Raw genomic sequence first — 71145 nt, forward strand, 5'->3', positions numbered from 1 at the left:
TGACTGTCCGAGACCGCAGTTGCGAGTATAATTCAGCTCGATTAGGCTAATATAGAAGCAAGATTAAGGTGGATTAAGTCTAGAGAGTCTAGCCCTGATCAAAGGTCAACTAAAACACAGTTGAATTCGTGAAGTACGAGGATAAAAATATGGAATTTCCGTGAAGTATGGTACAAGTTCTCTTGTCAGATGCCGAATCAAATTGAAGGAAAAAAGATGAAAAATTAATTAATTAAAAAAAAACAAAGAAAGAAAACAAAGAGAAAAATGGATGGTTTATGCTTACCCTAGCCGTGATGAGGTGAGGGGTGTTGGTGGGGGGCCACCGTCGTCACAGAGCGATCATGGAGAGAGTGTGAAGGCTGGCCTCGACGTCTATGGCAGGGAGCCGGGGACGGGTGGCTTCAGTAAGTCTCCGTCGGACGAGCCGGAATGCCCTCTCCCAGCGGCTGCCAGAGACGACGCGGTCGGCGCGGGCGACGATCTGGCCGAACTGGAACACGAAGAGGTGGACGGCCAAGACGAAGTCGGAGTAAGCGCCAGCGACGAAGCGGCGGTAGCCGAGGCAGAGCTTGATGAGGCAAGGCACCAGGAAGCAGGCGAACACGGGGCTCGTCGTGCTCCGGGAGCCGTGGAGTATCAGGCTGAGCTTCGCTATCGCCACCAGCGGGAGCCCCATCAGTCACCGTAGTGAGTACGTACACACTCGCACTCTAAAGCAGCCACCACCATAACCAGACCAACCACCTCTGCAGATGTGTATCCTCCTGTGAATCGATCAATGCTTTGCTCTGTCTGCTCTGTGGGTGCGGAATTTCGATGAGGACTAGACGAGGAAAAATTTGTTATGACGGCCACTACCAAAAGAAAAAAGAACAAAAAAGAAAAACACAAACACTGTGCCCTTTTTTTTATTTTTTTTTTGGGGAATTGAAATTGGAGATGTCAATATAGCAATTTGTTTCTTGTTCGTGTACGTCGCTACGATGCAGGATGCCATCTTCTTCGACATATATAGGAGGGGAAGCTCTGGCCCCCATAATTGTGAATTTACGAAAATGACCTTCCGACACCAGAAAGGAGAAAATGCTATTCTATTCCCGTCCCTCCAATTGGTCGGATGAGGGGGCCCAGGGCCGGATTACGGTCCTGCTGAGATGAAAACGTCCATATCCATGTTCACATTAGTTTCAGTTCTGGCTTTTCTCTCTCTTCTATCGAAAAAAAAAAAAAAAATCTATACGACACACGAACGAACCGGGTCGAGAGCCCCCGATAGAACCTCCTGATCGAGTTGGGAGTAGCTACTACCAGGGACGGTCAAAATAGTGAGGTTCAAGGGGATGACGAATATGAATACAAATTTTTCTAGTCGAGACATTAGGAGCGAATATTAATAATTTCATTAAAGATGGGAGAATAATATATGAATTTCTTATAGTAACAAAATATTGGGACAGGGCGTTACCCCCCCTGTCAAGGCTCTCTCATTCCAGCCTTGGCTATAAAATGTCCGTTAGGAGTTTGATCGCGTTGGTGGAGGGGCAACACTAACCCAATCAGAAGCCGAACTAGTCGATCACACGGGTCAGTCAACGCAAGCAATCCCTCCCTAACATGCGTACCAAATCTCACGTCCGATACATATACGGATTTTGGCTAGCTTAGGAGAGATATCTGTCCATTTCAATAGGTACCTTGGCTTTTAAGGACAAAATTGTGCAAATAAGATCTGAACCTGAGAATGTTTATCGGGTAAGATCTACGCAGCATTGCAGGCCTTGAATCCGTACCTTCATCACTGCCAGTGCCAGCTTCCAGCGAACCACGCTAACTGCTCGTCCTAGGATTTTGGTGCTATCCCAATCCAGCGGTTCCGGAAGTCTGTACCGTGAACAGATCCAGAGAACGAGCTCTAGGACGCGAGTTACAGATGTACGCGTGAAAGCGACCGCTATCCGGCCCCGGTAATAACAGTTGGGTTATTATTTGTGTAGCTCCACGCATAATTTTCCAAACTCAATGTCCTTTGGTCCATTGCACCGACATTGGTCCCCCCCCCCCCCCCCCCCCCCCCCCCCCCCCCCCCCCCCCCCCCCCAAAAAAACTGAATAATGAGTACACACTTGAGCAAATGCTTCAATAAAGTTGTAACTATTGATGAAAACATGTTTGAGCCCCATGAAGAGCAACCTATCTATTTTAAGCAAATAGAAAGCTCGACACTTCGATGCCCTACTGTAGCATGACCATGAATGACCAATAATTTCTCCGTTCGGGTGCTTTTTTCTCGGTAAAATCCCGGTTTAGAACCCATCAACTGTTCCTTCGTGAGATAAAAATATACTTTTAGTTTTCAATCTTTGCCTCTTAAGCTACTTTCATCTTAAACCCTCCTTTTTTTTTTTTTTTCATTACTTCCTATCTATATAGAAATTCAATGGACCCTAATTAATTCAATTCGAGTTGTGTCGGCTCTCATAATCAAATATTTTCTTCATCGACAAGACTTCAATATGAGACCTTGCTTAAGGGAAAAAAAAATGTTGAACCGCTAAAACCAATCCTTGTTAATTTTTTACTCAATCTTTCGCATTTTTGTATGGGGGGTTATGGCCACGGGCTAATCCGAAACAACTCCAAATTTTCAATATATATATATATATATATATATAAAAGAAATGAAAGAGGAAGAAAGGGAGGCGGAAGGTGAGGGCCCCACCAACGTCACCACTCCCGATTAGGGTGAATGATGATAAGTGAGGCTGCCATCAACTCCAAATTGGGAGTTATGGCCGCCTTCGAGGCCCGATTGCTCCAAATTTGTAATCAAGGAGAAAGAAAAAAAGGAGAGGAAGAAAGGGAGGGGGGGTAGTGAGGGCCTTATTGATGGCCAACCCCACAATAGAAGTCGTCAAGGACCAGGGAGATCACTGGCAACTCCAATCAAGACGGTGACGGCAGCCGGTGAGGGCCCACCTCCCTTCCCCTTCTTCCTCTCCAATTATTATTTTTATTATTATTATTATGAATTTAGGATGGTGGTGGTCCCATTTAGGGGTGCAAACCTTACTAGTTTTGAATTTTCGGGAATGAAATTTTCCTAACGAAACTGATCCCTAACCATATCACAGTAAAAAATCCATCCCAAAATATAAACAGTTTTTCGATCGATTAACCCAATTGTCCCGAATTAAGAAAATTAACATTAAAGTCTAAATTTATAAAGTCTGATCGTTCTACAAGAATGCAATCAACATTAATTAAAGTGTAAAAAAAAAGGCACGTTTATATACTAATCAAACTTTTAGGAAGTTCTAATCGCACAAAAATATCAAAATTCTCATCATTACTCAACACCTCTCAATCTTCTACATAATGACTAGATGATTTTTGAGATTTTTTTTCTGACTTTTTTTCTTAAAGAAAAAAAAGAAAGTGGAAATATTTAAACTCAAATCTATAAATAAGCATAACAAAATATATAATTTATATACTTTCATATATATTTGGAATGTGACGGTTAACCGCTGTTTCTGAAATTAGAACTGTAACCATCCCAAAACCAAATGATTTGAGAATTAGGAATTGAATGTTTTCCAAACCATCGCCCTTGTTCGTTTCCCCTTTTCTCAAAATTCTTTTTTTTAAAAAAAAAAATTCAAGAATAATTATTATTAAAAATAAACTTAAGAAGATGTTTTTTTTTCCACAGATACAGAACAGCCGGACCAAAGTGGGTAAAAAAAGAAAAAAAAGATTGAGTAAAAAATGACAAAACAAAACGGTTCAAAATGAAAGTAGCAAAAACGTAAAGGATTAAAGAACCCGAAATGCTTTTTTTCCCCCCTTCCTTCGCCCATCTGATCGGCCAGGACACTTTATTGATTTCATTGGAATTAATCGATGGGGTACTCTTAGTTGGCCCAATGACGACCAACCCTGGCCTGAAGTAAAAGCAGCAACGCGTTTATCATTTTCTGGGTTAAATATTGTCCATTAATTGGCATTGCTCCACAATAATAAATATGCCTGTCCCAAATTCGATCACAGCGTCAGTTTTATTGCTCGAGGGCCAAATTCGATCCGATCTATGAGACTGGCATGTTAGTATAATCAATTTCGATTGATTCTATTGGATCTCACCTCGATCACCACATCCATCTTGAAAGGAGGATCTAGAAAAATCTTCAACCACGTGGATCGGTATATTTCAGGAGTCAATGTACATTATAAACAATGGAAACAAATGCCGAATATAATTATCCTCAAGAAAATTATAATTATCTTTTAATTTGGCTTATTATTTTGTAAAAAATAAAAATTTAACCTCACTTTTTTTTTTCTCTTAATCTCTCTTTCAAATATTAAAGAGTAAAAAAATTAGTATAAAAAACTCTCAATAATATGTTGAAATTTGAGATTATCTTTATCTTTTGGGTAAAATACACTTTACCTTCGAGATTTTACTTAATGACACTTCAATCCAGTTTTGATCAAACACACACTGCACCACATTCTTAGTAGTAAAATTGATAATTTACCTCATTGTCCATGTTGACTTAAATGAAAAAATTTCATTTGATCCTTAATCTTTAGCTTATTTTTTAATTTTTTCCTAATTAATATTATTTTTGAATATTGTTTCAAGGTGACACAGTTAGTCGACGTCTGGGTTATATTATTTAAATCATCAATAAATCTATTGGCATGCAATTTTTTTGAGGATGAGAAATAATATTTAAATATAAGAAGATACATTAAAAAAATAATGCTTGTAACTACTCTGTTCGAGATCATCAGTGATCATTAAGGTCTTCAATTACCTATTGTGGACTACTTGTCATTGGCAAGGCTCTATTTATTATATTGACATCTTAAATTAGAACCTCTAAAATCTCAGTATTGGGCTGATGTTATAAACTGTGAAAATAGTCATTTGTAATTTTGTGAGAGTGTTGGTGGCATTTACTCTGTTCGAGATCATTAAGGTTTTCGATTACCTATGGTGGAGTATTTGTCATTGGCAAGGCTCTACTTACTACATTGACATCTTAAATTAGGACCTCTAAAATCTCAGTATTGGATTGTTGTTATAAACCATGAAAATAGTTGTCTGTAATTTTGTGAGAATGTAGGTGGCATTTACTGCGAAACATGAGTATTCGCTATGGGCATGATCTTCGAGTGTCAAATATAGTGATTCTGGATATCGATATAGAGTTGTGGATGTTTGGTCGTCGGACACCCTTACTTTGTTTTTCTAGTGAATGGACACCCTTACTTTAGACCATTGAGAGCTCTAATGATTGTTGATGAGTTGTTCTCTTCTCTTTTTTATTTTTAAAAATATTACACATTAATAAATTTATCGAAAATGCACACAATATAACCAAATTGAATAAACCGTATGGCGTTGAAGATCAAAAGAACAAAGATAGGATGAAAGTGAAAAGAAAATAAAGGTCAAGGGTCAAAAGAAGTTTATCTTATTAAGTCAATAAAGTCGATGGGATGAAGTCTCTATTTTAGTTAAGAATAGGGTGAAGTGTCATTGCGCAAAACCTCATGGAAGGGGAGTATATCTTTTTTCTGTAATTTCTCCTTTACTCTTTTACGAGAATAGATAATTATAAATAAAGTGCAGGAAAATATGTTGTGGATTGAAATCAGGAATTCTGTGTTCGATTCTTGTCAGTGAAGTTTTCTACAATTTTTATTTGGCTTCTACTAATGAAAAGAAAAATTTCCTAGGGACGTAACCCAACATATTCGACATCGAGACATTTTTAAGATGATGATCACAAGGGCGAATAGAGCGTCAATGAATTCCTTCCCTACTAACGCCTTGTCCATACGGGGAAAAGGGGACTCATGAAACATTTATCGGAGTTGCGACTAGTCCAGCCCGGACCACAGAGGCCGTTGCCATGCCTCTGCGAGGGACCATGTTAGCCACGGGTAGGCTTTTGCCACCCTTCTTCGTTTGTAATAATCTGAAATTGATCGTTTCTCTTTTCATGCAAAACATTTCAAAACTTTCCTTTTCAGTCCAAAACAAATTTTTTTTTTCTGATAATCTCAATATCAAGCCATAGGCGCCGCTTCTTGCCACATTGCAGCTAAAAATATATAATATATATTTTCTCATATAAAAATTAAATGTCAATAATCGATCTGTTGATGTATATGTTCCCCTAATAAATTTCTGAGGTCTATGTTTGAAGATTTGGGCAGTAGAGAAGATCTCTCAACTGGCCATATGTTCCATGTGGATCCCCTCAACTATTTGAGATCATTACCCATAAAATCAATAAAAATAAAAGATGGGAATGTTATCCAAGTGCACGGACAAATCAAGGGAATAGCCATTAGAACCATCAAGGCATGTGCCACCACCAGGTCGAGGCCACGGGGTTTGTCATGTAATCAGAGACATCTTGGAAGCAAAATAAATAAATCCACACGAATCCCAGTTGTGCAGCACTTGTTTCAACCGAAAAATACACCACAACAAGAAATAATTTTCAACCCAAGACCACCTAGAAATCTGATTCTTAGACGGGTCTTCCACGCATCGATACGTGGATGAAGAAAAACCAGTAAAAATTCGGAGCGCGCGATGGGACTACTACCTAGAGTCTGTCTAAGTGGAGGAATCAGATGATCAGTCCTTCACGACATCGTGAGGGAGTACCGGTTAATCGTCTCTCAAGCAGCAAACAGTGCGGCAGGGGCCGTTACATGGAACCTCCGGGAAGTTCAATGCCCTGCCTCGGGGAATAAAGAACAGTCTGGTCGGTTGCTGATGGATAATGCTCGAGATGTCCGAACAAAGAAAAAAAAAAAAAAAAGGCATGACGGTTGATGAGATTATCTAAAGACAATACCGATCAACCACCTCACAGTTGTGCTCAAGATCATCAATTTCGTTGATTTGTAATTATAATTATCAAGTTAGAGCTTTATGTATATACGTGGGTTCATCAGGGGAGGAGTTGTGCGTTTGGTTCCAGAAATATTTTCATGACTGCCACGGACATTTCAAATATATGTAATACACCAAAAGGATAAAAAAATTAATATTATATTGGACAATAAAATTTAATTCGACTTAACTTTATTTACTTTTCTCTAACAACACAATTATTATCTTTTTTTTAAATCTTTTTCTTTAAATTATCTCTCGTACTTTTCTTACATACCATTATAATTAATTTTTCAATACTAAATTTTTCTTAACTATTCAATATTTTTTTCCTCAATTTCAATACTTTTTTTCTTCAATTCAACAATACAGTCATTACTTTTTTATCTTCTTTTTCAAATTATCTCATGTACTTTTCCCAACTACTTTTATCTGTATTTCCTCAAACCAAACTAAATCAAATTAAATCAGACTTAATTCCATTCCCAAACAATATCTAAATATTTCTCGTTTGGTTCAAGGCGTGTATGTGCATACGTGGGACCATCCATAGGAGAACTGTGATCTGTTCTTGGTATATATATTTAGGGACGTGGTTGGGGATTGCATCAGTGGTTCATGTTACATCATCAAGCAAAGGTGTCTCTGATTATTACCAATTAATGGACGATCGATATTTTCTCAGATATTTTTAACTCTCAACCAGGGCGTCCAAGCAGAAACCGACCAGACATGCGGTGAGCTTGTCATATAAGACGAGGAGGAACAGGTGGAAGGGAAGACGGAGCAAAAGATGATTGTGATGGCCAATTCTTTGGCTTCATTGGTCCCAGGAAAGAATGGTTTTTCATGGGCCAACAAACATCTCTTTTAGCTTTTGATTGGATCCCGCCTTGACTCACCGGCTTCAAACGGGATCGATTCCCTATCTAGTAGGATAACCCCACTAACGACCTTTGATTATCTGAGCCAATTAACACCTCAGAGATCAGAATAAGCCTACAATCACTGCGTGGAGGTCCTTTTCGCATGACCCCACCTCAGAAATGTGTCGCGCCAAATCATGTCAAACTTTGCAAATCTTCACTGCTAAGTGTCCAAATACCGGTGATTCTTGTGAAAAATCTCCGGCAGTAAGGACTAGAAGATGAGGGAATACAAGACCCAAGAGGCCATAGAACATGCTGACCTCTAGGATGAGGTGTGCTTGATTGAGAGCTGACCGTTTGATGGGTCAAAAGATACCTCCATCACCAGAGAAGAAGTTCTGTCTGGACTTCCCGATCCACGCTTCTCAACTACCTCGGGCTTCGGTAGAAGCTTCACCCCCTGTTTCCAGTATCTCTCCCCTGCACACAACAGACCATTGTAATTCGTTGCTAGTTAAGGCCACTGGTTTTGTGCCAAAACACCGTTTGGATAGTTGGCCTGTTTGGTTTCACTACTTTAACTTAATTCTACCCACAACAAAACAAAATAACTTATACAAAGTCAAAGGGTAAGCCCCATTTATACCATTCTTTTTCAAAATCAAAATCTAATTTTAAAATCTCACTTTGAAACCAAACGCAGCAAGTAACTGTGATTACACAAGTGGCTGCAGTTTTATTCTATAAGGTGTCAAGAGACTCGAGACAAAGCGTAAGTTGTACCTGGTCCGGTCGATATCACGACGGAATCTTCCGCATCCATCACCCAATCTATCCAGAAAACAAACCCATGGCACGTTCCAGCTTCACTAAACTCAACCTGCACAAGAAATTATTGGCCATCAGATGTTTAAGTCTATACTGATACCTATGATTCCACTTCAGCTGTCAGCTCTAAATTATAAATGTCAAAGGGTCACCTTCTAGTAAGTCGTGCTCTATCATTTATTTTGAATACTGATATTGGAGCTGGAGTTATTTACTATGAGCTTCTAATTGCATAAATATCAACTAACACATAAATGAGAGTGAAGTGTTTAACTCACTGCAATATGAGGAAATCAGCTATAAACCTCACATGTTAATAGCGAATACGATGCAAGTGAAAGGTCACGAGATCCATTATCTAGGACTGACAACCATCACTGTTTGTCTGCGAACTGCAACTTATGTTTGTCCAAAAACTAGGGTGGAAGTTTGAAATGCACGCTGGGAAATCAAACTTGAAGACAGCCGGAAGCAACAACTCCTCAACAAGGAGTGTATTTATTAGAGGTTAATCACGAGATCAAAATCACGAAACAAAAATGTTCCCCCGGCATTAGGAAGGCCCTAACCTTAGTCTTCCCATAACATGGATGTATATCCCTTGAGAAATCAAATTCCATGACTCTAAGTGCCTTGCTGAGTTCCTGAAAGGACAATTTATTTGCTGAGAATAAGGTTCACATCAATTTTGGTCATATCTACTAGAACTTCTGTTGTAATACCTTAACCTCCCCACACTGCCAGACAAAAAAAGGGAGGCACGGGCTATCTTCTGCCGCATCACCACAGGCTCCTAAAGTGGTATTTACAACAGAATGATCAAAACCTTCAATCTTATCTAAAGAACGGCGGCTGTTCCAAAGATCCTGCACAGGTTATTGACCACTAATTATTAAAAAACAAGAAAAAACTCACGATCTCATCCAAAGAGGTATGTTAACACCAGCTTAATTATTTTGACAAAAAGAAAAGAGCAAAACTTACTGGGAGAGACATGGCACAAACTTTCAATATTCCCTTACAAGGCATTACCACGGCATCTTTGGAAAGTACAGAATTGAGCTGACTCTTTTCCTTCCTAAGACATTCAATATCAAAACGTGGTAAATCAGCCATATCCTTTCAACTTATATAAAAGCACTAAGTACAAAGACTTCACGGTCTGGCAAATATTCCAATACGGATATTAGATTTGCATTATTTCTTTTGAACGGGGAACCAAGAAAAATGCTGTTTTGATTTTGATCTGATAAAGTTCCGATAGGAAAATTTTCCAATAAGGGTATTAGGTACGCAGTATTTATTCTGAACAGAGACCGCTATCAAAACAACTTTGTGTTGATGATGGCATGATAAAATTCACTCCTTGAAAGCAATTTCCAAGTCTACAACCCGTATACTTCATCGCTTCCATGTTTGCCTCACTCATCAGAAAATGCAGGCCATTCAGAACTTCAAGAAATGGGAAGAATTATGACCTAAGGGTTGTTTCTTGGCAGAGAGAAGTGAGAAAATTATTCAAATATATATGAGTCTGTTGTATCTCTCTTGATCCCCCATGGGAATTGTGGAAGAGGGATTTTGCTTTGAGGGCTTTCTCTATCTTTCTGATCATTTTTTCACATGCTACGAAAGGAGATAATCAAGTACTTTGAGAAAGTAGCACCGAGAGATAAGAAACTGAAATCAAACTACACACCAAAAACGAAGGTTTTGCCATGGGAGCATGCCTTCATTTCCAAAATAAAATGGCTCTGCAATCAGTAGGTCCACCTGCAGGGCATAATGAACATGATTAATATTGTAATCTATATATTCTTTAACTGCATATTCAAGTCATATCGGAATATAGAATAGATCATAAATCAATCAGCTATGCAATGGTGAATGAAGACAAATAAGGACAGTACATTTCAAGGGAGAGTATATTGCAATTGACGACATTGTCCCTATAAGATCACTGCCTCCTGGTTCTGACATAGAGAAACATATTTGAGACCTGGCATAGACGCAGGAATTGATATTTACCTCTTTATCGTGAGTCTCATGCATAGTCAGGTTCAATGATCTCTTCTTAAGTACTTCCACACGATCCATTGTGAATCCATTTGCACCAGCAACAGCTTGCAAATAACTTGTACCTTCATCTCGCAGACCAGGAAAGAATGCCATTACATGTGATTCTTGTGAAAGATGAGCTACCAAAAGTGCCAAGAAAATGCTATCATCAGCCACAATGCATAAAGAGGGAACTCTTCTCTGCAACTGCACAAATTTGATTAGAATAATGATAAGCAACATTGTCAAAAACCAAGAAATTCTCAAGCAGTTAAACGACGTGATCAGACTTAAGCATAACAAATAAACAAAAGAGGGGGAAAAAAGGAACTACAGAGGAATCATACTGCATTCTGCATGGCTTTTAGCATGGAACGCCTCCATTCACAGTCTCCATAAATGGCCATTCTTTCTGGGGATAGTGTGATATGAACATCTCCCACGGTATACTTGCAATCAGCTTCAAGCTGATATGAAATGGTGGTTTCACTATGGATGGCGAGTATGGGAACATCTTTGTCCATGGACAAGGGCAACCCCCTTCCGGGGATGAACCAAACACACTGTTTCCAGTGGTCGCACCAACTTCTAGCATCTGATTAGACTCAGGACATCATAAGTATGAAAATGTAGATGACTCAAGAATTTCCTAATAGTGATCGTCTCCAAGTGAAAATGATGTATTAAAAATGCCATCTCTAGCAAGGAATGTATTACAACTCACTTGACTTATCCTGGGAAGAAACCCACCCAGGAGCAGTAGTGTAAAAGATTGAACCTTCACAGTCAAGCTGAAGTTCCCACCTAAATGCCGGAGTTCACAAGAAAATCCATCGATGATAAGAGAGAGGAAATGAATAGGTAAAGAACATGCACTCGCTTCAAAAATTACCATGAAACTAGAGCATGGGCTTGACCATCACAATTTGCCTTTACGCAGACTGCAGCTTCCCTGCAACTCTCTGGCCTTCTCCAGAAGTCAAATTCGAAAACTCTGAAGGGTTCCGAGAGCTGGATGAATTCTACATTGAGTGGTAATTTAAAGAATTTATTTTCCAAAGAAACTAGTGATAACAGACATTGTTCTTACCAGCTTCATTTCTTTTGCAATTGCATCACAATGCATGGGATATTGTTGCCTTTTCACACTTACAATGGTATCCAACCCCGCTGGTACCAGATGGATGCCGTCCGAAGTTTCATTTTCATAACCATATAAGTTATGCAGCTTCTGCAGATATTTACATTCAACCAACTGCCAAATCCCAAAAGCAAAATTAAGAACTTCTCAGGGTCTTCTGGAAAGACCTTTTTTAGCCTTTTAACCATCCATTAGTAAAAGCCTCTTGACACGTGACAAGGATCACGGAATCATGATTCTACAGAAGACTGAAATTTTCCTGACTGTAACATGAAGGATTTTTGAAATTTTGAGTCGTTAGAAATATGCTGGAAGAAACACCTTCCAACTAATATCCAATGGAAAACAACAATAAACTCTCGAACATCAAAAGAAAAACTGGAATTGTTTAATCATCGGGAATACCAAATTTAGTGCGGGCTACGGTTGGGAACAAGATAGGAACAATTATGTTTGCAAAGTTAAATAAAATTTCTCAGAAATCAGCAGGGTGAAATGATCATTAAGAAGCACATAGACGTACAGAAAATCCTGCTCATGTACCTGACCAAATACGGTAGCTTTGTATGGTACTGACAATGGATTTTCCACCAAAAGCATGTCATGTGCATGCTGTAAGGTTGGTATCAGCCCCTCGCCTAGCAACTCAGAATCAAGTATTTCACTAACCTGCGCTTAAAACTAGAGAGGCTCATTAATTAGGAAGAACAGATGAAGGCCCCAGAGAATCTACATATTTATGTAACTTAAATCAAGAAGCAATAGCTTTCTCCTGTGCTGAGGGTCCAAAGTGGAACTGAATAACCCAGAGTATACGTATATAATTGTTGACATATTGATACTGAGGTTGCCTCTTTCACTTTCTCGTCATGCTTCCAGCATCAAATTTACCATAACATGTAAGTGGCACCAGATTTAAATTATCTTGCAGAGTGGTTGTCTCATTTTCTCGAGGTGATCTTATATGGTGCAGGGAAGATATACGTAGGGATGTAATGCAAAGATCAAAGAAATGAAAGCATGAAAATATGAATACTCACAAGGACATCTGCACGTGAATCAATATCAACACCAACCCGGACTTCATCAGACCTCTTGTTGATTATACTGATCTTCCTTCCCATGCCATTGATGTGCACAACCTTCCTCATCAGCTTTACCATTGGTAGGTAAGACTCACATGCTGTTACCATTCCCTTGGAATTAGGGCCAGGCATGTCACTCAACGTCATTGCCCGAGCAGCCATCATCGATAACAAGCCAGTTCCAGCACTGCAGTTCACGTCTAGCAAATTTATCAGAAACGACGATGCAATCCAAAACAGACATTTCACATGGGCGCATCACCAGAGTTCAGTTCAATCAGCCACTTTTAACAATATAATGGGTGCCAAATTACTCTATCTAGGATGGAAATGCTGACTTTATCTTCGCATGATGCCAGTAGATCTGTCCTCTCAGTGGGGATCAAATTCGACCAAGGTTATTGTGCTGTATTAGTGGAATGCTACAATAAATCCCTTATGCAATAATGCAAAATTTATCATAACTGAAAGCTATGCATTTATCTGATGCTCGCGAACGCTAAGTCATATTTGAACACAATCACAGGATCAAAATTAACTGAGTGCATAAGCTTAGTATCATTAAACTCGTTATCTTGCTTCCGAGGCAACAAGACATTTCTGAACACTCTAAAGCGTCAAGGTAACTTCAATATCAGGCGTTAGACCACGGTGACAGAGAAGCGCAACCGCCGGCCCTTATTCCTACACCTCACTTTGAACTGAATGTGCCATAGATTTTGGCGCCAGTGACAACAGCTTGGCTAACCGATAGCTAAATAAGCTCGAATTCGATATACGAACAGAGTATCACGACCAAAAGATCAAACAAATCAGCTGTCGATTGCAAGAACGTGATTGACAGCGAGCACTCACCCGATGTCGAGAACGTGACAGGGCTTGGTGACGGCCTTGTCAATGGCTTCGCGGAAGCATCTGTTCCGGTAAGAGTCGTTGAGCATGTCGAGGTACGACGTCGTGGCGAGGAGCAATTTCTGGAAGTCCTGCGTAGCTGCTCCGTCGCCGTCGTCCTCTTCGTCGATGACGACCCACTCGGAGTTGCCGGTGAGCGGGTCGAGCTTCAGCTGGAGGACGCGCTGAGAGCTCATGGCAGCACGCGCGGCGGCGGTCCGAAGGTGAGGGCCGGCGGAGAGGAGAAGGGAAGTGAAGTACTTAGAGACTAGAGAAGAGGCCATTGGAGGCGGGACATCGTGACGGGCTGGTCGCGAGGTTTGAGGGACGAGCCGCGCAGTCTGCTCAACTCGGAAGACACGAGTTAGAAATTAGAACTGTTGTGGTGAGGCCCGCCATTCGAACTGGATCGGACCAGATGGGCCCGCACGTTGCAGTGCAATTTTTCTTCGGTGAGATTGGCAGTTTATTAGATGAGACTAATCCGTTTACTTGACCATAATCACGAGATGCTTTTAGTAGATTTTGAATCATACTCTGTAAAGTCTGTTAACTGAGAACCATGATCACGAAGGTTCAATTTACTAATGGGTCACGTTCTTATGATTAGATTATATACGTATTACTGATTGCATCCACACCGTCGGTCCATCAAATCATGGACCCTATAAACGGATAAGTTCACAAACCTGAAAAGTTTTTCCTACAAACTTCACCATGCATGAGTTCGATTTTCCATAGAGAAAAGACGTCTGAATATTCGTTCTTCTGCATCTTCAACTTCATCATCTCCTATTCGCTCCTCTTATGCGTTTAAAACAATTGTAAAAAACTTGTGCGGAAAACAATCGAAAATGAGACCGACCCGACCCAAGTACTCTCCATGCGCGGTTTGGAGACTTGGAGTTCGGCAGGTGGAAGTATGTCCGCTAAGTTAACAGCCCGCTCAGATCGTCTGGACTCGGAGAGAATATCGTCATATTGGGCTGTTAATGCTCAAGAAAAGCCATTGGACTTTCTCCAGTCTATTACAAGATCCAACTTCTTTTTTGTTCTTCCCTCGTAGCAATCAAAAGAGTTTGGATTATCAGGACAAAACCTTTGGCTAGACGGACTTACTTTGTCTTCTGTATCGCCGACTTTTACACGGTTTTGCAGGGTTAGCAAACAATCAAAGTGTGATGGATGACCAAGAATATTCGGGTTCGTATAGACTCCATGTACCTGCTAGCATGATCATGTGGATAAATCAGCAGTACCCTGTCGAATTTTATTGCTTCCACGGATTCATAAATTTAACTTGCAGGCTTGTGACACTGCTTTCATGTACCTCTATGTAATCAACCAACACAAGAACATGCTTATCGGGAGATAGTAAATCTAGAGGAGAGCCAATGTAACTAGAACGACATAGTCCAACGTGATTGTGAGAATAATTCTGTAAAATTCAGGCTTCTTGGAGTTCGTGATGTGGACTAGTTAATTTGTACTTCCGGGTTCTGAAGATTGCCTTTGAGTTAATCAGTCTTACCTTGGCCTTGCCACGGCAGTAGTCACGGAGCTCTGGGGTCTCAAGGCTGGCCTCGAATTGGCTTGGGCCCTTGGGCACCGTTACATTACAGTAAAAGTGGACTCGGGTCAAGTTAGATGACTAGTAACAGAAGATTGTGGTTGCAGTCCTCGTATGTCAGCATTGGTGCTTCTGATTTGGGATATACTGGCTGGAGATTGGCAAGTTCATGTTATTCATACGTTCAGAGATGGCGTATGCGGATTGGCTCGCCTGAAAATCCTTGGACTTATATTGAGGATTTCACATTTTCCATATTCACAAGAAGACATTCTTGATTTTCTCTTTCGTGATATTATTGGGATCGCCATATGAAAAAATCGACCTTACCTTCCAGGTGATTGAAGTGTCTGCAAAATTTTAAGAGCCCTCGAAAGTTGTTGATCCGTGCAGCATATGCAATTCAGATTTGTAAATCTACTGCATCTTTACATTGATTTGGGGCATTGGACTCAATAATGATTTTTAATTGCTGGAGTGGGGAAGGAGGCATAATTTCACAAACATGAGTTACCGAATTTTATTATTATTATTTTTTAAAAATGTAGTTCGGTGATATCCGAGCCAGCTTGTACCTATCTCGACCAATCCACGACCGTCTGAGCCAGTCAATAGTAGATCATCCACATTCAGCCTAGGAATTCACAGAAATAGTTCTACAACTTGATCTTAGGAGGCGTTTGGTATGAAATAATCTATCTAGATTACCGAAAATGTGTCTTTTGAATTGCATGAGCTCACATATTGTCTTGTTTGGCTAACACACATTACCAGTAATCTGGCAATCCACTTCACCAAAATGGTAATGTGGATAGCCCCATGGAGGGTGTCTAAGTGGATTGCCATTACCGATTCACCATGGCCATCCCAGCCAACACAGTTGCCATCCTAGCACCGCCACCATCCCAACGTCGCTGTCGCGCCAGACACCAGCACCGCCTCCAACCACCATCGCGGTCATCCCATTCCCCATCTTCTTCTTTCTCCACTCTACAAACCCAAATTTCGAGTTTCAATTTCCGTTTTTTTTTAATGATGGAACTTGAGTTTTAGGACTTCGAAATCGCAGCCTCTCCCCCAAATCGGAGCTCTGTGCTTTGATTTAGCCGCAACAAGGGCTGCGAATTCGTCAACAATAAGGACGTAGCCTCTTCTCTTCAAACAAAAAAGAAAAGATCGAAGCTGCTGATGGTAGAGGAGTGGCGAAGAGCATCGGAGTGGAACTGATTTCGACATGAAGGCGTGGAAGAGAGATGCAGGAGGTGCTAGTAGGGGGCGGCTATGGCTTTTTGGTTTCTTGGATGCGATTGTGGTGTTGCTACAGACAGGAGGAAGGAGATGGAAAATGGTGGTTAGGCATTTTAGGAAGTGTGTCAATAATTTTTAGAAATTTATTATAAAATCAAATATTATAAAATAAAATGATCAGTAATATTAATTGGACGCCAAACATAGCAATATAGATTACTGGTAATTTAAATGATGGTAATCTATCTCGAGAAAATGTAAATTCTCGGTAATTTAATTACCAGCAATCCACCAAATGCCACCTTAAAGGAATTTGAACCTTGATAAGGAGTTGCATAACCAAAAACTAAATTCTTTCCTTCTTATTATAAGGAAAATTTATAAATCTAGCAAAGGAAAATAAAAGGCTAAGTACAGTGAAATATGAGTTGAGTTTTGCTAATGAGTAATATAGATAGGGACTAATCCGATGGTTATATCCTATATGGCAAATATTGTCATTTCACATTAATTACCGGTAATTTAATTGAGAATAATCTGTTTTAGTGATAATGTAGATTGCTAGTAATCTTATTTGACAATGAACCAAATGCATCTTAGTAGTAGTTTGGATTGCGAGTTATGATAGATTATGGAGGGATGAGTTATAACGAGTTATGAGTTATGGAGGGATGAGTTATAAAAATCTTCCATTACCCTCCATCACCCGCAATCTAAACAAACTAATAAAGTTGGAGTCCATACTTCTCCACTGCCCTCGTATTGAATTGAATGGTTAGTATTTGGTGTCAGCACATAGCAACTCAAGGACTTCTTAAGACTTGTCAAAGCTGGCCCACACGCGATAATTGGCTTTGCTCAAGTCCGATATTGAGTCGTCTTGAGTCTCCACCTAAAAGGTTCCAATTCCAGATTTTTATCTGATCATCCGAACCCAACCGTGCACCCTATCTATATTAATCAATTGCGCCTTCCTGTGTTCCCGCGACGAACTCTTTATCATGAAAATGTACCAGCTCGATTGGTTTCAACCTGTCTATACATAAGTAATCACGACCGTTAATCGTAACTGAGTTTTATTGTACTGGATAGACCAGCACTGCTGCACTAATCATAAGATTTCTTCTTTCATTGGTGTTGTCGGGTGTGTGGTTTTGAATTAGGTCTACCCTCCATTTGGTGAATATACCTAAACAAACCCAATAACAGAGTAGTGTTGTTTAATCAAATTCGTTAGCCTTTTCTTGTCCGCTATCCAAATAAAAATTCGTTGGTATGATATATAAGACAAGTGATCTCGCTAAAAGATAGGATTTTTAATCACTTATCTGCTTTTACATTAAGAGAAATTGGTACTGATGAGGAGCAGACAGAAGGGAAAATATTCTTGTTCTTGATTGGCAGCGTTTGGTAGAACATATTTAGTAGCTGGCACTAGGAAGAACTGAAACTGACATGGGTCAGACATAGAAGACATGGATTCAAATGCTCTTCATATTATTGGTTTTTGTCAGCTCTAGAACTATTTATATTTATATGAAGTTTTGCTCCCCAAAAAAAAAAAGAGACTATTTGCTTATAAGTTTGTAGTTTAAAAATAATAAAACATTTTATAGATTGGATGAGATAAAGATATATTATGTTGAACATAATTAACACCTTATATATGCATAATCTAATAAGTTATTAGGTTATGCATCATATTGAAAACACTACTATACCTTATAAAATACAAGTAACTACTTGCTATTTAATAGGTCCTCATTAGTAACAACTCGACAGATTCTCCTGCTTTAATTGAACTTCAGAAAAAAGTTACGCCATCGGTATCTGATATACGATATACGATATGTTACAAGTCAATAAGAGTTCGATATATATATATATGTATATATATGTCTTGAGCGTTGTTGTTTAAAAAATAATTTTTTTTTAATCTTGTAATATAAAGTAGTAGATGATATATGTATATATATATATATATATATATAGATATGTTATGCACAATACTTGATTACATAATGGTGGTTGTGGCTTTTCCATGGCTTTTATGTTAACTAATTTTCAGATTATTTAATACGAAGTTGTTGCATGCATTTATATATATATATATATATATATATATATATATTTGTATATTTTGGTATTCGAAAATTTAATGGACCTTGACTAATTCAATTCGAGCCGAGTCAATATACTAAAAGGTAAAATTCTCATAGCGTAGATTTTTTTTATTCACAAGACTTGAATTCAAGAACTTAATTTAAAGAGAATAAGTGCCGAATCATTTGAACCAATTCACGTTGATCGTTCCATACAACTTTTGTCTCCATATAGTATTGCTTTCACGGCTCGTGAGGCAATGTCCTTTTGCCGCGTTCTTTCCTATAGATATATAAACAATTAAACATATCTTTATGTGGTGTTAATTACACAAAATTTAACAAAGACACATATTTCACATATTGACCTGGACAATTTTTATTTTTAAAGGATGTCGTGTAGCAGCATATACTACCGCCTAAAAATTCAAAAGCTTCTTAATTCCAATATACGTATACCTACAAAAAGAAAAAATCAAAAGGTTTTTTTATTCAGTTCTTTCTTATCCCTTTTATTTCTCTTCCTTTAATCCTTTAGTAAGCCTTAATTAGCACCTCTCTGTAATAAGAAAAAAGATCTTGAATTTTGATTATTTAATAAATTACCTTATAATGAAAATAGATTATTTTGACACTCCTTTCAGAACTTCCATAATCCCTTTAAAGGGAGATCGACGGCTTTTCAAAATTAGAGAGTGGATGGAGTACGGGACTATAATTTCGAGGTCCATCAAGTTCTTAACAAAGAGGAGAAAAACTTTTACTTGGTATTGAAAAATTCAAAATATATTTAACTAATTCCAATTAGAATCGGATTAGCTCGTTAAGGGGTAAATTTCTTTTAATAAAATATCATCATCTATTCGCAAAATTTGAAAGCGATATCTTACATAAGGGAAGAGGTGCTAAATCACCTAAGTCAATATATGTTAGTGCACATAGAAAAAAACTTAATTGATGGTAATCAAACTCATCTCATAGTTCTGAGGTAATTGCGTCAAATATCAAACTTAATTACTATTAATGTGGCTAATCTTATTCATGGTCTCACATATACTTTGGTTATTTCTGGTGAAATTCGAAGGTTTATTATTTTGAAAGAAGTAACAATTTAGTAAGATAAAATTTGAAGAGTAGCCAGGAGAAAGCTCACGGGAATTGGAGATAATCAAATAAACTGCCACTTTGGCAGTGGGCCGAGTCCAGCTCATATCGCCACGTGTCAATAGGCTAGGCACTGCTTTCCCGTTAGGACGTTGAAGTGCCAGAACTTCTCCCCCTTTAATTAATTTTCCATAAATAAATGGTGAAAGAAAGATCTTTATTTCTTTCCTTTTCATTTCCATATCCAACCCCGAAGGCTGATGGCAAAGCCGTGTCTTTGGCTTGCACTTGGTGATGATTGCGATTGAAAGAAGTAAATGTGCACTTAAATGGAGGAGGTTGTGTTTATCAATCACTTTTGATAATCGATTATCTCTTATAAATCTATATAATAACCGTTAATGAAAGGTATTTCAATCGTTTGGCCCGTTCTTTAAAAATAAGTTCACATAATCAATTTTGTGCAACATGGCAACATATCAATGTATGTATGACTTTCACACAGTGCTTTCTGATTAATCAATTTTATGTCATCGCTTCCAGCATTAATTTCGGTTGATGTATGCGATTAATCCGGAAAAACAATACTTTCCAGTTTCCATGTAGTCACGCATTTTCTTTCATATTTGCAGTTTCACTTGAATGCGAGAGCACACTTTTGACTTCCTGATGCTGATTTAATTACCATTAAAGTATTTTTGGACAAATTTCGTTGTCAGTTCATTTACTTGTAAAAGTAGATATTTTTTCGCCCGTGCTAAGTCTAGGAGACTATGTCGTAGACCACATGAGTTCCAGGTAAATGTGAAGGGGCCTATTCGATTTACTGGGTACAGGCTGGAAAGGTCATTTCTTCGATCAAGCCCTTCACAATTTGATGCTTACCATTATAAGTCTTCTCTAAGTCAGAGCATCCCCATCACAAAGTTTCGTTTCTAAGTGATGAAACCCAGTCGTCTCTGAAATATATATTAATTAAAGAAAGATCTTGAATTGATTTAATTGACAGAATTCTTCCTAGGACGATGTTATGCATATCATCAGTAGGTCAACATTCAACACCTTCGATTCGAAGGGAAGAGGAGGTATCTTGAATCTGCAATATCCTGCAGCTAGCCCATGCATTGTACCTGGCAAACTTCATTGATCTATTAATAACGATTATCTCAATCCCTCTCTGGAGTCATGAGTGATTTTCCTATAGCCTGCTAACCTCAACGGATTTGGCTTGGCGTGTTGTGTAGACAGTCGATTATTTAGAAGCCGCCGAGGCTTAGAATTCTACTTGGCAAAAGCACATGAGCACAAGAATTTATATATGTGATTGTCGGGTTCCCAAGGAATTTGGGTAGGAAAGGACTGATCGGGGGGGCAATCCTCCCTGCTTAAATTTTCGAAATTTAAAAAGAAATTTATGTATTTTTGTTCAATTAATTTATAAAATTATTTAGAATTCGCTTCTTAACTCGAAAAAAATTACTATCATATTTGTTTTCTCAAAGAGTTTGCCCTCTACATTCAAATCTTGAGTATGTTCTTGAATTTGAATATCACTTCTTATTAACTTGAGGTTTTAGGATAAAATGAAGCTAATCGCTTATAGTTTAATGAAAATTTTTATAATACGAAATATATATATATATATATATATATATATGCCATTGCCGTTCATTAAGACTATTCTTAGGTCAACCCTCCAGCTGCTGACCAGTTAACTTAATGCAGCAAGATCATTTGGTCAGCGGTGCATGGCGTTTCTTCCAATTTTGACCACTAATGCCCTGCCAGCTCGGCCCCGGCCGTGCCCTCCAATCACACCAAAACGATCATTGGTCGACGGAACTGGCTACAATCAAGGACTCGGATATGGCCTTTTTTCCAGTGATTGGCCCCATATTAAAGTCTTTGGTCCCATGAGGAAAGGACTAGTCCTGAATTGCATGCAGAAGCATAAATTCTCCCTTGAAATTAATAACTTGATGATTCGATTTTTATGAATGAAATTTCCTACGTTTCTTTATTTTTTCAGTTTAACTTTTTATTGGCCTCACTTGTAATAGGGGAAAAAAAAGTTTTGATCACCTAACCGAACTAGTTAATTTGCATTTTACACTTTTTAATCTTTTCAATTTCATATTTGTAAAAACTTTATATTTTCATTATTTATTAAAAACTTCACTTTACTCGGTAAGATCACAAATGTCCTCAAAATAGATTATAACTAATCTCTTCGTGCTCTTATTTGGTCCTTGTCACCTGATGATTTTAATGGGTTTCGAACTCATAAATTTTTTTTTTTGGAACTCTTTCTTCTTATGTTATCCGCTTGGATTTTGATAGGCTGGTTAGGAGCTCAATGGTGAAATGCTACTTTGATCAATTTTGATTTTAATGGATCAACTTTTATGAGAAATTATGCTTTTATATTATTATTTTTATGTAATGAAGACTAAAAAATGCAATATTTTAGAGTGCGTTTAGATTTAGAGTTGAGTTGAGTTGAGTTTTGATTTTAATTGATTTGTAATGATTGTATTGTTGAATTATGAGAAAAAGTGTGAAAAAGTAATAAATAATTGAGAGAATGTAATGATTAAGTAATGATTGTGTTGTTGAATTGTGAAAAAGTAATGAATAGTTGAGAGAATTTAATATTAAAAATTAAATTGAATGGTTAAAAAAAATTTAAAAATGAAAAAAAGTAATGATTGTGATGTTGAATTGAAGATAAATAGAGTGGAGTTGAGTTGAGTTGAGTAAAAAAAATTTCGAAAAACAAATACACCATAATATGTCAAAAGTAATAATAATATGCACTCATAAAATTAAAACAGAAAAGGTAATAACATGCTATCAACATATGCTATCAAAGGAAAAAGACAACTGAAATTCTCATACGGAGAGGAAATAATATCCTATCAACTTAAATTAACCGGGGGATGCAATTACCTATAAGAAAAGACGAAGTTTCTATTTAGAAGCATTAAAAAAACCTTAAAAAAATCATAAAATAAAATTATTGCCCAATGCAATCTATAATACCATGCACAGTTAATCAAACATGAGCGACATTTTTTTTTTTGATGTGAATCCTCTCGAAGCCGATCCCCATTAATTCAGTCGAGCTGGATCAGCCTATTAAAGGATAAAGTTTCTCAATATGAATTTTTTGTATTCACAATGACTCGAACTCAAAACCTTACTTAAACAGAACAAATACCGAATCACTTGAATCAAACCATATTGATTGAGCAAGGTATTCTTTACCGTTCAAAGTTGGAAGAACATAACATTTGATCCTTTATTTGTGTCCAATATAGATGTCATACTTGCACTCCGGGCACTATTATTCAGTAATCCTTCCTTATCGACTCCGAGGCTGATATATCCTATGGACGGTCTCGAGTCTATTTTATTCATATGAATTGGGTCCCTAAATTTCTAGAAGGGATTCTCCTAATTCTTCCTGCCGACTTTCTGAATAAGACCCCGGAGATTTAAAATTGATTTAGAAGGGATTAGTTGCTTAGTGAGGAGTATTCAGGATTTGATAACATTCACTCCCTCTATAAGCCAGCGGCTGCTTCCACCAAAACCCATCCAACCGGAAGCTTCCTCTTTTCTCTGTTTTTCTTTTATTACAGAAATCCTAATACAACTTAAAGATTATAGCGTTTCCAATCTTAATTATGAAATATTTCTGAGTGAATTTCGAATTTCTGTGAAGGCGAATTGCTTCCTCCTTTTAAAACCTTCTCTTTTACCGGTTCTTCTTCATTGAACAAACCCAAAACCTCCACGTCTTCATCACATAAATAGCGAATGAAACCTTCGGAAAAGAAGGCAAAAAATTTGAAAAAAGAAAAAAAAAATCCCAAATTTCCGTTCCTCTTTTCTCATTCGACTTGGAGTTCATGGCCTCGTCTATGTTGCTCGTCATCCTCATCTTTGCATGCTTCTCTGCTTCATGTGCGGAGGTTCTGTTCCTCCCCCTGAAACACTCCCTCGCTGGAGCTCGATTCAACCGCACCCCCCACCATCTCCTGAAGTCGACCGCTGCTCACTCTGCTGCCCGCTTCCACCGCCACCACCAGCACCGCCACCTCTCATCATCCACTGCCCAGCAGCAGGTCTCCCTCCCTCTCTTGCCGGGCAGCGACTACACCCTGTCACTCACCGTAGCCTCCCGCCCTCCGCAGTCGGTTTCTCTGTACATGGACACCGGCAGCGACCTCGTGTGGTTCCCCTGCTCCCCCTTCACCTGCATCCTCTGTGACGGCAAGCCGAAGCCCAAACCCGCCACCCTCAACTTCTCATCATCCACCGCGTCTACTGTCTCCTGCCAGTCCGCCTCCTGCTCGGCCGCCCACTCCTCCACCTTGCTCCCGTCGTCTGACCTCTGCGCGATTGCGCGGTGCCCTTTGGACTCAATCGAGACTTCTGACTGTGACTCTTACCCCTGCCCGCCATTCTACTACGCCTACGGTGATGGCAGCTTCACTGCCCGCCTCCACCGCCACACAGTCTCCATCCCCATGTCCTCTCCGCCGCTCGTCCTCCCGAACTTCACGTTCGGATGCGCCCACTCTGCCCTCGGTGAGCCTGTTGGGGTGGCAGGGTTTGGCCGTGGAGTCCTCTCCTTGCCGGCCCAGCTGTTGAAGTTGTCACCTCAGCTGGGCAATCAGTTCTCTTACTGCCTGGTGTCGCACTCTTTCGATGCGAACCAGGTTAACCAGCCCAGTCTGCTCATTCTAGGCCGGTCCAAGTCTAAACAGAAGAGCTCGGGCTCCGGCAGTAGAGGAGGAATCAAATTTGTATTCACTCCGATGCTGGACAACCCGAGACACCCGTACTTCTACTCTGTCGGGCTCATGGGAGTCTCCGTGGGGAAGAAGAATATTCCGGCACCGATATTCTTGACAGAAATCGATGGGAAGGGGAATGGTGGGATGGTCGTGGACTCGGGGACTACCTTCACTATGCTGCCGGCGACTCTGTACAATGCCGTTGTGGCCGAATTGGACTACCAACTCGGGCGAGTCCGCAAACGGGCCAAGGAAATCGAGGCCCAAACTGGACTCAGCCCGTGTTATTACATTGATGACAAGGCGGCAAAATCGGACGTGCCAAACCTATCACTGCATTTCGCCGGGGATGGCAAAAGTTCCAGTATGGTGCTACTTCCCCGAGCCAACTACTTCTATGAGTTCGTGGACGGTAGCAGCGGACCGAGGAAGGGCCGGACAGTGGGGTGCTTGATGATAATAAACGGGGGAGATGAGGCCGACCTGGCCGGTGGGCCCGGGGCGATCCTTGGGAACTACCAGCAGCAGGGCTTTGAGGTGGTCTACGACCTGGAGAAGAAGCGGGTCGGGTTCGCGCGGCAGCACTGCTCTTCCCTCTGGGACAACCTTAAACAGCGGTAACGGGGGCGCGGGCATTGACTTCCGCCCCTGGTCAAAGCCTCCCTCGGGGCTTTGAAGGTTGAAATTTGGGCCGCACGTGTTGAAGTGTCTGGTAATCGGAGGAACTGGCAGTTTTCTTTTTTTGGGATTATTGTTGCATTTGCACTTCGATTTTTGCAGCATTGATTTTTTCTTTTTTCTTTTTTTGGCATTTATATTTATTATAAATCGTGAATGTACATAGAAAAAGTCGATATTTCCTTTCCCATCCTTTATGCTGCAAACATTGAAGTGCAAATGCGCTTTGGCCATTTGTGATGTAAATGTGAAATTATTAGTCCAAGTGAATAAACAGATTCCTTCGTTGTTTAAGCTTTTATAAAGCGTTACTTGCTGCGTATAAGCCATGAGAAAATCTCACAATAATTCTTCCTCAAATAACATATGATAAAGAACCAATAAAGTTTTACGATAATTAGCAATGACTATGACACGTTGTTAATACTTATTCATTGGCTTGATGCAACTTATTCAGTAATTATGTCACCCAACTTGATGAGATATAATCATCCAATAGATTTCTTTTCTTTGGATATATCATATCAGGCTACTAGTAGTTTTTTTTTTTGGTAAAAAGTTCATTAAAGCTAATAAAAAAGTGTGCTGAAAGATCAACTATAGTACGTGAGAAATATGTCCTATTTACATCTGAAAACGTCTGAAAAAGTAAAATAGACGTTAAGTTAAAAACAATTACACTTAACATCTTAGTCCCTCCCCATTTTGGCTAGAATATCAGCGCATCCATTCGTCTCCTCATACGTGCGCTACTAAACAGTACGTGGGCTACTAGTAGTTGAGTATCGGATATGTTCTCCTAGCTAAAATGTGTTTTTCTACTGTAAGAGCCCCCTCCTCCTTTTCCCCTTTTACATCTGTTTGGTATTTTACAGTATCTAGCATTTGCTGGAGGAAGCAAAGCATGTTCTTTGCTTGCATCTTAACGTGGCGTGATGTTTGTCCTAGCACATTTGGTATGACCAAATCGTGAAAAAAAAAAATTTGAAATATACCGTGTCAATTAGGTCCGCGGTGGCTGAGTTGCACTCTATTTTCATTTACAGTACTGATGCCTGGGCAGTTCATCAATTAGCTCTTATTACCTTTCTACCTCCTACGCTCTTTTTATTTTTTTTTTGAGAAAACAGAAAAGAATGAAAACCTCTTTTTATTTATAATTAAAAAGAAAAAAAGAAAAATAGTGAGGTCCTCATAAATAAAGAGCAGAAAAATTGAAGCTTGGGCCCGTGCATGTCCAACACAGAGACGCATTCCGGCCCAACGTATCGGACTACCAAAGCTGATTGCTCTTCATTGAATGCACCTATCCACGAGCCTCCGGCGTCGTTTCTGTGGAGCAGTGGGCTGTGAAGGTACTACATGGGCTCCATCCTTGGGCCCACGCTAGTACCTCTTCTTTTTTGTGTCAGCCCAATGGCCAGATAATAAATTCCTCCGACCAAACAATGAAGACATCAATTTTATTTTATTTTCTGTTTTAGTTACGGGCATGTGAGCCTAATATACAAGAAAAAAAATGTAAATAAAGATTGTGGGCAATAAAAAAAGCTCCATTTATATTTATAAATAAATAAAAGTGCACAAAATACTCCTAGTGGTTAGAAAAAGAATCAAGGTTGAAACCCTTTTAACTCTAACCGAAAATTTGTACCATTACATTATACCTCCCTTTTCAAATATCATTATTTATTTATGAAAATGTGACTTAATAAAAAATTAAATTCTAATTAATAAATTTTACTTGTATTGTTCGAGTTTGAAAATCATTTGAAGCACCTCGCCATCAGAGCTGGATCAAAAATTGAAATCCTCATAATTTCAATTTGAAAAAAGAAAAGCCCTCCTCAAATTCAAGCCCCCTCAAGTTCCTCCGTAGACGCTTAGATGACTAAGTAAATTAGTATGATGCCTACCATGATTGTTAGAATAGTGATTCGAATTGTAGAATCGTACGATTCTACGATTTAAGGGGGGTTCACCGATTCCAATACTACGGGGTGAGTCGAGATTGTGGAATCGTGACCGAATCGCGTGCTGAGTCATAGAATCGCAGAATCAGATCGATTCTGCGATTCTACGTTCAGGCCCAATTCGGCCCAAGCCCAGGCCCGGAAGCTGGCGGAAGCCCATACCTGGAAGCCTAGACCCGAAGCTCTCTCCCGCCCGCCCTTTCTTCCTTCTTTCCAGTTGGATGAACCCTAATTTCTCCTTTCCTTCCAGTCCGACCTTGAAGCCTTCGACCATTGCCCCTAAATCTTTGAGTCTTCGAAAAAATCTTCCATCCACCTGCTTGCTTCTACGAGCTTCGATTGACGGACCACCACCTGCTTCTTCGGACAAGCTAGCTTGTCCAAGCTTTCAGTCTTCCATCCACCTTCTCCAAGTGGCAGAGTTGCGGTTACTTTCTCGGTTACTCCGAGCTTCGACTGGGGCATGACAGGTACGATCTCCAATTCTAAGCTCTAATCTCCCTTCCCTAAACTTCTCGACATCATTGATTGTGATATATCGATGATGATTCGATTTCTCAAACTCGTGTTCATTCAAATTAGTAGCTTCGCAGCCTCCGTTGCCTTTGCTTTTCTATTTCACTTCAAAATTTTGATTGACTCTTTAGAGGAAAGAGTGGGCTTGGTGGAGTCACGAAACATGAAAGAATGCTGATTGCTGCGACCCTGCCCAAATTCACAGATGTACTGTGACTGAAAATACTTTTGGGTGTTTTCTGCTTGTCTCCGCGTCCCATTCTCTTTGACTATTCATCTTTGGAAAGATTCTAGTCACATAACAATAATTGACATAACTCTTTAATATGGACCGATCTCCCCCGATCAAGATGTCTAACTTAACACCTAGACCTGCCTGCTCATATTCACTGTGCTTCTTGTTTTTCCAGAAGAAAATGGTAGCAGTTTGGTCCTTTACGTGATGATTATCCTATACAGATCAAAATTGGTCTTTTACTTTCCAAAGTGTTCAAGTTCAATAGCGCTTTTACTGAAAATGATTGTTAATTGTAGAGCTTCCAGTATTTGACACAAGCCTTATTCCTGATCATCTAAGAAGAGGGTTATCTTTAATTGATTTCTGCAATTATTGGAATCCGTTCTTTCCTTATTTTTATCAAACTTGAGGATTGTACAAAATGGATGCTAGCAGAGTTCAATTACATTAGTTCTCCTTTAATTGTGGTCTTTATTTGAACGAACAAAAATTGATTTTTTTGCTCATGAAAGTATGTTACATATATATATATATATATGTCATTTTTTTAATTACAGGTATAATCTTACGATTCACGATTCTACGACCCTCGACCAATTTTAAGTAGAATCGCGATTCTGACAATCTTGATACCTACCAGCGATATACGTTTTGTCTTCCCTCATTGGAATAAAGATTTAAGGTTGTAGGGCTATCATTGTATTATTTTTGTTGTAGTAGACAAAATGCCACTCGGTAGGTCTAGGTAGAGTACAAGCAATTAGCACTTCCCATCAGCAAGACTAATCATGGTCATTGTGCGTACCCGAATTTCGTCTCGTTGGGACACGCATGCGCGCGCCTATGCAACGCGGCTTGGGAGTGTCCACCTTCCCGGGGAGACGCGTGACGGACGCACGTGAGAAGGAGTTGCCATTTGCCATTTTACAATCCGAAGGTTGAGGGCCGGTAAATTACCCGGGTCTAGAGGTATGGGGTACACCTAATTGCTAAGACATAGGATCTACGAAACCCGAGATTCCGAATTCGGGGATTCTGTTACATACAAGCCTATATCTTGCACGCCCTATCGATACTCTAGCTTGTTTAGGCTTGCCATTTTAATTTAATTACCGCTTAATTAAGTTCCGCTCATCTTACGCGTTGACACCGTAAATTCGAGGAAACACTCCGACTGTCCATTCTCCGACCGGAATTCTTACATGAATAAATGTACAATATAAACCCTTACATTGTTTTCTCAAGTAAATAAAATAAAAATTACAATAAATGAATCCTAGTCGGTTTGCATCCGGTCATTATTTCGCTCGTGCTCACCGTGTGGTTTGAAAAGACTGAAATTGAAATTAAGATGCGCTCTCAGTGTTTGGGGGATTGAATCCCTTGATCGACGGGTAGGGGCGTTGGACCCTGTATGAATCGCGTCCTAAAGGCTCGAACTCGATCCGCATAATAAACAAGTGCAAAAATGTAACAAGCACAAATAAACAAACAATGAGGTGTTTGTTATTGTCGAATTTAAGTGATTTAACTGATTATTAACCGGGGTATCTTGGTACGCAAATTCTACCCTAAAGTAGACAAAAGTGGATACAGGATATGAATCGATCAAAGATCGCCCCGGGAGGATTTTTTGCATTTTGGCCTTATTTTTCGAGGACCTAACAAACGTGATGTTTGCAGTCAAGTCTTGTATTGGTGGGTTGCTTTTAGGATTGTTCTATATTGTGACACTACGATCGTTACAGGTTATTATAGAGCATGAATTTCGTCCGTAAACCATAGAACCTAGTGCTTAACCCACTATTGCCCATTTTTTTTGTCTTAAACCAAGTATACAATTAGTTTGGTATTTGTATTTTGAGACAAAATGCCCAATCTAACTGCCCGAGACTATGCTAGAATAACAAAAACTCATCGGTCGGATAGAGAGGGCTATGAAGATGAACCTGCCCCTAGACAGGTAGCCCATACCTATCCTGATACCGTAGTGTTACTCTTATTCTAACCCTAGGGGTGTCGCTAAGCTACAAATAGACGATTTTACCCTTGACGTGAAAATTCATTTCAGAAAAGAGAGACTATGCGATGCGAGCCACCTCGGCCTGTGACCGGCGCCGACCAGTCCCCTGGACCCTCCGGGGTTGTGCAAGAACCCTAAAAGAGCCAAAGGACCGATTAGTCTATCCGGAAGTGATCCAAAAAGAACTTCCGCGCCCCAACATGAGTTTCCTGAAATTAGGTGAGGTCTCGAGTTTAGACGCGCAAGTCCTTCCTAGACGTCCATGTCACATCGAGTCACGTGTCTCGGATTTTTATAAAATTTGCAAGTTTTAAGAATGGTACCAATGCATGTTTGTAGCATATCGACGCGTGTTATTGATTAGTTACAGATTCGTGCAAAATTATTAGGGCTAAGTGAATTAATTAGTTGCAAGAATGTCCCAATTACCCCATGAGTGGAATTATTGATTACATTAATTAAATTTTGCCAAATGCTCTAAATTTGCGGGTTTCAAGTCGTCGAGCCGATCATTAATGGACTGTCCGATGCGAACCCTAATTCTCGACCGCCTTGAAATTAAAAAAAATTGATTTTAGGCCTCCGCCTTGAAATTAAAAAAAATTGATTTTAGGCCTAGTTTGCATGGTTAAACCGATTCGTGTGAGGTTTCAATTAAATGATAAAAAACGCGTCTAAATACCAAGTAAGAATACATGATCACATCAAACACGATGAACATACATATTTTACATAGTCGGTGCCGCCATGATCACAAGAAATGCATACGAGCATACACATTATAATATTAATAGAATCGATGAAACGACACCGACTCATGGGAGCGAGAAAATACAAAAAAGAACACATATTGTCATGTTATACACACATAATAAACGGTAGAAAAACGCATTAAACGAGAACACACATTGTCGGTCGGGAATCCAAGTAAGAAGGGTTGGACATCTTAGAAAATGTCCGAGGATTGAATTGAACAAATTTAAAAGAACAGGCACTGATTTGAAAATTCGGATAAAGTTTCAGGAGACTGATTTGAAAATTCGGGAAAAATTCGGGACTGTGTAGGAATTACTGAAAATGGCCCAGGACTTGTTTGAAACGGATTTGAAAGTTCAGGGGCTGATCTGAAAAATGAAAAGTGCCGTAGGGACCAAAATGAAACAACATAAAAAGTTCCCGGAACTAGTTTAAAAATTCTAGAAAAATTCAGGGCTGCATAGAAATTACTGAAAATAGTCCAGAACTCGTTTGAAACGAATTTGAAAGTTTGGGGCTGATCTGAAAAATGAAAAATGCCCCAGGGACTAAAATGAGACGGATTAAAAAGTTCCAAGGGATGATTGAAAAATTATGGAAAATTCAGGGACTGATTGGAAAATGTTAAAAATTTCCGGGACTTGACTGAAACGCATTGGAAAGTTATGGGCTGATATAAAAAGAAACTAAAGGCATCCTCAAGACTGGAATGAGACAGTCCGGAAAGTTCATAAAATCGGGTTCAGGATAAATTCGTTCATCCACACGATCCACGAACATTCATTTCTTATCAGCACCATCCAAGCAGACACGATGTATGAATATGAAGTCCTAAACATGCCACTAAGTCGGGGATTTATACCTTTCCAAAGCCTAAATCGCGAACAACGTCTCAAGGTCCGATTTTGTCATAACCGAGCTTTGGGAACCTTAGGACAAGACGTGGAGCGGCAAGCTGCAGCGAGGGGAGGAGCATGGCAGCCACAGTCCATAATGATTTGTTTGGGGATGTCGGATCTGCAAATGGAAGGAAAAAGCCAACGGAATGACGCAAAAATACACATCATAGTGCAACAACAATTAGGAGAAGAATATGACAAAATAAGCAACAAAACAGCCCCAAGAGGTCGAGGGAGAGGAGCCAGAATGACGATAACAGCATGTCGTGGGAGTGTGGGGCAGCGGCAGACAACAAAGAGCCCGCACGGACAGAGAATGGCCGCAGCAACGGAGACTCGAGCGGACTGTTCACCGGCTGTCCTCGGCAACTCAGCAGCAGCTTGGGAACATGAAGACGTTCAGCAGCATGGCAGCTCCAGGAAGAACCGGCAAAGGAGAAGAAAAGGAGCAGCAAAAATGAAAAATAAACGGACAAAACACGAATAGCAAAGGAGAGAAATGAGAGAAATGTACGAGAGACTTAGCTTAGGGACTTCGGGGCACTATCAGTAGCTTCAAGTAGTTCAGGGAGCTCAAGGGAGGCACTGGAAGCGATCGAAACTGCAGGGAATGGCCTTGGTCACGTGAAGAAGTTGCTGATGCCTCTGCCTCTGCTATTTCTGATCTGCTGTCCCGTATGAGAGGGAGAGGGGGAGATGGTGTTAGTGAGGGAGAGGACGAGCCGAGGGAGTCGTGTGTGAGGAAGAAAACGAGTTGTGGGAGTCCGTTCAAGGGAGCTGAGGGGAAGTCGGGTAAAGCTGAGCTGAGGGAGCGGGTGAGAGCGTGAGAGAAGCGAGAGTTCGGACTGCGGAAGTGCTGGGGAGTTCAGGAGGTGAGCTGTGAGGTCCGGGGAAAAGAAACGAGCTGAGGGCGAAGGAACTAAGGGAAGAGCCTGAGCTGGAAAAAAATAAATAAATCTGGAGGTAGCTGTGGGTGTGAGCTAAGGTTCGACCAGAGAACTTCAGCTAGGGTTCTGTGGGAGCTAAGGGAAAAACAGGAGCGTGAGGGGAAGCCATGAGGTGTCTGTCTGAATGGGAGAGGACATGGTGATTTTTTTTTTAAAATATTTTTGCTGCTCTTTGTTCCCTCTGTTCTCCTACCCCTTTTCCTTGCAGAAGAAAACCATGAAGAAGAAGACGTGCCAGGGATGGTGGCGTCTGACGCGGGGCTGCAGGGTTGCAGGGAAGTTGGCGTGAGCATGTGAGGAAGGCGGGCAGAAGAAAAGAGGAAAAGGAAGGAGAAGTTACAGGGTTACAATTCATGGGATGACCTGAACATTCGACGTTTTCCTGAATTTCTCATGAACCTTTCGGCCTATTTGACATTTTTCCTTGATCCCTACATGAGTTAAGCACGTCCTGGTAAAATTTGAGAATTTTCAGACCTCGGAAAGTATCCGAAACAATTTTTCTTCAACAGCTGACCGAAACAGGGAGATTTGATTCTAATCTGTGAGAAAATCTTCAATTCTGTATTAATCTAGCCAAAAACATGTCCCATTTTCTTTGATTTTCTGAATCTTCAGTGAATTGGAAATCCATCGACATTGGCCATTCTTGAAAATACGAAGAATCAAATTTTTTATGGATTTTCTCCATCGACTGGCAGAATCTGTCCCGGTTTAGCAGTTTCGGGCATGGTACGCTAAAAAATTCATAACTCTCTCTCCATATTGAATCTTGGGATGAGTGACCCGTCAAATCGAACCTAACTCGATTTCCTAGGTCAAGCATATAAGAATCACCCTTTTAGGTTCACGATTGATCATGATATGCTCGAGTTGCTGTATTCACTGTTTGGGTACTCCAGCTCCCATAAATTTTATTTCTTTGCTCGAATGGGCTCTCGATGTGATTTTTGTCTTGAAATGTCCAAGACTCACCAAATGTTGATCTAAAAATACTGAACCTAGCTCTGGGATCCATGAAGATAGTCGTACTCACCGAAGAAACGATACAGAGATGCGAGATCATGTTTGTCCACTGCCTATGGTATAAATATCAATAGTTCGTGTCTCACTCTTCGGGATCAATTGTGAATGCCACAAAATTTCATATGTTGCTCTCGCCATTTTTGTTGGAGTCCTGGAGTCCTAATCGAGAGCCTTGCTGATGTCCTGTCCTAGAGCCGGTGAACCAAAATGGGGCGTTGACGGTCATCAATTATTCAAGATACATTAGCATGAATATTTACGTACATCATTGGGAGAAACTTAATTACTTGTACTCGTCTGTAAAGCATGATGTTGCAGAACGTACCTAGCCGGGCTACTCGAGCAAAAGAGCTGAGTATCAATGGGCACGAGGTTTTGCCTTGACTTGGTTAAAATACTTCAACTTGTGATTTGGGAACTGAAATGAAAACATCACTTGCCATCTTTTTCGCCGATAAGAGAAACAATAAGAGAGAGTTCCGAAAAGATGAATGGAGTACGAACGATTGTTCGCTCCAGCGGATTTCCGTAATGAAATCCATCGGTTTATATATTGCTAAGAATTATCATATCCGGGGCTCGTAGAAGAAGAAGAAGAGGAGGAGGCGGCATGAAGCTAGGGATTTACATCATCATCAACGCAGAATATAAAGATACAAATTAAAACGGACAAAGCATAACTAATTAAGGATAAAAAACACACAAACATAGGAACTTTGAATTAAAGCTCCCAGTCCCAGCAGAAAGACTCTTGAGCTTATTATAAATAACAAGTAGAGAGAGGGAGAGATCGAAGAAGAAGATATCAGACTGAAGAAGAAGATATGAGATGCTCGAGGAAGCCATGAGTTGGATGTCTTTTATGGGTAACAAATGTCCAAATCCAGCCGCCAGTATAACGTTCGGGAAATTTCTAGCTTCCCTGATTTTCTTTTTTGGTGAATTTTATTTTTTTCCCTCAAAATTTGAAAAAGTTTGGTCCATTAAAGCCCAAAACTCTTTCAGTTATGAATTTTTCATTCACAAACTCAAATATAAAATTTATTTAATATGAACAAGCGTTAAATCACTTAAATTAATCTACATTAGCAGTGTACTTGAACTAACACATAGGTAAGGTCCTTGTTTACCGTCATTTCGATTTATTGCAATGGAATCTTGTCGTAAAAATATGCACTTTCGCTTAGGAATTAAGAGATTTTACATTATCAAAGAAGGTGTATTACTGTAACACATATATTTACCTGATAATCAAGATGTTTCAAGTTCGATTGCTCGTGTTCTTTGGAGGAATGTTTGGGAAATAAAGATCTTAAGAGAGCACTTGTTTAATTTGCATTAGAACTAAAAGTTAAATCTATAAATCTACATATATAACTAATCAAGCCCCCATCAGCAATAAAACAATAACTAGCATGATCATCGGATATTGATCATATCATGCACGTCAAGTTTTAAGCATCATCGGGGGACTGTGTAACCTTGCTTATCAAAAACGATCTAGTAAGTACCCATATATATATATATATATATATAGATCCATTGGAGCTAAGCTCGATGTGTGCTCGAGCATGGCTCGCCTTGATTGAAATACTTGCGCTTGGGATTGAGTCCCAAAATGAAAACATTTTTTTTCCCTACCGATAAGAGAAAAAGGAGAAAACTTTTGATTTGAAAGTTTGATAAAAAGCGGATATTCTTATATCCCTTGATTCGAAGGTTCACGAAAAATACCAATTTTTGGAGAATTATTAAAAGCGTGAAACAATTTGTTGGCTCAAACATATTGCAGAACAATCGATTAAATTATATATGTAACAATCCAGAGTACAAATTAATCAAGCCCCCCATCAGCAATAGTAGATCAAGATCATCGATCGAAATATATATACTTGATCTCTTGCCTATCAACATACATCATTGGGAGATTATATAATATATACTTGAACTCTTGTCTACCGAATTTTTATAGTAGGCATACCAAGCTATATTTATATGCGCTGAGCTGAGTATCGTCGAGCTTCACATAGAGGTTGAGTTCCAAAACGAAAGATGATATCATCATTTCCACCAAAGAAGACTGAAAAAAGGAGTAAGTTCTCAACTGGAAAGTTCGATGAGATACGAAGTTCTCAAACACAGAAGAGTGGCCATGTTGGCTCAAAACGAAGAAGAAGAAGAGGATGAAATCTGAATTGACATGAAAAACATCAGATGATCAATTGAAGACACAAAACACGGATGTTAAACCAAGCTGAGAGAAATTCCTAAGCTTAGAAATAAGAGATTTGACAGAGAGAGGTACTGAAAGAAGGTTTGAGAAGATTGGGACATCTCCGAGTTGTCGGTCTTTTATTGGTAACAAGTGTCCCCGTATTATGCAAAACCAACCAAATCACAATCAGTCACTGATGCGGTAGAAGAGGCGGCAAGTCGGTACCTGAAGAAAAATAAGTTCTGACAACCCTATTTTGAAGGAAACGGCCTCCGGAACAAAACTCACCTCTTTGCCGTGATTTTTCAATATTTAAGGCAAATTCCATCGTTTAGGGCCTCAAACAGGCAATTTATATTATTTAGGACGTTTTTATAATTTTGGGAAAAGTTTATATTTTTTTATGCAATTTAAGCGTTTTTAAGACCTATTTAAGTTTTGTACAACCCTAGGGTCGAGGGATTGATTTTCGGATTTATCAATAAAGTTGTGGAGCTACCGTGCTCTTTCTTCCAATCTCGGATTTGTTTTCGAGTTTGATGCCTATTCCTGATATTCGTAGAATCAACAGGTGATAGAAGGTTGTTGTCTGGTATTCGTGCGCGAATCAACAGATCGCAATTTAGGTTCCACTGCGTCAGTCACTCTATGGAACTTCCAGAATTATTACTGGAGGATGTTTCTACGATGCTCTACGGTGATGCGAGACAGTAGGTATGGACTAACACCACGTTGAAAAATGAGGTGTAGTGCAGTGACATACATCATTACATAGAGTTATTTGAAAAAAAATCGAAAGACCCAAAAATTTGAGCCGATCCACCCTGAACCAATCCGAATCTTCAGGTTTTTGAGAACCCGGTTTGGTTCTAGAGTCAGTTTACTTTTTATAGCTCGGATTTGGATACGGTTTCAGGTTTCACAGTTGAAAACTAGTTTGCCCCAAACCGACCTAATTTATGTTGTTTCTATGATCTTGTGTTTGATAAAGCTTTGAATTCTATGGACCCTTTTAGTTTTATCTAGTGATAGTGATGCTATTATGGTCTATGGAGTTTTAATTATCTTAGTGAAGTTATTGTTAAAGTTTTGTGTGGCTATTGATTAATCGAGAATTTATCTTATTTGTGTTTTTTTATTGAGTTTTTCTTCCAAATCATTGTTGTATCTGGGTTATACGAGAACTAACCCGAAAAACCTGATCTGTAGAGGGTCGGTTTTCTTCTTTGTTTCAAATTTAGTTCTTGGGGATGATTTTTAAATAAAAAATCCAACCACTGCGGATCCCTAAAATTTTTTTCCATACTCATATCGAACCCGCCCTATGCACAACCTTATCCTTACATAAAAATTAAGAGATTTTAAATTTTACTTAGCAAAAAAAGAGATTTTAGATTTGATCGAAAATATTTAGAATATATAAGTACATTACTAGAATTCGGGGGTTTTCTGATGGAAAACTGCCCGTTGGGAAATCGGGCATAGGAAAAGGCTCCGATGAACAATTCCTTCTGAAAGTCATCGCAATTTCCAATGAACGGGCCTGTGACGGAATTATCCGTTTGAAATTTCCGACAAAATTATCCGTTGAAAATTTCCGTCGCAACAACCAAAGAAAAAAACTGGCCAGGGGCTTGTGGGTGCCCAGCGCCTCGTACACCCACCTGCCAGCATGGTGCTCACGTGCACCCGTGTATCATTTTTGGGCATTCCCTGTCGGCATTCCGCCCCTCCAATCTCCTTAACCATCGCATTATTACCGTCACGGCCTGTCATCTTCTCCCACTTAATTGCATATATTATATATATATATATATATATTGTTTATATTTATTTAGGTAAACACTAACTTTTATATATTTAATTAATTTTCTTTTACCCTAAGACATTATATAACACCATTAATTATTCTTACATTATTTATTACAGTTTTAACATTGTATTATAAATTATAAATTAATTTAACAACTCTGGTAAATTGGAAGCGTGCTCCAAGAATTTCTTTACCCCCTTAATAAACTCTTTCCTAATATCTTCACGATTCAAATGATTTCTATCGTACATTCATTCCCGATGTGAATGGATATTCATCTAAACAAATTGATTAAAAAATACAAACAGTAGACACTGCATCAATTAATTAATCGCAGGCACATAGAATAACTAGTGTCACATACAATCAATTTAAACTAAACATAAAAGTTTCGATTACAACTATAGATCAAGTAAATATATATATGTATTTCTTTACCCCCTTATACCTTTAATTCAGCTTAGCAACAACTAAGGGGGGACTCCTTGGGCGATACACGAACTTACAACATAAGACCATTGTAATTAGGCAATTTCACATGTGTACATATGTATATTTATATATTAATTATATTCTAATTTTCATCAAATAAATTTATTATATTTCATCAAATTAATTATAAATTAATTTAGCAAATCAATTATTTCTTATTTTCATCATACATTTTCATTATATTTATTGTGAAATTAATTCATTATTAATCACATTATAATTTTCACAAAATTAACAACTCATTAATTTTCATCAAATAAATTATAAAATTAATTAATCCTAAATCTTCATCATACATTTAAATTACATTTGTTATGTATTTAATTAATTAGCTTAGCTACAAATTTTCTTATTTTTAATTTTAATTAATCAATTAATGACATCCTAAATTTTTTAATTAAAAATTTTAATTAATGATTTTTAATTGATTAATTAGTTACATTATATATATATATATATATATTATTTTTATAAGATTAGTGACGGGAAATCCCGTTGGTAATCCGTCGCTAGTTTTGTTTTTTTTTAATACTCACTGACTGTTTTTCTAATAGAATTTTTCATTGCTAAAAAGCTCAGTAATTCAGACATATTTACCGTCGACATTGCAATGGCTTTCTGATGGAAAATTACCACGAACACTTTCCGTCAGTAAATGCTCAAATTCTCGTAGTGATATAGATTGTTTGGTGATTATAATTTCACGAAACAAATTAGATATATATATATATATATATATATATTAAATCATGTACACTTGTTTTTAAATCTCCTAATTGCAATCAAGAAACGAACTTGCTACGAATTTTTTTTATCCTATCAAATCATACTAGACTCTATATTAATATCATTCCCATCCCCCGAATAATCAGGAGGCACGACACCACGATAAATGAACATTATAGAAATTAATCGATTCCTAATCCAAGGTTGGTATCTAGATGACTATAAATGTCATACCTAGGTCACTTCGATTAGGCTTGTGCCCAATATTAATATACTCATTAAGTCTCCTACACAACCTTTCATATGTTAATTCAACCTAAAACGAAAACCGATAATCAACGTGAATTAGTTTAGGTGGTTCGACATGTTTTCCGAAACTGAATAAATTCTCTGATTTAAGTCTTATGATGGAAAAAAGTCACGATTTTTGGGAGAGTTCTATCATTTCATGGACTAATTCACCTCGAACTTGAAATAGTTTTGGACCCATTGAACTTTTACATAATATATATAGGTCAAAGAAAAAAAAGAATGACAAAACAGGAAAAAGAATAAAAGTGATTTGAAAATAAAAATGAGGAAATTAATAAGAAGGGGGACATATGGCTTATTTATAACTAAACCTTCCTCCATCGTAAATTTTCTTCAATTACAACACCCACATTCAATGTTTTATCTAAGAATAACAAGCATCAACACATCTAAAATCAAACCACATTTATCTAAAAAAACATATTTCAATTCGTTGTTAATTTAACCTAAGAATAACTGGTATCAACACATCTAAAATCAACTCACATTTATTTAAAAAAGATATTTCAATTCGTTATCAATTTGAATAGTCTATTTTTGTATTTGATTTTTTTATGTGTAGCACTGATATTTGGAAGTCCACTAGGCCCAATTAATCCAAGTTTGAGCAAGGTTAACCTACTAAGGGATAAACCTCTCCCGATCGTGAATTTTCTCTTATCATAAGATGCACGCTTGAAACCTTACCTAAGGGATAACAAGGTCAACTAACCTAAAACCGATCCACATTGGTGAAATAACTTATTTCAATTTATCACCGGTAGCCTCTTTTAATTTGTGACGTAAGAAATATTCCTATTTTTACGATGAAATGCAATGCTAGATTGACATATTGACCTGCACTAATTCTTATTTGGATATTAAGTTACTTTGCCTACATTCTACTTTTAATAAATATAAAACTTACAACAAGAAAATTCGTCAAACTAAAATAAGCGGACCATTAGAGCTTATTATATTGCGATCATGATATTATAGTTAGAGATATTGACGATTCAAATTAATATTAAAGAAATATTAGCTTTTATATTATATGAAATATTAATTAGTATAAGCTTTTAAGAAAATAAGATCATTTACTATCAACCGAGTATTCATATTTTTTCCACATAAGCAGCTTTATCATTAATTTCAATTATTATATATTAATTATTACACAAACTACTATGATAAATGAATAAATTTATAAAAAAAATTTTTCACCCCCTGCATTGCGCGGGGGCATTACCTAGTTTTTGTATTATTGCTGTTGTAGGAAACTACTTCCTTTTGGCAGATTGGTAGGGATAGGCAGAGTACAAGCAATTAGCAACCCCCATCAGCAAGACTAATCATGATCATCAGGTATTCACTTATACATTAGCATGATCGTTTACATACATCACTGGGAGAAACTTATATGGCCCTGTTTGGGAAGTAAAAAAATTTTCAACTCTGCTTAATTTAACTTGATATCAAACAAAGATAACCAATATTTTAAAGAGAAAGGAATCCACCAGTTGCCTTAGTTTGGCTCAATCTCAATTTTTCCTTGCCGTGCCCTTTTCTATCTTTCTTATGGGACTCACAGTTGAAGTTTAAGGTAGCTTGCTTTGTCTTTACCTTGCCATAATTTCAGTTGCCACCGATAGCAAGGAAAAAAAAAAAGCACAAGTCAAACAAAGGCAACTTGTGGATCCCTCCTTCCTCAAAATATCGACATCCTTTGTCTGATAGCAAGTTAAATTAAGCAGAGTTGGAAAACTTTTTACTTCCCAAACAGAGTCTAACCTGCTTGTACTCTTGCCTATCAAAATAATGTCGCATAACGTACCTGGACAGGCTACTCGAGCAGAAGCTGAGTATCTATGAGCACGAGCTTGACTGGACTAAGTTTAAGTACTTGAGATTTCGGTTGTGAATGAAAATACTACGTACCATCTTTTCTGCCAGTAAGAGAAACAAGAAGAAACTCTTGATTGAGAAGCGGAAAGAAGCATAAACATCGTCTAATTGGCTCCAACCGATTCCAGTAACGATTGAAGAAGAAGTACAAGAGGTGGTCTGAGTCTCTCACGAGCTAGGAATTTGACACAATCATCATAGACTACAGAGAAACATATTAAGACAGGCACAAAGGATAATCAGTAGATTTAAGGATCAAAAGGACACAAACAAACACAGAAGAAACACTCTTCGAGCTGCTTATGAAGAAAAAGAAACAGAGAGACAGAGTTTGGATTGAGCAAGAAGAAGCTTTGTGGAGATGCTTTGAGGAAGACCAGACTTGTTGGACGTCTTTTATGGGCAACAAGTGTCCAAATGCAGCTGGCCACCATAACTTTTGGTAAATTTCCTGCAGTGTCCCTTATGAGAACAAACGGTCAGAGCTAATCTATCTAACTTTCATAATGAATTCTTGTCGTGAAAAGTTAGATCTGAGGATATAAACGGGGGTTGTAGATAGTCCCTTTAGGAAGTTTTCAATAGTACTGATACTAATCAATGCCGTCAACAAAAACGCGGTTCCTAGTTTTAAGAATCTTAAGATTTTACATTTTTATTTTTCACGATGAGTCGTCAACTCGTATAGAAATGGGAGTTATTTAATAAAATCAGTAGAAATTCGAACATTTCAAATCAAAAGTTCAATCGACTTATTATTATTCTCATCCCAATTTTAAGAATTGATAGATTTTTTTAGCTCGTGTAACTTAAAAGATGGAGAATCAATTTATAATTTTTCATAACCTCACTTTTTTTTGGTACAAATTGACATTGGAAAACTAAAATAAGAAAAACATATTTGATTTGTTTCGCAGAGTATTAGTAAAAAATCTATTATATCTTCAATTTTGACTTAAATAAGGCTATTATTTGTGAAAATATGTACCAAATTGCTTTCGAAACATTATATTCGGATTCTTTTAATAAAAATAATAATTTTATAATTCAATTCTAAATTTGATTTTGTGAATATCATTTTTATTTAGAAACTCGTCCCATACTAACCATATGGAAGGATATCAACCATGCCCCACGATGACGCCAGGTAAAGGATGGACGAGCACCACCTGAACTTCCGGTGCTGATTATATCGGGGCCCACGTCGCTCGCAATCTCCCCAGTATCCCTCTCTCCCTCTGTCCTTGACTCCTTTACTTTTGGGCAATATTTGGTCTTCCTTTTATTTTAAGAATTTTTTTAAAAAAATATGATGAAAAGTGTGGGTCAAAAGTAAAAAGAAGTATTGAAAACAATTATGGGTCAAAAGTAAATTATGGGTCCGCCGGAAAAAGTAAAAAGAAGTTGAAGTATTGAACAATTATGTAAATATAATTTCAGGCAATTTTTTTTTTGGAAAAATTTCAGGCAACTTCTTGGGGAAGCCTATCATCGAGAAGAACTTTCAGCCTCATGTTTGGATTAATTTTTTTTTAACTCAATTCAATTCAACACCACTTATTTTTAATTCAATAACATAATTATTACTTTTAATTTTTTTAACTATTCAATTCAATTTTTAATATTAAATTCTCTCAATTATTTATTATTATTTTTTCACAATTCAACAATATAATCATTACTTAATAATTAATTTCTCTCAACTATTCATTACTTTTTCACACTTTTTCTCATAATTCAACAACACAATTATTACAAATCAATTAAAATAAAAAACCAACTCAACTTTAATACCAAACGCAAATAATTTTACTTAAACAACACTTTTCATTTAATCGATATAAAGCACTTCTATTGACAAAAAGAAAAATAAGCACTTATTTTATAACCACATCAATTCGACTTAATCCACATCACGGATAAATTAAAATCGTTGGCACAACTTCCGCCAGCTTTCCCATATTTAACGCCCCTTCGACTTTTTGATCTTTTTCATGTAAAAGATCAGAACCCTCTAATTTCACATATTTTGCCGTCCTCCAATCGTCCAGTTTTTCTTCCCTTGTCTCAATTCAAATTGCTCCGAGATGAGCACCGGGAAGCTGCTCGATATCGAGCATTTCTAGAGTTAAAATTTCCTTGTGGTTATGTATATTTACTTGTTCCCTATCTTTTACTATTGCTTGATAACTACTATAATCTGGTTAACTCTGTATTCCTGGATGCTTGATTAGTTCCACGTTTGGCTTTAGAATTTTTTTAACTCCTTTCAACTCAAGTTCACTTATCTTCAATTCAACAACACAATTATTACTTTTCATTTTTCTTCATTTTTTTAACTATTCAATTCAATTTTTAATATTAAATTTTTTCAACTATTTATTACATTTTTCACAATTCAACAACACAATCATTACTTAATCATTATTTTCTCTCAATTATTTATTACTTTTCACACTTTTTCTCATAATTTAACAACACAATCATTACAAACCAATTAGGCCCCGTTTGATTTGTAAGTTTGATTTTAGAATCATGATTTTGATTTTAACTCAACACACTACACAACAAAAAAACACGTTTCCCAAGTTAAATTTATAATCTCATCTCATTTGTCCTTTTCCACAATCAAAATCAAAATCAAAATCAAAATCAAAATCAAAATCAAACTTACTTTAACTCTATAATCAAACGGACCATTAAAATCAAAATTTAACTCAATTTAACTCAAATACCAAACACAACCTTAACCTTTGGATACGAGGGAAATGAAGAGACACCCTGACCTTCCCCTCAATCTCCATATTCATTTCCCTTGATCCAAGTGCAGAGTAAAGGCTATGTTGCAAGCCGAGTCGTCAGGTAGTTCCTTGACAATCACTCCAATGCTTAAGTAAATCAGTATAAATAAAAAAATTAATCAGGCCCCCATCAGAAAATAGAATAATAATTCGCACGATCATCGGATACATATCATATCATGCATGTTAAGTTCAAGCATCATCAGAAGACTCTTGTATTGCCTTTGCTTATTAAAACGTTAATACTAAGAACCCAGATAGAGCCATTCGAGCTGAGCTTGGCGTGCGCTGGCTCGTGCATGGTTCGCCTTGATTGAAATAATTGCACTTGAGATTGAGTCCGGCCAAAACGAAAACGTTACATCTTCTTTTCCTACCGAGAGAAAAAGAAGAAAACTCTTGATTTGAAAGTTTAGTAAAGTACGAATTCTCTCGTCTCTCGGTTTGAAGGTTCCCCGGCCATGCACAAAATTCAGAGCGTGTGAAACAATATGTTGAAACAGAATTCCGCTCCTATTCCACGTTCACAGAATTCGTCCCCATAAATTGTCTCCTTATAATTGCATGCTTTGCCTTCGCCTTCACCATCTCCTTTTCCCCTATCTCTTTGCCCCAAAATCCTAGAGAAGCTCTGTGCGCACCCGAATTTGCATCTCGTCGGGGCACGCAATGCGCGCGCCTAATGCAAAGCGGCTTGGGAGTGTCCACCTTCCCGAGAACGCGTGACGAACACGCGTGAGAAGGAGTCGCCACTTACTGTTTTCGACCCCGTAGGTCGAGGGTCGTTGAGTCGCCCGAGTCTAGGGGTACGGGGTACACCTAAATACTAAGGCAATGGTCTTACATAACCGAAAATTTCGAATTCCGGAGTTCTATTACGTGCGGGCATATATCCCACACGCCCTTTCAGTACTCTAGTTTGCTAGGCTTGCCATTAATTGTTTATTTACCGCATGAGTTATGTTGCGCTCTCCTTGCCCGTTTTGACACCGTAAAGTTGGTGAATCAATTGATTCGAATCAGGAATCCGAAAGGAAAGTAAGTTCGCGCATCGAAGAAACGGCTCGCTATCCTAGCTACGGTTCGTTGAGCCACGATAGTCGATTCCTCGTGCGAGCCGAAACCACAAAACATTAAATTTACTTGCCTTCCAGATAAACGAATCGATTTGATTATTTCTACGCTCGGACCTCTCTCGTTCACCGATTGGGGATCCTTACAAATGAATGTACGAATAAAGTTCCTTACAATATACTCTCAAAGAAATACAAATTACAATTGAATAAATGAATCCTCGATCAACTCGCATTGGATCAATATTCCACTCCGCCTCATCGTGTGTTTTGAATGACCGATAAATAAATTAAGGCAACGTGAGCTCAAAGAGTCGGGGGTCGGGTTCGATCGAACCAACGGTCGGCAGGAGAGCCGATTGATTCCCACTGTCACCGTTGGACCGATCGAGCTCCCGGGTGATGTCTAAACACGTTTCACACATCCAATCCAAATCGCCTTCCACATAGGCCATACTTGGAGTGTGATGGTGATTCGAGGCTAGATCCCATTCCGCACTCGGGTTGCATGCGCTCAGTGAGTTAGGAGGCGTTGGACCTCGTGTTCGGTGATTTGGGGCGTTGGACCCCGTGTATTACGTAACCTATGGGTTCGGACCCGAGCCGTGACAAATCAGCAAGAGCAAATGGAAAATAGAAGAAAATCGATAAAACTGATGAAAAATAGACAAATACAGACAACTACAGATAAGTTCTGTATTAGGCTGAATGTACGTGATTTAATCAGTTATTAACCGGGGTTGATTATCAAACAATATATCTAACTTAGGCAAGCAAAGAGGTGGGTTAGGATATGGTTCTAGGCCAATTACATGTATGAGTTTGTTTTAAGATTTCATTTCATGAATGTCACTGCGGCTTCACTGAATATGCTAAACTCGTATTTTGACTCTAGATTTGGAACTTAGTATTCCGCTTAGCCATTATCTAATGTTTGATTGAGTCAAATGCATGATTAATCCGATTTTATATGTTTTGTGACAGAAATAATAATGCTAACTACCGAATCTACGGTAAGAGGATAGAAACACCGAAAGTGGATGAAATGGGCCATGCGAAAGAAACTCGCACTCGAACGGGTTGCCCCTTTCTATCCATAGATCGTGGTGTTTCGGTCTCCTTAACGCCTAGAATATCGGCGGATCACGAAATGACGGTTATGCCCTTGGGCGGTAAAATGTGTGAAGTGCATGTGTAAAATGGAGATCGCGTGACACGAAGAGGTCCAAAGAGAACTCACATATTTCGACTTGAGCCGCCTCAAATTGGGCCCGGGCTCGAGTCGTAGTACGTGAATGCTCCCTAAACACTGATTCTATTCGTGTTATGTGTCTCGATGTTATGAAATTGTGAATTTTGAAAAGGGCATTTCCACCGTTTCGTAATCCGTCGATGCGTTTACAAATTGATATTCGGTTTGTCCAATTATTTAGGCCGAATGGTTTAATTAGTCAAATGACACGTCCCATTTCCTTGTTTGTGGGATTATTTAGTGATTATGTCTTCGAGTCACGAATGTTATGGATTCGATGGGCGATCGTCCAAAACTAACGCGCCTAACATGGGAGCTAACGCGTAATCAACGATTAAACGAAAAAAGAAATTACACTCAATTCCAAGAGCCGATTTCGAAGCGACAAAAGATGCCAACTTTAGCTCAAAGAGGGTCACGGGGAATTTGGTCATTCCATAATGGAGATAACCGAATATTTCCTTGACTGAATTTGAATTCTGGATGGTCTTTCGTATCGGTTCTAATCGTTTCTTGTATGCATAAAACGTCAAACATGATAATAACACACATTTTATAAAGCCGATGTCGCCATGATCTTGGGTGTGCAAACAAGCACGTAATGCAAACGCAAATATCGTATTTAAAAGGAATCGATAAAGCGACACCGACTCATGTGATAATGATAAGCTAAAATAAAACGTGGAATCCATCCCAAATCAAGACAAAGAGACTACGGGTGGCCCGAAAGGATCATGAGGACCTCTCGGTTCACCCCGTAGGGTATAACCGAAGGGTGCCCTTGGTTCTCCCGAGCCATCATGGTCTCTTTGACCTAAATTCGAGTCCGTTTCCACCATGTCATCATATCATGACAGCAAGCATTATAAGGATATAGGAAGTGAATGTATTCGGGGAAGAAGAGACCACTTAGGTCACGGGTAAATCGCAAAACGGTCCTTTCCCATAGGACCTAACTGTAAGACTTTGTGGCATGACCGGACCATGATGGCCTCTTCCTACGAGACTCTAAACATTTCTCGTCATGATGGACATAATATAATGATGTATGAACGTAACGAACAATGTGAACATGCATAAAAACGAATAAAAATCCAAGCTTGCATGCAATACGGTTATTAATCACCTTATCACCCCACAACAATCAAGGATCGAAGACCTAACCCCTCTAAGTCGTAGGGAGGTTATACCTAGCCTCGGAATACAAGGAAAGAGTCGGAGAAGTGGCAAAAGGAGTCGGGAGACTCGGCTGAAACGAACAGACTCGAATCGCTAGCAGAAAACAGAACCAACTGGGCGGAACTGACCCGACTGGGTAGGTCGAAAAGAAATGGTTATCCCGGAGGCTCCGGTGGTATTTTGTTGCAAGGTTGGTGTCATTGGACTCCTAACTGACTGAGGATAATGCCTGTGGTGGTTTTGTGAGGATTGGACATGTAGATATTTCTGAAAGATGCAAAGAAAATCGGTAAAAACTGGAAAAAAAATCCGAGGAGGGAGAAAGGAGAGAAACGACAGTGGTGCATGGTTGAACGGCTCTCGGCACGTGACCACCTTGTCACGGGGAAGAGTAAGGGTCATGAGGAACCCTTAGGAAGTGATGGCATGACTCGCCATAGTCGTGAGGTAGTGGAAATGTCGAGGAAGCCCGGGAAGCCGTGAAAATGCATATGGAACCCGATTTTGAACAGAGCTGGTTCGGACTGCTGGAAGTTTCGAATCACAAAACTAACACCGAAAATGGACTCGGGAGGTCAAATACATGTGGGGTATGTAGTTTGTTTGAGGCTCGGATAAGTCGGGAAAGAAGAACTCGCTTAGAAACCGAGAAACTCCTAGGGACTCAAATCTGGATTGGGCTGAAACGGGACCTAGATGACTTCAAATGGCAAAACTAACATCGTGAATCGACTCGGGAGGTTGAATACGTGTGGGATATGAAGTTTGGTCGAAGTTGGCTTACGTTGGGTGGCGGTCGCCGGAAAACGGTTGAGTTTTTGGGCAATTTTGCCTTGTAACCGGGGCTGAGGTGAGACTATGCAATTTTTTCTGGAAAATGCTGAACTATAAGGGGCTTGAGAGGATTTCCTAGAGTGAGAAAGCTTGAGAGAGAATTGATAGTGAGTTGTGATTAAGTTAATGACCTAATGGGCTTATAAAGGTGGCTTTAGTGGCTCAATTAGTGGAAACAAAGCACAATTAAGGAGAGGATTAGGGGGATCCAAATTTTTAAGATGGATTAAGGAGGGGAAGTTGTCTTGAAAGGTGATGGGAAGTGATGAATGGAAGAGTGGAGTTGATGGATGGAAGAGTGGAGTTGATGGGTGTAAGAGATATTTTGAAAAATGGGTGGATGAGGCTCATTTGGCTTGTTATTAGAGGAGAGTCATGGCTTGCGGCTTGGCACGGCTCGACTCGGCTTGGCTAGCTCAAGGGTCCCATTTGATTAGGAAGAAAGCTGGAAGAAGTTTGGGGCTCGATTGATCACGCATTCGATTTCCGCGGTTCGCTTGAACGACGAATTATCAATGTATGTGTGAATACGATTTTAATGAGCCTAATATTAACATTCTTCGTATGAGTGAACGCTCGGGCGTCTCGAGGACTCGAAAGCCGGTTTCGCTCCGTTTGGATGATCGGAGTGAAGTTGTCCGTTTATGTCGCTCGTTCGCGCCTCTGCGTGCTGTACTGCTCGTATCGGCGTGCTTTGTGCTTTGGGCAGAACGGTTTACTTGTCGGCCCCGGCTGGAGATCGATATTCGGAGGCGTCCTAAGAATCCGCAAACGGGGCTTTCTTAGTGTTTCTCGAGTATTCTGATGTGTTCAGAGACCACTGTGATCTCCGTTTGTCAAAAACGAGTCCCGAAAGCTTGTCAAGAGGTGCTCGTGATCATTGAAATGTCACTTGGGAGATCGGTATGATTTGCTTAGTCCGAACCGAAATGATTTCCTAGCCCCTGCGAGTTGTTTGGAGTGGGTGGTGCAAAACTCGGACGTCAACATTTTTCCAAATGAGCTCTGTGCACAAGATTCCCCATGAGAGGGGCCCTTTTATTACTAAAATGGTACTCGGGTAACCTAAATGAATTATACAATGCGATCGGGGTTTATCTTCCAAGCTCTTGAGGTCTCTGAGATTGATTGGCATAGATCTCGTGCACCGACGATTTGTTAAAGGGGGTCTCTAGCTATGTTTATGTGTAGAAAAGACCCCTTTTTTCGGGTCGGGATCCACTCGGGAGACCAAGATTAATTCCGAAAAGCAGTCTGAAACTTGTTCCCTGATCCTAGTGACCCTTGGATGCATGCAGATCTGCTTCCGGGTGCCGTTTATTTGTTTGTGGATCGAGCGTCCCGAGAGCCTCGTTAGGAAGGCGTCTGCAAATGTTCGGGAGTGCCCCGGCTTAAGCAGGAGACTTCTGAAATATGCTCGGAGGTGCCATCGGTCATTTTAGTACCAAAAGGGATTTTTAGAGTCCCATATTGGATATCTTCTGACGCTCCAGTGATTCGGCGGTAAATAGTGCCATAGTGTCGACTTTTGCTGTTTTGGGGCTTGTTGCTCATCTGTTCTTACGACTGCCCCTCTTGGGCCTTTTTGGTGGTCCCTGCCATTTTCTATGATCCATGCCCCGTAATTGCATGCTTGCCTCTACTGACCTGACTGTGAATAGTGACCCAAGCTTTCTGCTTGGTGTTCTTCTGTTAAGCTTGTTGGGCTGTGATCAAGGTTACCGGTGGTGCTCCCTATTGGAGCCGGTGAGCCAAAATGGAGTGCTGACAAGCTCCAATCTCGCACCATGAAATCTGCCTTTTACTGAATAAGGGTGTAAGCGAGACGATACGGCTCGCAAATTGTTCGAACTCGGCTTAGTGAAAGTTGGAGTTCGGCTTGGTCTTATCGGACTCGAGCCGAGCCGAACAGTCTCACGAGTCGAGCTCAACCTTGGATGTGCTTAGTGTTAGAAAACCGAGCACATGCGCAGCGGAAAAGTTAAATATCGTAAAAATCAAATTTTTATCGCGTGCTCTTTTAATTAAAACCTTCAAGGTCACATCTTGATATATTAATCGCATTCTAAACGAATAGATAACATTACATATCGAATCTACAAGAAAAGTTTAGACTTTTATACTAACCTTGTCGATTCGAGTCGATCAAACTAACCGTCCAAGTGTCCGGTCTCTAGCTCATCCACACGAACACGTCTCCACCGAGATTGAGCACCTCTCTACTCGTACACTCCGATCTAAGTCACCGGTCTCGAACGGAATCGTCACGAAATGAAAGGATCTCTTTAAGGACGTCAAGGACAATACCGAAACACCGATCCAGAGCCGAGGAAAACTCTGAATTGCCTCGGGAAGAGTGCGGCTAAGCTGCTATAGTTTTTAGCCGAATTCTCTCTCACACAAATATCGAGTCTTATCAATTGATTTGTTCTAGGGTTATCTGTAAGAACATATCTATATATATATTTACTCTAGGGACTAAAATGCAATTATTAATTAATCCACATTAATTAATAAATCATAAATGAGTCCTCACAAGTTAAGTCATCCAATGACTTGCCCTTATAGTTAGAAAGAAAGATCAAACTAGTCCTTGTCACGAGTTTCCATCAATAGACAATATATTTATAGAAACTCTCCAAATAAGGAAACTATCGTATTTCCTTAATTGGATTTATCCTTTATATTAAACTTGGCTTCAGGATGTGCTAGCACCCTTGCAACCACATTACAAGCCTCGTTCGATAATTAATTCCTTAATTATAATTAATTCTTTTCTCGGTTCATACACGCTCAATGTGTGTGACTAACTAGGTTCATCATCAAATGACAATGGGATTATAGTATCAACTCATTTGACACTACCAGAAACTTTTTCTGTAACCAAAAGCATAATCCCCAAAATGCCATTGGTTCCCAAAGTTCACGAGTGACACCTAGCAACATATCGTGGCAATCCAAATGATGACGAATGTATAATTGAAACATTCTAATGAACCTCTGATTGTATATACTATGCATTGAGTCCCTTCACTACAAGATCCCGATCTAGCCAGAGTTACGGTAAATGCCAAACTCTATAGCCGATTACACGGACTCTCTAATTTCATTCTTAGATCTATAGTACTTGAACATAAATTATTTTCTATTCGAGTCTATCTACCCCGGCCGAGAATTTCTCGATCCAGAACAAAACTCATATCCATAGGACCTTTTCCCTGTTTACTCAGGTTAGCGAATCTCATCTTGATTGGACACCTAACTCCAAATATAACTAATTAGGAGCACTATCTGCTGAGTAATCATGCTAAGCACAAATATATTAACAGTAGCAAATCCTAATCACCTATACTTGGGATAGCTTTCCATCTTAGGTCTAAGAACTATATGCACTAATACGATTCAGATAATATTAATTGACATTAGTAAATTACCGTATGAATATTATATGCACGTCACGTTCGACTACTTATCATATAAGTACCAACATATCTGTCATGATAACAGTTATCAAATAGCATGAGACTCACTACTCCATCTTCATTAGTATTTATATACTAGTCATGGAAACAGACAGATGTGACGATTTATTTGGAGATATAATGTCCAGTTAAATCTCCTACGATCGTGAACAGTTTAAAGATATTCTTACCGAATTATTTCGTCACTCATATTCTTAACTCTTAAGAATGAAGCATTCAAAATATCTTAAGGACTTTATTCTAATAAACATAGACAATATATAAATAATAGAATAAACTTTATTGCCATAAAAGAAATTATTCAAATACATAAATCAAGCTCTAAGGCATATCACTAACACTTAGCTCAAGTGGCTCGCGAGCCTTATCGAGTTTTATCGAACCTAAGACTTTTTGAGACTTTGAATGTATTTATTGTAATTTTTGTCAAATTAGAATTTTATAGAGCTCAACTGAGTTGAGCCCGAACCGAGGTCGAGTCTATCGAGCTAATTGAGCCCGAGCTGCTCGAGCTCGAAAAAATTAACGAGCCTCGACGAGCCGAGCTCGAGCTGCTCGAAATGCTCATGAGCTGAGCTCAAACTTGCCTCTCCAAGCTCGATCGAACTTTAGCCAAGCTCGAGCCCGAGCTTTCACTCTCAAGCTGAGCTTCGAGCCTCTTGAGTTCGAGCGTGGCTAGGCTCGACTACATACCTATTACCAAAGCAAGAAAAATTGATTAATGATTTTACCGTGATCTCCATAATTCTTTTCAGTATTCCTCAATCATAAGAACTTTTTTAAAACTACATATAGGGAGAGACGAATAAATGTATAAATGTGTATTTTTTTAGCCTGATATCAAGAAATCCACCAAACTCTTACTAATCCAGTTCGAATAAAATCGATCTATTAAAAAGTAAAGCTCTCCCAAATAAATCATTTTTTCCATTCACAAAACCTCGGCCCGAAAACTTACTTAAGGAGAACAAAACCCCAATTCAAAAACTTAAAAGGAGAATAAATATCAAGCAATTTCAACCAACACTTTGACGTATATAATTGAGTAATCGGAGAATGAGCAAGGAGAATTCTTCCCAATCCAGTCCATTTACTCTCTCTCTCTCTCTGTATCTCATATTTCTATTTCAGTAACAATGGTGTTTTATTTTTTGTCTATGGATTGATTGAAGGAGATTAAAGATTTTATTAAAAAAAGAAGAAGACCAAATCATGCTTTTTGGGTAACCTAAGCAGGATACTGATAATTCGAAATAGACAATACGTGATAAAATAACACTTCGTATCTTTTGCTGTGAGAATAAAAGAGAATGGATTATCACTTATTGACAAAAAATCCACATTCGAAATGGACAATAATTCGAATTTATTGATGAATGTGAAATCAATCAATATCAATAAATAAATTTCGAAGATCGAAATGGGATCTGATTTTTCAGATAATCACTTAATTAATGATCAAATGTTAAGAAACAACCATTTGTTGAATAAATTACACCTCTCTAATTTCTTTACACGTCTGCGTAACGCACGTGTTCACCTAGTTGAACCTAAAAGGGAAAGTGACCATCAACATGGGCTGTAGGTGGTTCTGCACATGTTCCCTTTAATGAGGCCTCCGATCTAAGTCTTATAATGAAAAAAATTATGATTTATGAGAGAATTTTATTTATTAGTGGATCGATTCATCTTGAGCCTGAATTAATTTTGGACCTATTGAACTTTTGCATAACAAGCATGTACACTGGGACAAAAAAAAAAGAATGACAAAACAGGGAAAAAAGCTTTGACAATAAAAAATGAGGAAATTAGGAGGAAAAAAAAAAGAGGGGACACGTAGCTTATTGATAAAGCCACTAACTCTTAATATTCTCTTTAAGGAAAGAAAAGGATTTCATACCTCACACCTTTTAGAAAAGGTTTTTTTTTTTGGGTTAAGTAAGCATAATTTCTGTTCATACATGGAATCGAAATAAATGTGTGCCAAATTCTTTTATAATTACTGAATAAAATAATACTATTAATTTTATAAAATAACATACATAAAAATAAAATCTTCCCCCAAAAGCTAGAACACATCAAGATACATTTCTCCAAGCAAAGGCCTTAAGTGGCATAAACTGATCTAAGGTAAAAATTATACCATGAGAAAACAGATCTATATATCTAACTTATGGCACCATACGTATTTACCAGCTTATCAGTTTTATCTAATTTTCACCTCCACAATCAAAGATTGTATATGGCACGAATAGGAGGAGTACGTACGGTAGCATTCAAGCCCCCCATCAGCAGTAGACAATTAGAGTGATCATCGAATACCACTCATGTCATATGCTTGTTGAGTTTTTACACATCATCGGGAGACTGTGGCATGTATACTCTTTCCTATAAAATACTCTTGTAGAACATACCGACCACAAGGGCCGTTTGGTTGAGCTGAGTACCAAGTGTGCGGCCGAACATGGCTCCTTACATAACTTACTTGGGCTTGACGCTGAGCTCCGAAATTATTATGACCCTTATATATAAACATATATTTTTTCTCCTATTGAGAAAACTCTTGATCCGGAAAATTCGATAAAGCACTCGTTTTCAAATACATTGTTGTGTGAAACTATATATATATATATATATATATATATATAGAGGCTCGATCTAATTGCACAGAGACTATCAATAAATTGTATGCAAAGTCCCCAAAAGAGTGCCAATGAAGCTCCCATCAGCATTAGAAGATTACATATGATCATTGATCATATACTCAATTTACTTATTCACTAATCCATTATTGGGAGACATAACTGGCACTCTTGCCTATCAAAGTCTTATAGATTTGATTAATCTCTAGATGTTTGATTACTTGACCATTAATGTCTTGCAAGCGAAGGTGCCATACAGTTCCTTTGCAGAGACTCTGATGCTCAAGTAAATCGTTGTAATAATTACCCAAGAAGAAAAAGTGAATCGGCATAATGATTTGAAGGGTGAAAATCATATTTGGAATAATAGGGAAATAAAGATCGGACGAGAGAAAAGGACTGGTTTAATTTGTCTCAAAATTGAATCAGGACTATGGGACTCCCTAGTAATCGAAAAAGAGTTTGTATCAAAACTAAGATTGAATCTATAAAGTAATAATCAAGCAACCCCTATCAGCAATGGAACATTAACATGATCATTAGATATACATATCATATCATGCATGTTAGGTCCTCGCATCATTGGGAGAATTTTGTTCTTTCTTGCCAATCAAAATGTTATAGAACGTACCGAAGATGGAGCCATCAATTTGAGCTGATCAGCCCAGTCTGCCCGAGCCTGGCTCGCTTTGATTAAAAAACTTGTGCTCGAGATTGAATTCCGAAATGAAAACATTACCCTTTCTTTCTACCGATCAACTAGAGAAGCAGGAGAAAAGTCTTGATCTAAAGTTCCTAATATACGAATTTTTACATACGTAATAATAAGAGCGTGAAATGATACGTTGTTTCAAACTAATTACGGAAGAAATCAATAAAATTATATACAACAATCACTGTAAAAGTTTATCCAATCAAGCCCCCATCAGCAATAGTAGATCATGATCATCGATCGAAATACTCAGTCACTACTTTTAACAGACATCATTGGGAGACTTACTGAGTAACTCTTGCCTATAGCAAAATATTATAATAGGACAAACCTAGCTGTATGAACTGAGCTGATCAGTAGCAGTGTGCTCGAGCTCGACTCAGAATAATTACAATACGCGAGATCGAAGCTGAGTTCCAAAACGAAAATATTATTATCCTTTTCACCAAGAAGAACAAAAAGGAGAAAACTATACATTCACCTTGTTGGAGGAGGAGGAGGAGATGGAAATGAGGAGGAGGGGAAGCTTGAATTGACATGACAACATTAAAGGTTCAACCCGATAGAACTTAAATATGCTAAAGTGAAGAAGGTCTGAAAAGATCGTGACAGCCCCGAGAGTTGTTGGTTTTCTATTGGTAACAAGTGTCCCATTTTCAAAACATACCAAATCACAGCCACTGATAGAACTTTCATCCAAAGAGCGATGTGATGTGCGACATTAGGTATGGAAAACTGGGAGAACTTTCAATTTTCATGATGTCAAGTGCTAGGTCATACTACAGTGTGTCGCCGCGTGTCAAAATAAATATATGTCGACCAGTCTAATCGTAAATATATATATACATATATATTAACTCATGAAATGCCTCTTTATATATTACTAATAGAAAAGATAATTATTTGTAATGATCATATCATGTTTCATACGATCTTTGGTAATGTTGTGGGGTCATGATAAGACGCATTCCAACATATGCAACGGTGAATGAAATTATTCCATACATCACAACACTTAATAGGCAAAGTTGCTACATTTTGTTCACTTTTTTTTTTCCTGTCTTCCCATCATCTTCTCGCTGATCCCTCGATTGAATTGAAGGAACTTCTGCGGCACGAGCATGCAGAGCGGCTTGAAGTTGAGTCTCTAGATCTAAACTTCCTAACAACTCTGGGTGTCATTTTGATCATTGTGTCTGGTCTTTTAAGGTTTGCTTATCCTCCTATATGGTCTCGAGGAAATAAATCTTATATATGACGCCATACTTATTACCAGCAATGTCAGTTTTATCTTTCAGTCCCGAAATAAAGATTGTATATGGTATAGATCATATAGGTAGAGTATGATACTCAAGCCACCATCAGCAATTGAAAATTAGAGTGATCATCGGATATACGCATTTCGTATATATACTTGATTAGTTATACACTTCATTGATAGACTGGTTTGTGCTCTTGCCTCTCAAATTTTTATATGTAACAATGCCAATCGGGCGAGGGCGGTCATTCATAATTGAGCTAGTACCAGTTTACTCGAGCTCCACTACTTAATTAAGATAATTGTAAAGTAGGATAGAATATTGTGTATATTCGGAGAATGAATCATTGGTAGCCAATTACCTTTTCTTTCTTTATAGATTTAGAGCGCTTGCCTTGTTTCCTCTTAGTCGGCTTTCTGTAAATGAGGATGTGCTGAGGAATTAATAAAACAAGATTCAGAATTCTCTCAATCTGGTTTCGACTTGTTCATGGTATCGGAGCCATTAATTATCATTAATTCCATAATAATACTTGAGCTTGGCGTTTAGTTTCGCACGAAAATATTACCCTTATAACTTATTTCTGTTGAGAAGAGAAAAAAAGGAGAAAACTCTTGATATGAAAGTCCAAAAAGGCATGAAATTTCAAATACATATTTAAGAGCGTGCAATGAAGCCCCCGTCAGCAGTAGATGATTACTATATGATCACTGACTATACTCAATTTACTTATTCACAGTCCAGTTTTGGGAGACAATAACTAGCACTCTTGCCGCTATCAAAATGTTATAGAATATATCTAGCTAGGACCAGGTACGAGCCGGGTTGAGTATTAATGTGCTTGAACTTTGCTTGGGACATAATGTTTAAGCTCGAGTTGAGCTTCAGAAGGAAAAGAAAATATCATTAGCCCTTCCAGCCAAGAAGAAAGGAAAGGACTTCCAGCCAAGAAGAGAGAAAAGGAGAAAAGTCTTGCTTCGGAAAGTTTGATGAAACACAAACTTTCAAATGCACAAGAGCCTGAAAATTTATACGTTAGCTCCAACTGATGACTAAAATGGAAATTCATTAATGGTATATGCAATAGTCCCTATCTCCACCTTGTTGAAGAACAAGAAGAGGAGGAGTTGTTCTGGGACGAGGAAGGATTAACATCAAGAGGATAAGGCTCATCAACCCAACACATAGAAATTACATGTCCATCCAATCAAATATGGATTAGTTTAAGTGGTCCGGTATTTATTTTCCTTAAGCAAGATTCGCATTCGACCATTGTGAATGGAGAAAATCTATGATTGGGAGAGATTTATCCCTTAGGGAGTCAACTTGGCTCGAATACGGAGGATTTGGGATCCATTGAATTTTCAAATATCAAGTGGTACACACTGAAAAATTTACATGTCCAACTAGGGATGGACCGAAAAGGGTTGGAGGAAATCTTAAATATCTTAAGTAAATCTAAATAGAATTCTTCGAATTTTGATAAAATTTCTTATATTCACGTCCACAACCTCGAAAAGCTATCTTACTATTCGCCCCTTTTAAGTCCAAAATCTTGGGTCAGTCTCTATGTCTAACCAAACATATAAGCAGCCGCACAACAAATAGAACATTTGAGCATTACTGTACATAGGAGGATATACTTTCTCCCGTGCCCTACAATGATGCGAGGCAGTAGATGGGGGTGGACTGAGGAGCGCAGAGGCAGACGGGAACGATCATATCCCGAGCTTTCAGTTTTCATTATGATTTTTTTTCGATGGATAAATGGGGCCGAAGCCCGTACTGGAAAAATAAAAATAAAAATAACGACTAAGAATTAAGAAATACAAAAACGGGGTATAGAAGTCCCAATAATATTGTCAAAAAGAAGCGCTCCTACTCCTGTTCGGGATGGTGATGCGTATGAACTCCCAAAGGCAAATGGCAAGCTTGAGGGCCAATCAATCGGCACAAGTACTGCTCTTATGATAAGTATGTAAAACCGGAATTCTCCAATCTAGCAATCATTTCACGTATCGGGTCAACAAGCAATAGAACAATGACCTAAACGCCAGACCCACCCCAACCCGGTTAACATCCCCCACAACTTGGCTGCGACCGCAGTAGCGATGCTGATATTCTGTGCGGAATCGAAAATCCATTGTTCATCTTGGTCCTGCAGCACTCCTTTCGCCCGAGGCACACGCTTATTCTTGCTAATTCTTGTAATAAATTCACTAATGTTTGCAATCTCGTGATTATATGCATTTATAACTGTCCAATGATCCATAAATTTGGTTTGTTGAACAATGGAACCAAGCATTCATGAGAAATTAGACTAGGTTTTGTGAAAAGGACTAGAAATTCAAAACCAACAAATGCGGAGTTTATTCATCTTAAGAACTGGATTGTCCCATTTAATGAACTTAATAAACTCGACGTTCTCAATATCTATTTATTTTTCTTTTCATTTGTACTGGTCAAATTACACCAATCCGATCGCGTGTTGAGAAGATAAACCGATATATATCTTTACAAATATAAAACTTGGAAAGGATTTATCAAATTAGATCAATCGCTCGATTGAAGGGAAATTCTCCGGATGAGCACGGTGGAGCTGCCCGACGACATCGAGCCTCTGGACCTCAAACTCATATATGCGGGCATAGTTACTCCTCTAATTTGGTTTGCCTCTGATTCTGGGTGCCTGATTTTGTTCTTTACTTGCTTAGCGGTGAAATAAATATGTTAGCCAATGTCGTATTAGTTGGCCAGCTTCAATGTTGCAAGCAAATGTCTCAGACTTTCTTCGCACTTTGCAGAGACTTCGATTAAGTAAATTGGAGGAAATCACAGAAAGGTAAAAATTATGATAAGCTGAGCTGAGTATAATTGCGCCCGAGGCTGGCTCCCTGTAATTAAAATTAGGTACAGGGTTGAGTGTTGCCCCAGTGTGTTCAAAAAAAAAAATCTATTATTTGCTCCAGAATAGGTACGTGTAAAGAGAGAGAGAGAGAGAGAGAGAGAGAGAGGAGCCGTTTGATTGGGCTGAAGGGGGTGGTAGTGGCCAGCGTCAGGGGCCGCCACCGCTCACGCCAGCCACCACGGTTCTAATTGTCTCCCTTCCCTCTCTCACCATTTAATAATGGGGCTCCATCACCGGCCACCATCTCCCAGAGCGAGGTCACTAGCGACTTTCGATGTCGCTGACGATCACACCAAGCATGATGATGGCCATCGCTGGATCCTCACAGCTCCAATCTGCCTCCCTCCCTCTCTCTCTCTCTTCATAAGAGGAGAGAAAGGGAGATCACATCGTGTGGCGGTGACTCGACACCGGTATCACCTCCAGGCGAAGTTGCCGGTGACTATGATGATTGCGATGTCCTCGCCCGGGCAGTGATTCAGATATAGATTTTTCCTTTTTTATATTATTTATTATTTATTATTATTCTGAAATCTTGGAAAAAGTATAAAAAAAAAATTCTATGGCCCCATGTAAATAAGAACTAACACAATATAAAATTTTCAACATTTATCATACCAAATAACATTAACTTGATTAAATTAACATTTATGTGGAGAAAAAAATCTTGATACAGTGGCATAAGGTGTCGACTCGAAACTAGGAAGTCCTAAATTCAATTCTCACAACTGAGACTTATATACCCATTTATTTCCGATCTCTGTATCTAGTCTACAAGCCTCCTTTTTGAAAATGAAACAACACATAATTTTAAGTTAAAATAAATTTCATTAGAAAGTTCAATGAAGCAAGAAGTCTCAAATACAATGAGAGCGTGAAACAAGGCATTAGTTCAAACACATTGCATAAATAATCGATTAGTTATAAATGTGCAACAATTCCATGTAAGGTGCAATTAAGCTCCCCATCAGCAATAGAAGAAGATTGTGATCATCGAATGCTCGATCTATTTTTACTCGCATTATTAGGAGACTTAAAAGGTACTTGTTTACAGAATATTACAGGGGGAAAAAAGGTTTAGTGCAATAACGTATCGTATTTATGTACGTGTGGGCTCAAAATAACTGTGGAAACAATCAGCTAATATACGTAGGAAATCCCTAGAGAGTACATTTATCAAGCCCCGTCAGCGTTAAAGCTAAGGTCATCCTCGCGTGTACCCCTATCATGATAAGTTTAGACATCATTGGGAGACTTGTATTCTTGCCGATCAACATATTATATAGAACGCACCGGGCTAAGGCATTCAAGCTGAGCTCAGTACCGAGCTCAGTGTCGGTACTGAGCTCGAGGTTAAGTACTGATATTATGAAATTATGCTATCTTTCTAAAGAGGAGAGATACACGGAGAAAACTCTTAATTCAAATATTCAATGAAGTAAGAAATTTCCAATACATAAAGCATGAAACTATAATTTGTTTGCAGAAACTAATTGCAGAAACGAGATCAATCAATCATATATAGTGATCCCCGAGAGTATAATCAAGCCCCCCATCAGCAATAGAATATTAGAATGATCATCGAATACTCATATCACTACTTTATGTACACATCATCGGGGGACTTGCTTGCTCTTTTGCCTACCAAAATGTTATAGAACTTACCTTAGTTAGGGCCATCTGAGCTGACCCGATCAGTATCGGTGTGCTTGAGCTTGGTTCGGCTCAATCAAAATACTTGACCTCAAGGTTGAATATGAAATATATATATATGTTAGCTCTAACGGATTGCGGAAACGAAAACCATCAATTCCAATCAATTATGTACCTTGTAATGTGCCTCAAACATTGATGAATAGGAGGAGGGAGGTCTTCTCTCATGAGCTGTGATTCACCAGAGACATTCGCATATAAAGTTAAGACCTAAAACCCATAAGAATACTCTTGAGATCTTAAATAAAAGAAAGAGAGAAAGTGAGAAGGTTTGAGAAGGCCTTTCTTATTTTCTTGGGGCGATTTGAGAAGCTTGGGGAAAGCCCAAGCTGGTGGTCTTTTCCCAGCTATATATATATATATATATATATATTGGGTGAATGGCTAGCTATAATTTTGACATGCATGGGTCCATATCATATTACAAATGTTCAATCATATTTTTGCGGGGTATCTCTGTCGTCCCCCCATAATAATGCATGTGTTGACCGAGGAGGAAGAAGGGATGGAGGATGAGGATGGAAAAATATTTTGTGAAGGGAAAATATTATTAATAAGTAAAAAATGATTTATTTTATTAAGTAAAAAAAATTATTCCTCACTCATTAAATTGTTTTTTCCTCAATAATCAACTAGATGTGACCAGTATCTCTAATATTTTCTTTCTTTCATTTTTTTATGTAACTAATTTGTAATTAATTTTTAAATATTTATATCATTAAATTGTAAATAAACACAAACCTAAATTTTTCGGCAGTTGCTCGTCTTCTTTGTTCTCCTTCCTAAAATGCCGCTGCTCCTTTTTTCTACTTTCTATCTTGTATATATTCGGTAAATTGCGAAATCACTGCACTACTTCACTGCATACAATGGAAATAAATTTTTTTAGGATCCGAAAGCTAAACGATTTGACTTCCGGCTCTGGGACTGGTGGGTGGTGAGACAGTGGTTCATGTGGAAATAAAATTCGGGATGGAATCCTTTCCCACCGGGATCTTCCTTGAAATCCGAACCGATTGAATCTTTCTTCTACTCTAATCCCCAAGCCTCGCTCACTCGTCTTCTCACCAAACTCTCATGTTTCGTGTCACTGTTGGGTGATGGCTTTGAACCATAGAAAATAGGGTTGTCAAGGGACTTGGTATTCCCAAAGAATCCCCTCCAACGCTCAAATCAGTATTTTTTTGAAAGAGAGAACCAAATCACTAGAAGGGGAACAATGAATTTACCTAATGTGTGTAAAACATAGGTACTTATAAGAAAACTTAAAGAAAGATACCTGAAACTGTCAAATCACTGTATCCAGTCTCGGGCTTGGACCTTGTGTGGGCCACTTGTGTTGGGCCCGAGCCCGCTGAAATGTGTCCTTTGAGCCCCTTCTTGGGGACCAAGGTCGGGCTCGCTGAGCCTATCCGTAAGGGGGGCCCAACTGGCGCATTGTTTTGAGGAAGAGCCTGGTGAGCCCCCTGCTAGAGGGGGGGGGGGGGGGGGGGGGGCTCGTCGAGCCTCGTCTCTTGGAGGAGGGGCTCACCAAGTCGAGGGGCTCGCTTAGCCCCTTGGCTCATTGAGTCTCGTTCCTCGAGGGGAGGGGCTCATTGAGCCGCTTCCTTCGTGAGGGGTTTAGTCAGGTAGGAGCTGGTTCGACCTGGATATAGACTTCTCTATTAGTGGCCTTTATTTATTTATTTTTTGGGCCAATATTAGTGGCCTTTATTAGATCTTGGAATCTTTGATTTAGAGGAAGATAAAGGGTAAATTGCACTGGTGGTCCAAAATATTTTATAAATATTTCATTATGGTCCAAAAAGTATTTTTCGCTACATGATGGTACAAAATGTTTCAAAGTTGTTTCATGATGATACAAACCGTCAATTGGCCCTAACGCCGTTAACATTTTGCTGAGGTGGCGCGTCCTCTGTGTCACTTTTGTTACGTGAAACCAATCATAGTGCGCCACGTCATTTAAGAGAAAATAAAATTTTAAAAAGTCCTAAAAAATACAAAAAATAATTAAAAAATACAAAAAAGAGTACAAATTTTGAAAAAAAATAAAAAAATATTTTAAAATTTTGAAAATTTTGAACATTATTTTTAAAAAATTTAAATTTTTTTAATTTTTTTAAAAAATACAAAAAATACAAAAAAAGAGTAAAATTTTAGAAAAAATTTTAAAAATTATTTTAAAATTTTGAAAATTTTAAAATTATTTTTAGTTTAACATTAAAATTATTTTTAATTTAAAATAATAAAAATTATTTTAAATTAAAAGTTTAAAATTATTTTTAAAAGTTTTTAAAATTTAAAATTATTTTTAAAAGTTTTTAAATTTTAAAATTTTTAGAATTATTTAAAATTTTTGGGCCACGTCAGCAAGGAGGTGACACGTAGTAGTCACGTCAACGTCGGCTTGACGGCGTCAAGCTCGAGTTGACGGTTTGTACCATCATGAAACAACTTTGAAACATTTTGTACCATCATGTAGGGAAAAAAACTTTTTGAACCATAATGAAACATTTATAAAACATTTTGGACCACCAGTGCAATTTACCCGAAGATAAATGAGAAAAAGAGAGCAAAGAGATACGAAAAGTTCCGAGTATAGTTGTTATTTTCCCATTTTGATTTTTATCTTTCCACAAATGGGGAGTGATTTATGGCATAATCAAATGAAATACGAGGAGAAAATGGACTCCCGCATGGATTCATGGTTTTCCGGATGAGTCCCCAAACAAAAATGAAAATTCCATAGAAACATGAACAAGCCGACAAAACTGAAAATCTTCCCAAAGCCAAGAAGAGGAACACATCAACATTGTCCAAACACTTTTCTTCTCCAACTTCCAGAATCCAACCCCCCAACTCTTCCTTCGATCCCCTCCCGACAGGATCAGATCCCTCAACCTCCCCATATTAGATGAGAGAGTTTGAAGAGTTTGAAGGGAAAGGAAAGGAATTTGAAAGGATATAAAAAAAAAGAATAAAGAGGGGAATGTTTTATTTGAGTAGAGCTCATTGAAGAGTTCGAAAGGATTTAGTTGAATTTGTTGTTATTTCGGGTTTGTTTCTGAATCTATGTATCAAACTTATTATTTTCATAAAGGAATCCCGATAACCTTCTAAACATTCTAATTTGAAGGATTAAAAATGGTGACCTTTGGAGGTGTATGGAGGTATTTCAAACCTCTCCAAAAACCTTATAAAATTATGCCAAAACTTTTGGAGGGATTTGGAACACTTCCATATCCTTTTCCCTTTGATAAGGTAAGTGCTATACATGTGGGGACTAACTGATCAACACAATCGTCTAGATTCCCTTGAATGTCCATTGTGGCTGAAGCTCGTTATAGAATTATTTAGAAGTTTTTATCGAGGCTTTCATAACTCCTCTTTGCTCTAATATATTTCTGGTGAAATTACGAGGTACTCTCAACATATTCAATTCTTTTTCGGAACTCGATTATGCTTTGTTTGGTTACGGAATAGGATTTCAATTCTAATTCATTCCCCCCGTTCAGGAATAACAAGTAATAGTATATGAGAGAATTTATTATGAAAAAATTAGTTGTAATAATAGTTAGAAAAAACTAGATGTGAGAATTACTATATGGGAGAAAAATGCAACATATATATATGCGGATGTAAAATTAAATGTGAGAATTTGTTATTAAAAATTAATTGTAATAATGATTAGAAAAAAAAATGTGATGCTAAATTGAAGGAAGAATGGAATTTAATATGATTTTAATCTTGAAACCAAACGATAACTTGTTCGTTTGGTTTTGGAGTAGGATTTTGCTTCATACATATAGGATAAAATAAGTAGCAGTAGATCATGGAACTTATTATTAAAATATTAGTTGCAATAATAGTTAGAAAAAAAAGTAGATATGAGAATTTATGATTAAATGAGAGAAAAAAAGGCAAATATATATATATAAATGTAAAAGTAGATATGAGAATTTATTATTACAAAATTGATTGTAATAATAGTTTGGAAAATGTATGTTTGAGAATTTATTATCAAATGAGAAAAATAAAAAAAAAACAATGAGTAGTTGAATTAATGGAAGTTGAGTGGAGTAAGATTTTACTTTGAAACCAAACCCGCGGCGCTTGGTTTTGAAATTTTTTTTTACTCCACTCCACTCTAATATTCAATTAATTCAATGACATAATTATTGTTTTTTTCGTTTTTTTTCGTTTAATAATGAATTTTCACAAATACTTTTTATTAATCATTATTACAATTATTTTTTAATAATAAATTTTCATTTGCTATATATATATATTTTATCTTTTTCTTTAATTTAATAATAATTTCTCACATTTATTTTTTATAATCATTATTATAATTAATTTTTAATAGTAAATTTCCTATATAATATATGCTTTTGTCTATATTAGGTTAGAATGGAGTTGAATAAAACTCCAAATTGGGGCTTTGGAGCGGCTTTACTACTAAAATTTCGAAAAAGAAAGAAAAAAACACAGTTCTCAAAAACGAACATAATCAATCATCCCTCCCAAAAAAGAAAAAAAGAAAAAAAGGACAGTTCCCCCATTTCTTCCTCTTAACTTCCCGAACCCAATCCCCCCCAGCCTTCTTGACTCTCTCTTCGATCTCCTCTCGACAAGATCAGATCCCGCAAAATCCATATACAATTCCGATTCTCTTGTCGTCTCCGACATCCTCACAAATAGCTTGATTGAAGGAGGCTGCTCCGAGATGAGCACGGGGGAGCTGCTCGATATCGAGCCTGTGGAGCTCAAATTCCCATGTGGGTTTCGTTCCAATCCTTTGTTTCTTGCCTCTGGGCTGCTTTAATTCTCTAATTGCTTCTGCTCTTGATGGTTCTTTTGTGTTTTGATTAGTTGAGCTGCGGAAGCAGATCTCTTGCTCGCTTCAGTTGTCCAATAAGACCGACGACTATGTAGCTTTCAAGGTAACAAATTGCTTCATCTTCGCTTAGTAATGCTAAGCCGTCGTGTGTAGGTTTCAGCTAATTGACCGAATCTTGTCTCTTTCCCTCACCCAAAGCTGCCTTTTGCTTGCTTCGAAATGTCGTATGAGACTGAATATTAGGTGCCCTTTGGCATTGGAAGGCCTTCTTTAATTTTCTTATCTTAATCATTTACGCGAGTATAAGACCAAGACGATACGACTACCAACTGCCTTGGAATTGGACTCTCTGTGAGACAGTTCAAATAGCAGGAGAAGGGTTAGGAAGGTCTTACTGTTGCGTTCTGAATAAGTATGCAACATAAATCGGGCAGAAGAGAAAGTTTCTTTTTTTTCTTTTCTTTTTTTTAATTCGCCACCATAGTTTGTGTCGTCTTGGTTGTATCTGATCTCACTTATGGGAAAGAAAAATCGGATGCAGCTTTAGATGTGCTATTCCATGTCCAATCCATTGAAGTATTTGATTTTTATAATTTTCAGGTGAAAACAACCAACCCAAAGAAGTACTGTGTTCGTCCAAACACGGGAGTCGTCCGGCCACGGTCAACTTGTGATGTCATTGGTAATCGCCTCTGCTTGCATAGATTCTGCCCTTTCTCTGTTTCTTGTTATAATTTACTGATGGTTAAATTCATATGCTGGTTATTTAGTTACTATGCAAGCACAAAAAGAAGCTCCTCTCGACATGCAATGCAAGGACAAGTTTCTCCTCCAGAGTGTGAAAGCAATCAATGGCGTAACTGCGAAGGACATAACTGCAGAAATGGTATCTACGTGATGGCTTACCTGTTAAAACTCAACCAATTGAGTGCCTGAAAGTTGGCTGCATAGAAGAAAGAGGGTGAAAAAAGATGGTTGAGAGGAGGAAAGTGGAAGAGAGAGAGAGAGAGAGAGAGAAGAGGCAGGGGAGGAATCTAGAGCATCTAGCTATCAATTGCATAATCGTTAAATGGCCAAAAACTGCTTAGTGAATTTACTGGCTGTTCGCTTAATTAGTTTTTGAACTTGTCTTGAAGTATTTCGTTACTCTATTGTCCCTCATTATTGTTTTAGCTTTCAAGCACTTAAGATCTTATGTTTTACCAAGCACATAAGAGTTAAGTTTTACCAAGCATAATATCCTTGCAATTTGCTGAAGTCGATGCCGAATCCTTAAAATAACTTTAGAACTGTTGCTGGTGCAGTTCAGTAAGGAGGCTGGAAATGCAGTCGAGGAGTGCAAATTGCGAGTTGTCTATGTCTCGCCACCACGACCCCCTTCCCCTGTTCGGGAAGGGTCAGAAGAAGGGTCTTCTCCGAGGGCTTCTGTGTCAGAAAATGGCAGCGCAAATGGTTCTGAGGTACCCGGTTGTAGTACTTGCAAAGTTCTTTTTGTTTTTTCCTCAGATGGAAGATTCTTTTCTGTGAAAATAAAGAATCAAACATAATGAGTGAATGAGATGGCTTCTGTTTGGGCAACAACAGGTACAACGATCGCTTCTTGAGTCTCAAGAAGAATCTTCAGAGGTATGATCATTCTTCTTCTGCACCTTTTATATCGCCATTGTGGTTGAGGTAAAAGAAAAAAACAAAGTAAGAATAGCCGCCTTGTTATGATGGAGAAGATGAACTGAGATCATAAATCCTTTGAGTTACTGCAGATAAAAATCCAGATCAGAGAGCACTAACCCTAAACTGAGTTTATATGGGACATAGGAATTTCAGTTACTGGGATACTGTGCATATCCTGATTTTTCTCCATCTTTCTTTTTCATTTTCCTTTTGTTTTCCACATTTCCTTCTTTTTTCCTTAAAACTCTTTCTCTGAGTACATTCTGGATTGGTTTCCCTGCTTAATTGTCAATTTCTATGTCTGCTACATTTGATGAGCCAGTAGCAGCCATTGTCCCCCTATTTAAGAAATCTTTGCTAGACATAATCCCGTTCAGGCACCAGTTTGATATGTTTTACTTTGGGACTTTTGTAGACGAGAGCCCTAATAGTAAAATTGATGGAGGAGAAAAACGATGCGATTCAACAAACTAACAAGCTTCGTCAGGAGCTGGTAAGAAGTTATGATGCTCTATTTACAGTTTGTGCAATCTGTTTCTTTTTTACTTATTCTGCGTGCCAGTAAAGACTGACAAGAAAGAAAATATCCAAGTTCATCTGTATTCTGGAGTCTTCTTTTTGCCACAATCTATGCATGGAACTGAACTACGCGTATAGATTTGTCTATCTGTTAATGATGACAGATTTCCTATAATGCATTCTGTCTATCTCCTGTGCTTCCTCTGGGCTTCATCGGTTGCTTTGCTTCTAAGTAGAACTAATGATGTGTAGGAGTTGCTGAGGCGTGGGGTAAACCAGAAAGGAGGTGGTATCTCGCTTATGTTTGTGGTTCTGGTTGGCTTCCTTGGCATACTCTTGGGGTTCCTCATGAAGAGGGCATGACCCACAGAGACAGATGTTGTTAACGAGTCGAGCTTCTTTCTTATGTCTGCATTCCTCAGACGATGAAAAAGGTCAATCCAAATGTGCACATCATTAGACTTGCTATGTAAATGCTTGAATATCGGATGGTGATGAATCTTTCGTTGAGATGCTCGTCTTGTCGTAAACTTTGAGGAATATCCATTGCCTTTTTAAGAGGTTTTAGATCAATTGTGGCTTTGGAGACTTTTGGGATTTGCATTTATGACCTATTAGTTAGTGACGATTCTTCGAGCTTGCCCGTGTCCGAAGCTGGTGGCATTCTTTCGACCGGGCATGAAGGGCACACGAGATGACGTGAGAGTATGTGGTATCGAATCATTTTTCCTGATTAAGGCTTGTTTTGTATGGTGGAGCTATCAGATTCTCTTTGGGCTGAGTGGACTTTATTTATATGGCATGTTTAGCTCGTTTTACCTAATAAGTTCAAAACAGTTAAAATTTTGATCATTTTGTTGCAAAAAATTAGAATGTCCAATCAAGTATCCATTGATTGTGTATGTTCTGTCTTATGTCAATAAATGTTTTTGAGGAAATGGAAAAGAAGAGTCAAATGGGTGCCGGGTGGCCATGTCAATATTAAGTAGATGCAATGTCAAAATATGAAATGATTCCAGGCAATTGTACGGGCATTTTGGGCAGAAAGCTCAACCGACATGAGTCGGGTATCTTGAACGATGCATGGATTCAACATCGTAGCTCTACACTGGTGAAGAAGCAGCAGTAGCAGCAGTCAGAAAAGCTCTGATCCAATCAACCGACTGGTGGATCCCGAGCAGCAACGGCATCCCCGGTTTCTCTCCAGACATTAGTCCTCAGTTGCTCCCCTGCAATTGCAAGGCCATTTGTTGAACCCCTCCCACAACCCCAAAGCTCGGGACCTTGGGACGTATGGTCCCCCAAGATGGACCTGAACGTCATGCAAAACGATACCGCTGGCTTTTGACCTTTTTAGTTCGGCCTCCTGTCCTGCCTCTACATACTGCGCTATTCAGGTGTGTGTTTGAATTGTTTCAATCGACCATCTCTGTCCGTCCAGCCCCTTCCTCTGGCCCTGCACCAGTGTATTCTGGAACGGCGAAATTCAGTCTCGAGTAAATAGCTTCATCATGCGAAAAAACAGATCACTGGACTGGAGTTCTTTGAACCTGTGCTTGAGACTCGAATCACCTGGAAAAGGGGAAAGATTTGAGCTTCATTACTTCTGTATTTATTTCCAGCAGTAAAGCGAAGAGATATATATATATATATCAGTACAAAAATAGAACATGGATAAATGTGAGTCCGACTCCGACGAGCCATCAAAATACAAGAGATAACCCACAATCAAGATCGTATTTGACTCGAATGCAGCTGGCCTCGATGCGTGGCAAATGCCTCCAATTTCGTGGCGATCATTTGCACTCTGGTAGAAGATGGACTGGGAGGAGTCCAGTGGGATGCAGAGGAGCGCAGAACTGCCCCGCTCCACCGGCTAAGCGGGCTTGGGAAAGAGGAACACGTGACGGTATCAGTGGAGGGAGCCGACATGCCAATCATCAAATAGCGGGTTCAGGGCTGGGGCTAGGCGTGGTGGCAGGCGGCCAGAGTCCCTCTGTCCCCTGTGCGTACGTACAAGGTCACGAAGATGACCTTGTATCAAACAGAAGGAGGATGAGGGGGTGCTCGATCTGGATATCGCCGAAGGAGCCAGCCTTCGGGGCCAGAGAGTCTAGTTCAAGCTCTCTTTCGCGGATTGGAACCGGACGAACTATTTTTCGAGTCCAAAGAAATTCCAACTCTTGCTTGGCCAATAGTTTTGATTCACCTTCAGGTGTTTTAGTTCTGTTGAAACTGGAAAGGCTCTTTAACTTCATATGGAGCAAATATAAGGGTGTGCCCAGGTACAGAGCAGACCGAAACCGATTACAACCTACCCAATAAGTTTTGGGCACATGAAAAAAAAATCAGCTTTTGTCTCACAAAGAGGCAAAATATTGGAATGTTTCTCTTTTAGAAGTATGTTAGGTATATCTTTTTTTTTTTAATAATAAATATATGAATAGGATATGAACAACAGTTGGTTGTATGTGTAGTAAAAACGTCAGTTTTTGTCTCCCCGATGAGAAAAAAAAGATTCGTCTGCTTATGTATTTTAGAAGTATCTCTGATATATCTATATTACATATAAGGCTGCGTTTATTTTTATAGTCTGATTTTAGAATCATAATTTTAATTTTAACTCTACCTACTACACAATAAAAATACACATTTCCCAAGTTAAATTTATAATATCATCTCATTTGTCCTTTTTCACCATCAAAATTAAAGTTACTTTAACTTTGAAACTAAATGGGCTCTAAATCATCCTTTTTCCTTTGATAAATATGTATCTATTATCTATCATGAGTGAAAAAAGACAATATTTGGATGATCATCTATTTCTAATGACAGATGGCTAGTGTGCATCTGCATGTGTCATATTATGTATATATATATATATATATATATTATATTATATGTATCAATTAATTTATACACCTCTTTTTTACCAGAGTCTGCAATATAAATGCATCTGCAAGATGAACAGGGACACTACGGCTGATTCTTCTTCTTCCAAGTTGTTCTATAACAAGTATAGTCAATCTATCAGCAAGGAAGATAATTTTTTTTTTAAATCACTACTTATTCTCTTTCTTTTTTTCCCCCTAATTATAACTAATATAGCTCATTAAATTTGCAGAAGATAAAT

General features: G+C 38.5%; 3 protein-coding genes across 3 annotated transcripts; 2 read left to right on the forward strand and 1 right to left on the reverse strand.

The window, feature by feature from the left end:
* Window positions 1-7641: 7641 nt before the first annotated feature.
* Window positions 7642-14167, reverse strand: LOC116192449 (protein arginine N-methyltransferase 7). Its single transcript, XM_031521002.1, has 14 exons — window positions 13765-14167; window positions 12865-13096; window positions 12368-12493; window positions 11774-11938; window positions 11576-11694; window positions 11408-11487; window positions 11031-11278; window positions 10654-10890; window positions 10325-10398; window positions 9610-9703; window positions 9348-9491; window positions 9195-9269; window positions 8581-8677; window positions 7642-8277 (listed from the first exon to the last, which is right to left on the reverse strand). Exons 1-14 carry the CDS (start codon window positions 14082-14084, stop codon window positions 8120-8122), a joined length of 2169 nt encoding a protein of 722 aa, XP_031376862.1. The 5' UTR covers window positions 14085-14167; the 3' UTR covers window positions 7642-8119.
* Window positions 14168-23398: 9231 nt separating this feature from the next.
* On the forward strand, window positions 23399-25595 carry LOC116195143 (probable aspartyl protease At4g16563). The gene has a single exon (XM_031524125.1). The coding sequence runs from the start codon at window positions 23739-23741 to the stop codon at window positions 25248-25250; it is 1512 nt and encodes a 503-aa protein (XP_031379985.1). The 5' UTR covers window positions 23399-23738; the 3' UTR covers window positions 25251-25595.
* Window positions 25596-65489: 39894 nt separating this feature from the next.
* On the forward strand, window positions 65490-68814 carry LOC116192654 (vesicle-associated protein 1-2-like). The gene is made up of 8 exons (XM_031521254.1): window positions 65490-65760; window positions 65855-65925; window positions 66423-66504; window positions 66593-66708; window positions 67127-67282; window positions 67407-67448; window positions 67909-67986; window positions 68265-68814. Exons 1-8 carry the CDS (start codon window positions 65709-65711, stop codon window positions 68373-68375), a joined length of 708 nt encoding a protein of 235 aa, XP_031377114.1. The 5' UTR covers window positions 65490-65708; the 3' UTR covers window positions 68376-68814.
* The last annotated feature ends 2331 nt before the right edge of the window (window positions 68815-71145 follow it).

This window comes from Punica granatum, chromosome 1 (genome assembly GCF_007655135.1).
Source record: "Punica granatum isolate Tunisia-2019 chromosome 1, ASM765513v2, whole genome shotgun sequence".
In the NCBI taxonomy this organism is placed as follows: Eukaryota; Viridiplantae; Streptophyta; class Magnoliopsida; order Myrtales; family Lythraceae; genus Punica; species Punica granatum.

Coding starts and splice junctions, on each gene's coding strand:
- LOC116192654 (XM_031521254.1), top strand. CDS start 65,709: ATGAGCACGGGGGAGCTGCTCGATATCGAGCCTGTGGAGCTCAAATTC. Junction 66,709..67,126: donor AGGACATAACTGCAGAAATG/GTATCTACGTGA, acceptor TTGCTGGTGCAG/TTCAGTAAGGAGGCTGGAAA. Junction 67,449..67,908: donor CTCAAGAAGAATCTTCAGAG/GTATGATCATTC, acceptor GGACTTTTGTAG/ACGAGAGCCCTAATAGTAAA.
- LOC116195143 (XM_031524125.1), top strand. CDS start 23,739: ATGGCCTCGTCTATGTTGCTCGTCATCCTCATCTTTGCATGCTTCTCT.
- LOC116192449 (XM_031521002.1), bottom strand. CDS start 14,084: ATGGCCTCTTCTCTAGTCTCTAAGTACTTCACTTCCCTTCTCCTCTCC. Junction 9,704..10,324: donor TGGCAAAACCTTCGTTTTTG/GTGTGTAGTTTG, acceptor TGAATGTCTTAG/GAAGGAAAAGAGTCAGCTCA. Junction 9,492..9,609: donor TTTGTGCCATGTCTCTCCCA/GTAAGTTTTGCT, acceptor TAACCTGTGCAG/GATCTTTGGAACAGCCGCCG.